Here is a 70,068-nt window from a genome sequence, read left to right on the forward strand (position 1 = left end):
TGATATTTCAGTTCTCTTTGATTATTCTGTGTCAGGAAAACAAATAGATCATGATTAAAAGAAACCACTGATTAAAGCCTTTGAACGTTGAACATCACACTCACGTCTTTAAACATTTAGCTACTGCCAAAGGTAAATGTCATGTTATTTGCCAATATGCCAATATGGCTGATGCTGACTGTAAGACAGACAGAGAGAGAGGGACAGAGTGTGTTAACATGCTACTGCTGTACGCTTCAGAGTGGATCTCTTTTTTTTTAATATCAGCTAAGACTGCATCCCTCTTTTGTTGCCATTTCCTGCAGTTTCATGCCCAGGCATCAAAGAGAGCACAGCTGCGTCACTGGATGAATGCTTTAATCTATTCAGCTAGTGCATCTGTGTTCTCTGTCTTACACTACGTCATTAGCCGCCCGCCTTAAAGGACGTACTTGTGTGTCTGTGTGTGTATCTGCCCAGTAAAGTGAATAAGCATGCAAGTACATATACATGCAAACAATATGTGATCTCAAGTGTCTATGTATACTTTCATGCAGTATTCACTAGCAGTATACCTACTGACAAACCCACAGATACACACACATATACAAAAAAGATTTCTCTTTAACTACTGCCTTTTTTATGCCCGAAGTTGCGTTGTGTCTCGGCTGGAGGCCGTGTTAAGACATCACATCTCCGATGATAATCTGTGTGATGGTCAAGTTTCCAAGCAGTGCTAAATTTAGGTCCAGATTGCTGCTTTTGACTGGTGAAGGGTTGGAAACAACATTCTTTACAGTCAAAGGAGTTCAGAATTTAAACAACAAAAAGCAAAAGATCCCCACAAGCCACTGTATCGTCTAACCACAATACCAGTACTGATACTTCTTTAACACAGTTCATTAAACATGTCTGTTTGTGTTTTCAATTGCACAATCTGACCAAACTGACTCTGGGAATGGAATGGAGTCAATTTTTATAGAGCCACAAACCAAATGCTAGGATAGATTGGACTGTCTTACCTAATATAAATCATTGTCAATTGAGCATGCCCAATCAGAGCGTAATCTATTGTGTATAATTATCTTAACAACAGGATGCTATTCGTCTTCTGTAACGCTGACTGAATGGATTTTACTTGTTTGGTCAGAACAAATGGGATTCTGAGCAGCTGTTTGTCAATAGGAGATGTATGTTATGTCACCATCCAGATCTAGCAATGGCTTTGACCAACTATGGGTGAAGTTGAACACTAACAATCGTTAATCCTTCTGACCCATTCCTAAATCCAATCGTTGAAACACCCAGTCAAGCAAACACCCGGTCAAGCACATCCACTGTGTAGTGTGAGTTTCCCAACTGCTATCAGAGTTTAGGCTAACACTGGCCTTGCTGCTCTTTGCACAGCACTCCACCAAACTCGGTATCTGAGATATCGTTGGGTTTGCCAAACCCATCTGGTGCTCTTCTTAATAAAAGTCTTTTTCCTTGGATGCTAGAATTAAAAGCATCCACAATAAATCAATAACCAAGTATTTTAAATGACTCCAAGCAAATTAATGAAGGAATTAGTGCTGTCAATAGATTAAAAAAAATTAACTAACTAATCTCACAATTTTCTGTTATTAATTGCGATTAATCGCAATTACTTGATTAATAGCCTGGCTCCAATTACATTTTTTTATTCTTTATATTTTAAGATTGTAACAGACATTTATGCAACACAATGAAGTAAATGCAGAATAAACACAAAGAATGTATGCTGAATTTCAAAGAGAATTTTAATAGTTTTCATCAATCTTTAACACAGTGAAAACTTACAAAAAACCTTTAAGGCCATCAACAGTGACCGAACCCAGGCCTACAGGTTAAAGTGAATATCATAACAATAAAGGGTGCACAAAACTCAGTATTTAAAACACAAAAAGACACGGCTGAAAACCCAGAATATTGAACATTTTTCACTTCAAAGGAGCGATCTGGCTTAGTCCTTCTTTGCACTCAGCCAGTTACTGAGGCAGACTATTCTGTTTACATTGTCTGATGACAAAGAAGCACGCTTCTTTTGAATGATGTGACCTGAGAGTGAGAATAATCTCTCACAAGGCACTGTGGTTGCAGGGGTTGACAGGTACTTGCGTGCAATAGGTGCCAGCCTGGCATGTGCTCCTTCTCTCTTTAACCACCACTGTAGTGGACACTCTCCTATGTCAATTTTGGGCTGTGCTTTGTACAGATTCAGACAGCAGTCTATAGCATCTTCCTCTTCCTCTGTATCTGAATCAGGAGAAGCCAGCAAGCAGATGGACATCTTGCTCTTCTTTGGTGAGGGTTCCTCTGTTGTCTGAGCAGATGGTTGGTGTGCATCCGTCTCTGACATCAGAAGGTCATGTACTGATGCCCACACCTCTCTTCTTTCATCTTTGGAAAGGCATTTAAGGTCTTTAAACCTGGGATCAAGGGCAGTAGCGATCTTCAGCCATGTGAGATTGCTGCTGTCCCTCCGCTGAGCTAGGTCTGTGGTAAAAACCTTCTTAAACCTCAAAACGTAGACTGGGTCATCATCTGAGGGCTCCATAATCCTGAACAAATGACACAAGGCTGGCAACACCATGGAACAGGAGACATACCGCTCTCCCCCCAGCAGTTCGGTAACATATCTGCAATAGAAAGATCAAGTCTGTATTTTTCTATTAATCACACAGAGACAAACATAAATACCACATATGAAAATACACAGAGAGGTGGAGGTGGAGAACATACTTGAAAACAAAGCTAGAACGCAAAGATAGACACACAATCATGAGAAACAAAATGATTTACCTGCAAGGTTCCAGTAGTTCCTCCAGCTTTTGCAGTCTGTCAAGCTCCTGGTCAGTCAACATGGTCACCTTGCTGTTTTGTTGAGTCAGGATGGTGGTCAGCCCAGATTTGTTTCTCTGGATCCGCTTGATCATCTCTAGGGTGGAGTTCCATCTTGTTGGAACGTCCTGAACAAGCGGTTCTGTTTGATGTCCATGTGCAGCTTGCTGTGCCTTTAATTCCTGAGCGTTTGCTGGACTATGCTTAAAATGTCCAACAATCTTGCGACATTTGGCCAGAGCCCTTTCAAATGCGCTGTCATTAAGAGAAACTGTGACCGTTCTTTGCAGAATGTGGGCCATGCAGGGCATGTGTTCAAATGGAAGTAGTCTGGCGGCTGCAACCATGTTACGAGCACTGTCGGTGCCAAGCGTGGTTACCTTGTCCTTGATTTTCCATTCGTTTGCAACATTCAGAAAATGGTCAGCACACGCCTCAGCATAGTGTCTCTCTTCAGTTTTACTCACTGTTAGTGCAAACGATTGCATAGTCCAGTCGTTATCAATAAAATGCGCCATGACCCCCAAGTAATTATCGTTGTTCACCGAAGTCCAGTGGTCTCCGGTGAGAGCGACGTTCCTTACTTGCACAAGCTTGCTGCACTGCTGAGCCCTCTGGTCCCCATACAAAGTGTGCAGTCTCGACACAATGGTTCCTCTCGAGGGCAGATTGTAACACTCATCTCCTGATGCAGCACGAATGACTTCTCTCAGTCCATCATCTTCTACTATGCTAACTGGTCGGCATTTTTTAGCTATCCAAACAACCAAGGAATTGGTTAATTTTTCTCTCACATTTTTTGTTATTCGCCCACGAGCGCCATACTCCTGAAGCGTAGACTGGCGAGGTCCCGTAGAGGTGGATTCAGTTGGGTGTTTTGCTCTCAGGTGATACGCCAGTGATGAACTGCTTCTGTGGTACTTGAATTCAGCTTTGCAAATTGTGCATCTTACTCTCGTTTTGTCCAACAAGCCATCAGGCAACTTCTTAAAGAGAAACTTTCCACCCAAAAGTCCGCCCTCGTCCATGCTTGCGTGTGTTAGCTAGTGTTAGCTAGATAGTAGCATGGTGTCACTTCTTCTTCTTCTAATCATTTCTGTCAGGCCAAACGCCAGCATAGCACACTGTTGCCCCCTCCTCCAGAGGTGCTCATGAGTTTAAAGGTCTTAGATTACAGGAAATTAATAAAAAAAAAAAAATCAGCGTTAAATTTTTTTAACGCGTTAAACATTTCGCGTTGATCTTAACAATTAACGCGATAATTTTGACAGCACTAGAAGGAATACAAAGCCACCTAAGAGAATGCAAATATATTTACTCATTTATCTTTTTATTGTTTAATCCAGTGTCTACGGGGGCCCTGAGAGTTCAAATGCACCGCAACTTAAGAAAACACCAGTAAACAGAAAATCGCAGGAAAAGCACACAAAACACACAAAACACAGAGAAACTGTTTTTAAGGGAGACATAATAGGACAGAACAGAGACACATTTAATTTTCAAGCAATTATTTCATCATTCAGGGTTCAAAAGACACGACGGAGAAAAGGATGTAAGGTAAGGTGTGTTTTAATCGTGTGATCCATGTAACACTGTAGATACATGCTTGCTATTAGCCTTTTACTGTTAGCTTGTTAGCTTGTTCCCAAAAACACTCCCATTCTGTTTTGTGAGGGTATTAGAGTTGGATTTTTGGTGAGCTTTGTGAGTTTGTTTTCCTGTTTCAATTACATTGTATATTCAGCTTCCATTGTGTTTTCTGTGCTTTTGTAGCATTTCTCTATTAACTAGTGTTTCTTAAGCTGCAATGCATTTCAACCTTTCGTTTCAGCCCTTCCTACTAACTTTTTTCTACTGCAACACAAGGACAGTGCCGTTTCTTTCCATCACCCTGTACGTGACATCATCTGGCTTTAGCTTCAACCTTTGAACACAACATGTCCTGTTGCCATTACATTCATTAACTGTAATACAAACTGGTTTGATTGAATTGGTTCAAGCGCACAACGGTCAAATCGAGCCACTTTTACACATCGTCTAATAATTATGTCCCAGATGGTGGATACAGTATGCTATGATGTAAGCCTCGCTGCGATAGAAGCCTGCATCTTCAACCTCTTCGTTTCTTTTGAAGTCCCCCCATGGGGGTGTGGGAGCTGGGCGATGGTAATGAATCAAGCTGAGCCATAATGAATGTCCTTATTCAAGTCTGCTTTGATGAAATTCCACCTGACTGATCTCAAATCACAGAACAAAACAGCGAGAGCTTGCTCGCAACTGTTATGAAAGCTATACTGACTGGCAACTTGATGGAGAGCACTGAGCGACTCCGAGGATCCCTTCAGGATACTTTTTCTGTTTCTTCCCTTCACGTCTTCCTTTTCCCTTCCTTCCTTATTCCTCTGTGATCACTGAGTAGGATGAAATCAGATGAGTGTGTCTACAGTTGCACTACCATTTCAAAGTCAAAGATCCGTCACAATACACCCAGAGGAGAGACATAACTCACTGTTTCGTTCCTAAACCGGTGCTACAAATATGCAGAAAAAACTTGTGAGCTCCATGTAATAACTTAGCTGCCAATCTGTCTATATTGAAACATCATAAACTATGACAACCAACCAACAACAACATCATAAATTTCAGCCAAGTGATGGTTGTCATAGTCTTTGTCGCTGTGCTGCGTTTGGCCACGGAACTGAGCAAAAGGCCTGTTTTACACTTCAAATGAAACGAGGTGCTACGGCACAGTCAACATGCTTTGTAGAAGTCTGGGACGCATCTGCAAGCCCCCAGTATTCCAGATAGCTTGAAAAGACTGCCAGGAGTAACAAAAGAAGTAAGTAATTATAGAGAGATCTCAAAGACAAAGTATGCAAATGACTGCCAACGGCATTTAAGAGTGGATAAGACCAACTGCTGCCACCACTGCTGCTGCTGCAGGTTGTTTTTGTGATGGTTTGCTTTGCTACCTTCAGTTTTTAATTGGGCTTGTAACAATGTAGTGAAACTGGATTTGAAACTGCAGCGTAACTCCCAGTACGAAGCCGTTTGTCGCTTCGATTTGCCTGTAAAGGCTGAAAACCCAATTTCAGATTAATTTGATTTTGATGATTTCTGGAACAAAGTCCTTAGAAGAAGTGTTTTAGCATCATGAGGTGCTTATTTGCTCTGTTGATCAGAGCATGATCACAAATACATCGAGACTGTTGCTGGTGACCTAAAAGTACGACGAATATATGCTACCATACAACACCAATGATGAAAAAATCACTTTAAAATGTTGTATGTGAACTATCCCAGAAGGGAAAAGGGCAACAATGGGCTTTTCCTTATTCAATATATATAAAATCAAGTGACAAGAGGTGAGGAAAATCTTGCCTATTCACGGTCATAAAGCACTTTGGGTGAAGGCAGCAGACAGCAATTGGCTCCTCAAGTCCAGTCATTCTAAACAGGTATCACTTTAACAGTGATTAAACTGACCTCAGGCTTACAGCGCTTTACTGGTACATACCCCCACACACACTCAGACGGAGACAATACTTTTAAACATGCAGTTCTGTAAAAGAGTTAGGCCTCAGCAGCACACTTGAACAATGCAGTATCAACCAATTCGGCCGACAGGAAAGCTGAAGCATGTTAACACAGACACACGCCCGCACACATCCACAGAAATAGTGCAAGTCCCTAAGCCTGGAGGGTGGGTGACACAGCTCTGTGCTGGGCAGCAGTAGAGGCAGATGCAGCATTCATGCAGCCTGAGGGCATCGCTGGGTATTCAAGCTTCACTTGGCCTCTTCTACAGTGCCCTCTGATGCCTTAACCCCATCACCAACACACACACACACACACACACACACACACACACACACACACTATCAGCACAATGCCAGTCAGGCCTTTCCAGCTTTGGACAAGAGACAAATTGGGAAAGAAGTAGAACAGGCTCAATGAGCGCAGACAAGTTAGACTGAGAAAACTGTAGAGGATGTAGGTTATGTTTGACTGTCTTCCTTCTACTTGTAATGCTATGTGAGTATCTAGGTTAACTCTTTCTTTGTGTGTCTATGTGTGTACGCATGTATGTGTGTGTATGGGTTCAGGACAAAGAAATTACACAGCTTTATGAGCGTCAGCACAGTAGTTTAGATTCATGGCGTGCATCCTTTTCACGGTTTGTTTCTGAATGATAGATACCAGCAGATTATATGCATGTCCATAGGGTTGGGCAACTGAATGAATATATGGCGTCAACTGGCTGAGTCCATTGTTGCTTGCTTCTGGACAAGTTGATCGACTTGTAAGACACAATCAGCACTAGAAGGTGGTGGCATTCCTTGAGCTAGAGAGGAGAACAGTAGAGTTAAGGTTATGGTTGGGGTGTGGGCGTCAGGGTTAACCCTAAAGCTTGATTTAGACCCGATGTGTAGTTACATTTCTCGGGCAGTGCAAGTCTGGTTAATAAGCAGGCTAATAAGCCTAGACACAGCTTCTTATCATGCATGAATACTCAGTGTAGTGCTGTCAAGACCTGTAACAGTACGGTTGATGTTAAGTCCTGGAAAACAAAGAACAAAGTCTCTACTCCTAATACAAGAAGTTTGTCAGCTATCAAGCCACCTCAGGGCCCACGCTAGCTAAACTAGCAGCATGTTGCTAGTAGAGCATTAAAAAAATAAAAATAAATTACATCTTCATTTAAAGGCTGCAGACCTTCACCTGATTGCATGCTCATATTGTCTAGTTTAAGACAGAAATAATCCCAAATAGTGGATTTTGCATTCTTTACCACAACAAGCGAGAATTTACATGTGCAGTTGCCTGGCGGTTAAAATGATGTTCAAATCCACCATGCCTTTCTTGCCGGGTCATTTCTGTGTGGAGCTTGCCTGTTCTCTCCGTGTCTGTGTGCGTTCTCTCCGGCTACTCCAACTACTACCAATCCAAAGACATGCAGTCAGTGGGGTGAGGTTAACTGATGATCCTAAATTCTCTGCAGCGATTGGTTGTCTGTTTTTCTGTGTTAGCCCTGTGACAGACTGGCGACTGTGCAGGGTGTACCCCGCCAACTGCCCTATGGCAGCTGAGATTGGCTCCACCCACTGCGACCTTGACTTGGGTAAGAGGAAGAGAATGGATGCACGGACATTCGGTTGCTCATTGGAAAATGTAACATATCACTGATACCCATCATTTCAGCCCTGTGTGCAAAGTGGATTGCTTCATTACATTATAAAGTCATGACAAAAACATCTGTACCATTTATTTTCATTTGTGACATGTAAAGAGACGGCACAGTGGAATCACTTAATTCTTTAATCCTTAAAAGGCAACAAACATGAAGCCCACACACACACACACACACACACACACACACACACACACCATCACCTACACATTTTCTTTCTATCCCTCTCAATTGTTCGTGGTTATCTCTCCTCTGTCAGGATGTCTCTTAAATACACTCAATCTCTCCTTCTGTCTTCCCACTCTTGCAGACAGACACACACACACCTCATTCTGTTACTGACATACCAGGCCATGCAGAAAACACAAGGGAAGCCTTTTTTTAATCCTGGGACCAAAACAGCAAAATGCAATAACCTGGGACAAAAGTGCTGACATCTGAAGATGAGCTTGGCATTCAGACAGACTGCTCGGTCGCAGCTGAAACAAACAGAAGCGACAGACCGAAGGGATCGCGAGACCCCTGACAATAAAAGAAAGACAGATACTCCTTCAATAGCTATTTTCACCCACTGCATAGTCACTGGGCCTTCAGCCCTTATTTTCCTTTTCCTGATTTTCATTCTTGACTCTTTTTTCATCAAATCCCCTTTTAATTCCAATAATTTACCCATGTGTGTTGTCTTTTTATCCTCACTTCCTGCTTCACAACCACCTCTGGGTCTCTCTACACTAGTCTCACCTTACCTATGGTTACAAGGCCTGTCTTCTTTCGTCCTCTTCCCATCTTTGTTCCTCCATTGTTTCATCTATTCCAGCTTCTATCTCCCGCTCTGTAGTCCTCTCTTCTCTCTCTTCATATCTCGTCTCTATGCAGACCTTGTTTGCCTGCTTCCTGACTCGGCTTCTTGATTAGCAAGATCGACCAGCAGAAGTCTGCCAGACACTTTGTTAAAACAGCCAATGAGTCTTCAAGAGGTTTCCGTATAAATAGAAGGCTGAATCAGACAGTTCAATTACAGATAACACATTCCCACCCTTGAATTTCAAATGCTATTTAGCCACCGACAGAGAAATGGAGATTGTGGCCGGTGAAACGTGAGGTCAAGCTTTAAGGAATGAGGAAGCAGCACCAACAACCAACGCACACTTGAGTGTGCATAGCAAAGGGAGTGTGAGATTGTCTTTTTCTGGCAACACTATTCAGTCCACCACGCCACTGCACTCTTACATAATTGTGAGTTTGTGTGAAGAACGAAAGCTGCCTCCTCATAGACAGCAAGAGCAGTCTAGTGCACAGCCATAGGGACTAAAATAGTTAGTCATGTGTTCATTATCGCTATCCTCTTTTAAATGCTCACCCTGTATCCAGAAACATTAAACAGAAGAGGACCTTCGAGTGGGTCCGTGCAAGTGTGTGTGGGTGTGTATGTGTGAGAGAGACAGAGGCAGAGTATGAGGGGAAGGAGGTTGTGGGATTGTGATAACTTCAAAAGGTTATTATTATTATTACTGAAGGCTGAAGCCATGCTCTGGCATCCCTTAAGCTTTGATCATTATGTAAAGCTGTTGTGCTCAGCGCTGGCACTGAATACATTACAGAGTGGATAACCAGGGAGTGTGCAAGCAAGCATACATGAACCAACACATTGACTCAGCTTCGTAGTGTCTTCCGATCCAAAGCAACACACCCTATTATCTCTAAAAGACGAGCACCCTTAATCTCACATCGACGCGTGATTGGGACACGGGGGGTGGAAAATTAGATATTTAAAGGTGCACTACAACTATTTCACACATGGAGGTCAGGACGCTCACACAGAGGACAGATCTGTTTTTGGCTTTGGAGTTTTTATCAAGTTCAAGAACATAATGATATCATCAGCGTTACTTCAGCTCTACTTTGGAGACAAAGAAATCCTGCAGTAAAATAAAAAACAGAGGGAAAGAAGGATTAAGAAGACGGAATCCTTTTGGATCTAGATCCACGTAGGTCAAAATATCTTGGCATCTTGTTGCATCAACTTCTGCTATTCATTTGTTAGACCTCACTTGTGCCCCGCTGAAATTCTGCACTACTAGAGTGCTCCTGGTAGTGTTTTATATGTAAATCCTGTGACTCTGAGAAGTGACAGTTCTCAAAGATCAGACAGCGAAGTTAGCGCATAAACTGTGTTCATAATTTTATAAAAAAGAAGAAGCTCAGGCTTGGAATCTCGCTGTGCTCGTCAACATCATTTCCAGTGAAAACCTAGATATGGTGGGACTTAAGATGTCAACACTTTACCTAGCAACAGCAAGTGCTTCAGAGAAGCATACCGAAAATGAGGTCAGTGGTGCTTAGAGCACAAAAAAAAAAGTTTTCTGTGGATCACAGGCTGCATAAAAGATGGATGGAGCAACCATGACATCACCCACTGGGTTTCTGGGCTTTACATTTTGAATCGTCAGTACTTTTACAGTTTCCATTAAGGCTGCCACTATTAGTCGACTAGTCACGATTACGTCGACTATCAAAATCGTCGACGACTGATTTAATAGTCGACACGTCGTTTGAAGCTTTGTAAGATCCCAAAAGACGCAGGAATAAGTAGTAGGATTTAAGAGTGTAATAACGGACTGAAACAGAAGATGGCAGCACTGCATGTACAAGGATGCCAGCTGCCGTTAAACCCCGAAGAAGAAGTAGCTCTGTCCCAGAATTCATAGCGCAGCCCAGCTCAGTTTCCAACAATGGCGGCAACTAGTTAGTTTTAATATTACTCTTATTATTCTTTCTGGGTCACAAAATAAACGTTTAATATATTTTCAGGCGAGAATGTAGCTGTGTAAACCTCAAATATCTGCTCAGTTTATCAAGACACCACATATTTTCAAAAGCGCTCCGACGTTTTCGGAGACGTCTGTTACCCACTAGCTCGATAGTTAGCCGGGAGCAAGGCTCACTAGAGCCGTGAGAACACCGGACTCCCGGCAAATCGTTTTCAAACCCACCGCCGTCTTTCGCTACTCAGGTTAAACATATATGAGTCACTTAGATAACTTCAAAATCTTATTGTTTGGCTTTTTTTTAGTATTTTATTTGTTCCTGAGTAAATCGGTTTGGCTGAGATTAAAGTTATAGTTTTTACACAGCTGAATAAACGTCAAGCAGACAGCTGATTATCAGAAGTGTGAGATGCTGGAGAATTTACTCCGGTGTCCTGTTATATTTTAGATAGCAAGGAGTTTATTAAACTTCACCGAAACAATCTGCAGATTTCATTAAAATTTAATAAACTATCATCTTGCCTTTATTTTTAGTTAGCACAGACCTTAAACACTTACAGCTGTAAGCTAATGATAGTTATATAAGAGCAGATGCTGGTGCAATAAGCTGTACGTTTTACGTACAATGGATGATGATCTGATTAGTCGACTAATCGCAAAAATAATCGGTGACTAGTCGACTATCAAAATAATCGTTTGTGGCAGCCCTAGTTGCCATGTTAGTTTGTTGGAGCTAGAAGTTGGCATATATGGACGAGACGGTGGAGTTGTCGGTGAAGTTATCGGCTAACACTTCCAAACTTAGTTAACAAGCTGCATTAAGTACAGGTGTAATGCATAGAAACAAATACGTGTTATTGAGTGCAAAGTAACTGACTAATAGAATGCTAGAATAATATTTAACTAAACTGAAGGGCAAACTTATTGGGCAGGCTGTTAAACATGGCAAACTATATTATGATTCTACTAAACAGTCATCTGAAAGGTACCTAAAGCACCACCCGGTGTACAAACTCCCTTTAATCTAAGTGATGCCTGGACGTAGCTACAATGACATCACCCAATGGTTTGTAAAGTCCCATTTTGAAGCCTCGAGATCAGTTTCCACCATCATCATCATCATCTCAGTTTTAAGAAATCTGATGTAATAAGGAAGTTTGAGTCTGACTCTGAAACCGCATGCACAATGGCTAAAGCCTTGTGAGTGATAACTCATTAGCCAGACAGCGTTTAGTTTCATAATCCTATTTTTTTAACATCGTATGACCAGGAAAGTGTTTACAGAAGTCAAGGCAAAGTCATTTTCCTGTAGACTTTCACAGGACCAGAAGTTGATTTTGCAAACACAGCTATCACACTCTGGTGCACTTTCACATTGGCTTAATTGTTGCAACCTAGGAGCTATGCCCATGTTCATGTCTTTGATCTTGACACCTGCCAATCCAGTTTCCAATTGTTCACTTATAAAATAATTGTAGTATCCATATAGGCCAAACTATCTGTATCAAGCTGTAACGTGCGTCTTGATGGTGTAAAGTTGACAATTTTAACATGCGAGTGAGTGGAAATTGACTCTCTTCTGGAGTCAGCCTCAAGTGGTCGCTAGAGGAATTGCTGTTTTTGGCACTTCAGCATCTGCTTCATTCTTCAGCCGTGAAGGTTGCTGCTTGCTGCGGACACAGATCTTGTGATTGATAACCAATGGTTTTACTGTGAACTAATCCCTCTGTACTCACTTGTAACAATATTATTATTAGAAGAATATTGTGGCATGGTTTAGTGCTCAGTTTAATCAGCACAGTTTACTACAGAATACAGAATAACTTCAAGTTATATTTTATGTTAACACAATCTGTTATACAGACATGAATGTTTTTTCCTTTTGATGGGTGGGTGGGGGGTGGGGCGGGGTGTCTATTACACATTGTAGGGCCAGCCCTAAAAGGTACCCTCCTGCCACTGTAAGTGAATACCAGATGTTTAAGACGTCAACAGATGTAACTATCAAAGCAACATATGCATTGCAAAAGGTTATCTTTGATTCACACGAGTAGCATGCAAATGTGTGACCCGTATTGCAAAAAGCATGTTTAAAATAATGTATTTATTCTCATTGCTGAGTTGCTATATGCTGTATCTATGCTAGCACTGTACCTATTAAAGCAGGAAGTCGGGAGCTGTACGTCTACTAAGCAGACTTTGATATCGGCTTTGCAAGTCATGTTTTCATTGCAGTATTTAACAATTTTCTCACACCTCACCTCTAATGCCTTGTACTGCCTCACCTGCAATCTTAAAGTCCAAAACATATTCTGTTATCATACAGAGGCAGGGAAAGCAGGAAATGTGTATTGCAGTAAATATCTGGCATTATGCTGGCATAAAGATCTCAAATGATTAATAAAATAGCTGTGGATTACATTTTTGGTTGAATTATTCCATTAATTGACTAATTGTTTGTGTCCGGCTTGCTTTTATAAGAATAATCCTTCTACAAATGATTGGTTGGTCCTATCCTGTTCTATCCTATCATGTTATTTATTGTTAGCTATGTCTATTGGGCTATAAGTCCTTGTATATCCCCTGCCAGAGTAAAATATTCTGCAGACTGCATTCTTCAGCGTATATCCCGTGTTTTGGGATAAAATACAGTCCTCCTGACTGCATTAGAAAACATGTTATTATTGCCTCTATTAATAGAGTGTCGCTATTAGGGTGATTATGAGCTTAGGAGGGGAACCCTTGCTCAGAGGGCCTAGCCACCACTTTTAATTTTCGTCTACACCATCTAATCCGAGAGCCACACTGAACTTGAAAACAAGCCATCTGTTCCTGCCCTTACCTGGCCTACATTGGCCGGAGCACACTCAAACTCTAGCTGCAAGAAGGAAAACACGGGCAGTGCAATAAAACTGTCTTGCACTGTCATCATCACTGTCACACTCCGGAGTAGATGTGCCGTAGTGCTACAATAAAAGCGACGCTGTCGTGGTAATAATAATACTGATAATAATACTAATAAAGAAATATAGCAGCACGAGAGCCTACTAGGCTAAACTCGCCAATGAGCACCATACACGCACACTGCGAGCCCCCAGATCCATTACAACGATTCCCCCCCTTCTCTTTCTTCGACCTCCAGCCAGTGATAGCAGTGGTTCTGGTAAGCAACAGTGACATAATTTAAGAAAACCGGGCATTACACAGGCCCTCAAAATCTATTTGCAACATACAGAGATGTGATGCCCACCCAGTTCAATACCAAGGACAGCGGTCGACGCTCGAGAGAGCCTGACAGCCATGACAACACATGCACTACAAAATGACAGATTTATTTCTGCACGATGCATCGTAAGCAGCTACGTGAACAAGCCCCGAATGATACTGCTTTGTTTATGAAGCATTAAACCCACGGACAGGGGGCTAGACACACAAAACCCTCGGAGATGCATTTATAGAGGCTTTTTGCCCCCCCTGCAAGAAGCATCAACAGCCACATTTCCCCCCCCTTACCAAATCACGTCGTCAAAATGGCTCTATCGAATAAAACGCCCCGCACTTACCTGCTTTTCCCGGGGTGGAAGAGCTCACATGTCCCGTAGCTTATTTTAGCCTGTTAGTGTGGGTATTATCAATGTGGTGGGCACCGTTATGTGTCTGCCAGCGCCATGTTATTATCACTAAAGTGGAGGACTGTGCGGTCCTGTGCGCTACATCCGGGCTGTTGGAGAGAGCGAATGAGCGCAGTTTGTGGTGGCGGAGAGGGCGGAGAGCGCTCTGGATATATGTGGAGCACCTGTGCAACAGAGCAGGGACAACTTTCAGTCACGTAGGTGTGCTGGGAGAGCTACACATCGAGCATATTCAATAAACGTCGGTGTGAAAAACCTCTTTCGTTTTTCCCCTCCCTGTCGTCTATTGTTGATATGGAGAGTACCAGAGCAGTATAGCTGTTTGGACTGGCTTAATGTAATACACAAGAAGCTGAAATAGCTTACAAATACACACGAATAAACTGTTACAATAAAGTTGGCTTAATGGTTCTGGCAGCTAGCTTGAAGTAACGGCTAAATCGTTGGAATCACTGTACTAATGGTGTGAATAGAAAAAATAGATAAAGCAGGGATACGCCACCTGCAAGCTGACCGAAAGTAATGAGAAAAATGATGGATAAATTGCTATATAGTAGAGTAGATTAGTGTTGTGATACTGCAGAAATTGCTATTGATGCAATACCAAGTAAATAAAGGGCCAGTGTCAGTACCGATATTGATCCTTTTACCCTATAAAGGCAGCACACAACAAAACACACCTTTTAGATTTTCATGTGTTTTGAAACTGGGTTTGTTGGAGACCTGGAATGTAAATGTGTCTGTCTCCAAAGCATTTTGGGTCACACTCTGTTGTTTGAATGTGCTGTAGGCTATTAAAAAAATAGACCTAGTAGTCAACACAAGAAGGTTCAAACATTTTAGTGCATTTTTGAAGTATATTTTTTAAATTTCCAATTATAATTATTATTATTTCTTTAACACAGTTCATTGGGTTACATACTGAACTTAGAAGATAGAAAAAAGCATCGATGCTATCACGCTAGTATCGATTCAATACCAGTACCAGTGGTTGGTATCAGTACTATCAATATTTGAATTGATCCCCGCACCTCTGGACTATATACCTGATAAGAAGATAAGCTAAAGTACTGGCTAAATAACATTAGACAAATAATTGTTGAAAGTCAGTTGAAAGTAACGGTTAAAATATAATTTTAAATATTATACAGAAGCTAAAAAAAAGAAATATAGCAGAGTGTAATGGTTGAAATATATAAAAGTGAGGGTAAACAATTGAAATTTGCAGTGATTGATAAAATGCTAGTAATAAACAAATAGCTGAAATAGTTAAATAAAGTGTAATGACTGATAAGTTTCTGCCACCAGGTAATGCATGGAAGCTAACTTGATTACATTACATTTCAACATTTCATTTGATTGCAAATGTCCTCTTGGCCTACATAATATCAGCTTTTAGTCCACAGGGTTGTGGATTACAAGAAATTAAAAAAAAAAAAAGAATGACAATATCAACACAATTAATCCTTTGAAAACAGACAAACAAATACAGGAAGAGGAAAACAGTGAAGCTGTGTCACAGGTCCTTTACTAATAGCAAGCACTGTAAAAACAAAATGTAATGAAAAATGAAGCAATGAAGTTTCATACACTTTAAGAAAATTCTCTTTTAAGTTGTAATTTTAGGAAGCTGATTTAGGCAGGATGATAGAAGCAAATATATCAGTACAGATGTTCTTCCAGTGAAAGCTTTAAGGACACACACAGTGTGACAGCCTCTGCCAGCTCCCATTGTGTCACAGCCCTCATTGATCTTCCATCTCTTTTTCTGACATGTTGTTTGTAGCACAGGGCTCTTCCCTAGACTATGGTAAGCGAATATGGAAGGTCAACAGCCACTTTCTGCCACTCACAGCACATTCCTTATGTCTGCTCTGCTCTTTTAAACTGAGTACTAGAAGGAAAGTGGAGGGAGAAAGCATCCATAATGCAAGATCTGCCTCTTTGTATTGCTGTTAAACACTTGGATCAATGAAACAGTTGCCAGCACATGTGTTTTATCACCATCTTTCTTCTTCTTCTCCTTCTACTGTACAGATGAAGACTTTAAAACTGTCCATCTTTCAAATATATGGTATTGGAGGTGCATTCCTGTCCTCACTACACACATGTGCAACATATGTCAAAACCCTGCTTACAAAAGTAAGCAAACCCTTCAAAAACAGTTCCTCAGTATTAACTGCTTTCCTGTCCCACTGATTTGGCCTTTTGTGATCAGATCATACTGCGCTTGTCTGCTCTGTCTCCCACGGAGATTGCCACCACCCATAAATCTCTTTGGGGACATGCGAGCTCAGGTTCTCAGCCGGGGAAACACCCTTTCAGAAGACTATTCCAGGATATGCGACACTTATTATGGGGTTTACAGACAGCCACATCTGTCAAAGGAGGGGCGGTGGTGTTTTTGGATGGTAATTGAGCTTTCAATCATAATAAAATTGAATTGTGGACAGAGCTGCATCCAGGATGGAACAGCTGATTTACCATCTCTGAAAAAAAACAAAACACACACACAGAGACACACTACAGCTTTGAAGTGTGGTTAAAATTTGAGGGTGATAGCAAGATTTGGGAACTATGCCATACTTGGCTGGTGAAGCTGATGAACTGGATTACACTGCTGAGGAGTTTAATAAATTGTACTGATATTTTGACACGACTGGACTAACTCGTCCAGAAGTGGACTATAGGAATCAGCTGACCTGAAAAAATGAGCCGATCCAATGGCCTTTTTGAGATCAGGGGTTTGCCCACCACATGACTGCAACCTCCCCAGTGAATATTTGACACCTCCATCTAGTGGTGGATTGTGGGAGTACGCAGGTCACGACAGTGCAGCTGCAGGAGTTTTAATGTGGGTTTTTGTTATTCTTGGAACATCAGCCAAGGCATCTCTGTTTGAATAATGTGATCTTTTCTGATACTAAACTCATTTCACAGTGGCCCAGATATGATGTTTGGAATTTCAATGCACATACATAAACATACTCAGGTTTACACACACACACAAACATGCTACTGTCCCCATGGCAACTGAAGCAATAACCGTGTATTTGAAACCATCTCCCTCACTCTTACTCCAGTCTTACACACTCTTTGATTTACTCTCTCTTCTTCACTCAGTGTTTGAAGGCACAACACCATCTTTAGCTCTTGGTGAGAGCCACAGGTTATTGCTATCGGATGGAAAACTACTCCTCTGACTAAACACGCCAAACCATTACCCGTTGTAGGATTACCACGAAGAGCTGTCTCATTCCACACATTCAGTTTTTTTTTCTTGCACATGTAGTTGGAAAGAAGGGGCAAAGAGACAAAAGTATAAAGTTGAGGGCAGTACTCATCTGACAAGCGTTGAACCCACACTTGGAACAAAGCCCAGAGCTTATCAGAGACTAATGCCACTGTGGTTGCTTTGGAAAACCCTGCTCCTGCCAGTATGCTCTCTTCTGCCTAACAGCAGCACGCCTCACGGTTTCCTCCTTTTTTCCTCAGCTACCCCATTGGCTGAAACTACAACAAGAGATCTCCTGCAAGTGACATCATTACTCCCTCTCCCATTGAGCAGCATATGTCATGACCACATGGTAAACTCAAATGAAGAGATGTAGTTTGCTTTCTTATTCAAATATAGCTATATCTGTTACAGTCGCATTATATGTGAGCTGCAGCTTTTGTTTTCAGACTTGATTGAGGAAGCAAACGTCAGTTCATGCCCTGGAGAGGCCAACCAGGAGAGGAGACATAAACTAAGTGTTATTGATTGTTTCTTTGGAAGTATCCTATCCTCTCACTATGCAGCCCAAGCAACAAAAAAAGAAGAAGTCTTCTGATCCTTACAGGAATACCCTTTTTATATAGGTATAAGGTGGTAGTAAGTATATGAAACTTCTCCTTTTGCCCAGCTGCTTCGAGTTTGAGCTTCACTTTTAACAGCAAGTGTTCACCCCTCAAAGGTTATTGTGGCTTATTCAAGCACAACGGCGCTTCGCTTTAGCCAGTTAGCACATTTAGAACATTGCTTTAGCTTAGCACTAGTTAACATTTGACCTTCAGAAGGCATCTCAAGTTGTAAGGTGTAATTTTTAAACCAGTTTTCCCACCTGGCAGCAACAAAACACGGCCTAAATCTTAAAAATATAAAAAATCTTGTTACGGCAGACAAACAAGGTCTGGCCATCTGATGAATGAAAATCTACTTTTGTGTTCACTATTGTTTCTGTTTTGGTCTCCACCAACTCATAAGACAGACAGTGTGAATTCTATAGAGCTTTTTTTTCATTGTTTGGTAGTCATGCTTGACAGAGGAAAAGCGAATCATCGAAAAGAAAATCAGCCAGTAAAAACTAGAACTTTAAATTTTACTAACAAAAATCATCTTCTGCTTTAAATGTCAGCATTTGATTTAAGTGTGATAAATATATAATTTAATCACGATGCTGATAACTATAAAATTACTATTCAGTATGTTTTGCCTTGTTCACTGTTTGTTGTAATGAGCTGAGCAACAATCCTGTTGGGCAAATGGCAAACATTCATCTATTTGTTATCTAATTGTGGAAACTATTAAAAATTAATTTTTTAAAAAGAGCTACACAATTTGCCTTGTAACAGCTTAAATGAGATGATGAGACATTAGGATTTAATCAGCCCAGATGCTCAATTTAACAAATTCTAGTGCTGCCACACACACATACACTGCCAGAGGCTGCAACTTCCCCAGACTGTCCAACGTGACACTGTAGAGCCGCTGGGCTCCTGGGGTTGGCTGCTCTCAAACACTCATGAAGAATTAATGATTGTAAATGCAAGTTAACACGTGTGCCCGTGTGCATGAAGGCAGAACACAAAATGATGCAGAATCAGCCAGTTAGTGTTGTTTCTATGCAATTTATGATGTGAACTCGTCAAACAACATAATAAACATTTCAGAGATTAGCATGTCACTTTAACAGCATATAGCATAAGCATGAGATAAAGCGTTAAAGTGTGTAGTTCAAAAGTGTTAAACTCTTTGAAGTTTGGAGTCCGGTTAAAACCAGCACAAAGTGCAGGCTTTTGTTATTTGTTATTAATATTCTTGACGTAGTTTGGAGCACAATTATTATTATTTTTATTACTTTTTTATTTATGTTGATATAGTACATGTGTATTATTTGTTTCATTGTTTAGTAAACTGGTGTAAATGTTGGGTAGGAAATATCAAGTGAAAAATGTGTTTGATTGCAAGTTTCCTGGAAAAAAATTATAATATAATTAAGTAACATTATATTTAAATTCCCCATATATGATTCCCTATATGCCTATACATGGTCAAGCAAGAGGCATAGTGTTAAATAGCTCTACATAGTTTTATTATCACTTTGACCTTCACGTCATTCTGTTGATCTTGAAGGAGAGATCAAAGGTCAAATGTGACAAGACATTTAAAATCCTTATGTCAACAATACACACCATTAAGTATCATCGATTCTAAGTTATAAGGCTTTTGGTGGATGTTGGGCAAATTGACACGCAAACACTACCAAAAACATAACCTCCTTGGTGGAGGTAAAAATGGCGCCTTCAAATGTATTCCTTTAATTTACTTTATTACAAGTATGCACATGTTCCCTTTTAATGAACCATTCGTTTGCAAAACAGATGATTAACAGCGATGTCTTTGTACCATTAAGTCTTTTTTTCTAAGTTGAGTTTACATTCATGTACATACAAATATTAATTAGACTGATTGGATTTGCATTAGCACAATTTAAAATACTTTCAAATTCCATGACTGTCTCACTTTGTAACCCTCATAGCAGAAAGAGCACTGCATGGAAAAATCAGAGCAATTGTTGAGCATTTTTATACATAGTAAGCCATCCAGTTGGCCAGATTGAATCTTAGGTGGGTCAGTTTATGTTTGGCACCCCTGGTGTTGGTGTTTAATGAGTAAGTATAAGAACTATGATTATAATTTTTAACCTTGGAGTCCACACACAGGTTGAATATGCAATAACCTGCACACAGGAAACACTTAAATACTGCTGCGAGCCCTGAGAAATGCAGTAGACAAATAATGCACTGTGTGAAAGACATGGACTGTAGCTGAACTTAGTTCGTTGCAGTGGTGAGTGCACTCATTTGCATGAGGGTCAACCTTTCCCTGCATAAAGGAAACTCTTTGTGATAATACTTAATGTTACCGACTGCCCGTGTTTCAACAATAACTTTTACTTGCTAATATTTCACAAGTACCTCAGCTACTTACCTGAAACAAAAACGTAACCTTTTGACAGTCAAAGTTAAAGAAAGTTAAACATTTTCACTGCGTATCGCTAGATAGAGTTTGAAATCGCACACCCAACCACAGAATCTCAGAGGTTTAAGTGTCTGCATTCTAAGAGTTTCTGCAATTTCTGACATTTTTCAGCTCAGATGATTGGTAATCTAATAAGGTTGCGGGGACAGCTATGGCGATTGTGTGAAGCCACATGTTCAAGTGTTATTTGTCATGCTGCTGATGATTAAGTGGAGATTTATTTAGCTGGGTGTGAACCTGAAATCTCTTAATATTTATAAATGCTGAAAGATGTCAAACAGTTGTTTTGTCCACTGTAAATGTGAAAAAAATGTGAAATTGGAAGAAGGGATCACTCAGTTAAAGCCGAACTGAAACCAGCAAACTATGCGAGGGCCGACCCAAAGCAGCACTTTGTGACTTTAGTCGTAAATGCCCAAATCAACTAGACGTACAAAAAAACAGCACTAAGTTTTGACTCATTTCTCTTTGCCCTGTAATTGTGTTCTGTGTTGCCTACAGTGGTATGGCATGAGTGTGTTACACAGTCCCATGACTGCAAAAAACAGGCCATTGTCCTGCCATTGGACCTAGTTTGAGTAAATAAAGTGGACACAACATTTGTCATAGGCTGTACATTTCACTGTTTTGTAATGCCTGAAACTTTAAGACACGATTCAGTTTTGTCTGATTCCCCTTTGCTTTATGTTAAATTGCAGTTTTAACATCATCTTAAGATCACCACACCTTTCCTTTTAACAGCTTGTGACTTTTTAACCCTAAAGTTTAGTTGACACTTAGTTTACTGAAATGGCATTGATTAAAACTCGTAAAATGGTAATTGAGCTGCAATATATTTTTTCCGCACATAGTTTTGACACGCAGGGAGGGGCTTTATTCTGAAAGTGGAGTGATAGAACGAGGAGGGGCCAAACGAAGAGAGGATTTAAGGCTATAAAAGACTGTTTCTGTGTGCTCCAAGTCAACGTTTTGCCTTAAACCACAGCACAACCTGCTCCTGTGTGCACCTGAGGACTAGAGCAAAGTTGAGGTAACTTCCATTCTTATTTTTTATCTGCTGCAGTGTCTTTTTATGTAATGGATCAGAAATGGCACACTCTAACAGGTAAAAGGTGAAGTGAAAAATTCTTTCCTGGTCTGGGTCCTGGGAGAGCTTTGCAAATGCTGCTCAAAATCTTCTTCTCTAAGACAAATAGGCCATAAAATGTGCTCTAAATTTAGGAAAACAACAAATTTTAATAATAAAGATATCATTTAACTGTAACTCATCAGACTGATTAATGTTGATTGGTTACGATAAAGGTGGCAGGAGTGGACAGGAAGGAAGTCCAAATCAAGGAAATTTTTAACTTCCTGTCTGAAATTTTACGTTTTTTGACAACTTGTGCACTATTATCCATATCTGACTTATTGACTGTAGATTAAATGAAATGTTATTATTATTTCATAGCAACAGGAAACATTAAGAAGCAAATAGAAAGTATAGTTAGTTTCAATCTGCATTGAAAAAAGCTGTAAGGTTAACAACGGAGAGTTATTGTTACTGTGCATTCCTTCTTAAGTGCATATAAGTCACCGCGTTGACCCAAATCAATGTGACACTATGTTTCTCCATGACTCAAGACGTTTACTGTGGTCATCAGCCAATTACTATGTCTCGTGGTAATGGGTAAGCCTTAATTATCTGCGTATAGGAAGTTGGACAATCTTCCTGTTCTACCGTGTGCTGACATCTTGAAAAGCTGTAGAGTCCTCTGGTGGTCACCTTGTGAACTCTGCTGTCAAAGCACAGTGTGACTACAGAGCATGTTCCCAGCTTGTAAAATAATAATGATAATATTTAAAAAAGCTTTCTTTTCATGTCTCTCTCATTTGATATCAGTGTTTGCAACTGCACACTAAGATTTAGCTTCTTTCTATCTCTATAAAGTCCTGTTAGGTTTTTTTTAAAAAAAAATGTGGTTTAAAAGGCTAAAATCAATAAAAGCTCCATTAATTTTTTTCTGACAGGCAGCATGGATGTAAGTACTTCATCAAATTCTCAGATCTCTACTCTGGTAAGAATGAGTCTATTGCATTCTCCTCTGTTATCCAACCTTAATGTAAATGTATAACTTTTTGCTTATGTTTGCAACTGCAAGTTGGTGTCCTCCATCGTGTCCACCTTCTCCCTCCCACGTATTTCCATCTTGGCTCCTGACCCTTCTCTTTCTCCATCCTCCTCCTCCTCTCCTCCTCCTCCACCTCCTCCTCCTCCTCCTCCGCCTCCTCCTCTGTCTCAGCATTCTGATCCTCTGTGTGGCAGCTGCCCGTCCTCTGGTTCTGCCCCACAGGCTAACAGCCTTTGGCCCAGCCTGTCACCTTCTGGAGCTGGATTCCCCACTTGGCCAGGACAGGCCACTCAACCCGCACCGTGCTGGACAGGCCAGCCAAACACACCCTGCTGGCCTGGGATGCAACCAGCTCCAGTCTCTGTCCCCACTCCAATTCCACTCCAAGCTCCCACTCAAGTCATAACACCACCTCCTGTGCCAACCACAACTGTAGTTCCAGCTCCAACTGCAGTGCAGCCCTGTCAGCCTTGCTGGCCAGGCACCCAGTACCAGCCTCCTCAGCCACCAGCTCCAATTCAAGTTCAAGTCCCAAATCCAACTCCAACTCCAGTTCCAGTGCCTGCACCTGCTCCCAGCATCCATCCAAATGTACCAGGCTGGCCTGCAAATCCCGGCTGGCCCTATAACCCGGGACAATCAGGGTGGCCTGGGCAGAATCCGTCCATCATGCCTCCACACTGGCTCCCACCCACATCTGGACCTCTAGTGAGTCAAATGCAAGGAACCGGGTGTGTTAGTTTGCTGCCAGGCTGTTTTACTGTGCTCCTCTCTCTTTGCTGTTTAGAGCGTGCCATACAACTTGAACCTGGCCCGAGGGGTGTATGACAAAATGATGATGACGATCTTGGGCTATGTGAAACCTAATGCTAAAATGTAAGCCTGCGTCTGTGTGCCCTCAGTGTCTTTGAAAAACGAGGTGGATTTCATGTTGCATTAGGTTCTTGAGAGCATGTTTTCTTTAGTCTGAATCAGCCTGGTCTCCTGCAGGTTCACAGTGAACTTCCTGAGAGGCAACGACATCGCCTTTCACATCAACCCCCGCTTCAACGAGGCGGGCAAGCAGGTGCTTGTCCGCAACCACAAACTGGGTGAACGCTGGGGTGCCGAAGAGAGAGACCTAAAGGGTCCCTTTCCTTTCGCGCTTGGGAGCCCTTTTGAGGTGAGTGGCAGAGACCGAAATTAGATCAGGGCAGTGGGCTGAAGCACCCATGAGAAGCTATATTGTGTTGTATTAATCATTGGATCGCTTCAGAGCACAAAACAAACTGAAGATCACTTTTTAAATCATTAATCTCAATTTTCAGAAGTTTAAAACAATTCTTACATTATTAATACTTTTAAAAACTAATAACTAATTAGATGAAACTAAACTAAAACTACTAATGTGCAATAAAATGAGTTTTACTGCTGATCCTTGTGCGTTTAACTGACTCTAGGTCACTTTCTCATGGGAAACGTTAGGCCTCGAAAAAATGGAAAGGGTTGGAAAGTCGTTTGTGCAGGCGGGTCCTAGATAAGGGAGCTGCTATGCTGCAGGGAGGCTCCTGGAGGTCAGTGGGGGTCTCATGTTGCTCAGTAACATCAATAACACTTATGTTTAACAGGCATCGTAAAGAGGAGACTAATCTGTGGAGCTGATTCTGTCTTTGTGTCCAACGGTCCTGGGTTTGTGTTCACTCACATCAATAACACAATGTGTTAACAGGCACTCGTTACTGCTACTTCTTCTAATAACTGATTTGGTGACATTATAATGTGTACTATACAGTACATACAGCAGAAGTGAGCTTTGATCTGTGCAGTATCACTTACATGTCAAATTGTAATACTTTGTGTTGAAAAGACCAATTTTACTTTACTTCTGTTAAACAGTAAGTCTCATTTTTTGTTCTTGTAAAATTAAAAACAGTTATCACGGGTATCACAGCCATGAGACAGATGCAGATAAAAGGAGCCAGGAGGTCAAAAGCTGGGAAATCTGTGGCACTCACGGGTCATTCTATAACCATGTTTTTGCAATTAGGCTAATTAATAATTGTGTGCTCAATTAATTTTCAGTGATCGCAGATTTTTTTTTTTAACTTGAAATCAGTGATCGCGTGAGAATTCACTTTTGCTGCTTCTCCTCCTGGGCCTGCATTTTCAATGAGTTTTCTCTAAAGTATTTGTTTTACAATGAGCATAAGTGGAAATAACACTGCACTTTTCAACTTGACATTAATTTAATTAACGAGAGGTGACATATTCTGACTGAACACTTCATTAGTTACACCTTGCTAGTATCTTGTTGGACCCCTTTTGGCTAGGGTTAGGGTCTTCGTGGCAACTAATACAAGAAGGTGCTGGAAACATTCCTCAGAGATGTTGGTCCATGTTGACACAACAGCATCAAACTGCTGCTGAAGATTTGTTGGCTGAACATCTATGATGCAACTATGAACACAACATCACAAACATGCTCTATTGGACTCAGATTTGGTGTAGAGGCTATTTGAGTACAGTGAACTCGCTGACAGGTTCAGGAAAGCATTTTTGTGACATGATGGGTTATCCAGCAGAAACCAGCCATTAGAAGATGAGTAGAAGATAACATTAACAAAACTCAGGTAGACTGTGGTGTTTAAATGATGCTCTGGTGGTGTAAATAAAATATCCCCATCACCATTACACCACCCTCAGCCTGAACAGTTGATGCAAGGCAGGATGGATCCATGTTTTCATGTTGTTTACACCAGATTCTGGTATGATGCTCACATCTGAATGCCACAGCAGTAATTGAGACTCATCAGCCCAACCTTTTATTGTGTAATATTGATGACCTTGTGCAAATTGTAGCCTCATTATCCTGGTCTTAGCTGACCGGAGTGTTATCCAGTGTGGTCTTCTGCTGCTGTAGCCCATCTGCAACAAGCTTCAATGTGTTGTGCAGTCAGAGAAGCTCTTCTCCATACTTTAGTTGTAATGAGTGTTTATTGCCTTTCTATCAGCTCGAAGCAGTCGGGCCATTCTCCTCTGACGTCTGGCATCAGCAAGACATTTTCACGGAGAAAAATGCAGCTCAAGCTTGTGTGGGGAAAATCCTAATAGATCTGCAGTTTCTAAATGTTCAGACTAGCTCTTCTGGCACCAACAACCATACGCATTCAAAGTCACTTAAACCGCCTTTCTTTCTCACTCTGATGCTTGGATTAACTTAAGCAGGTCGTCTTGACCATGTCTACATGCCTAAATGCACTGAGACACTGCCATGTGATTTGGCTGGCTAAATATATTTGTTGAAGTGTGCCTAATGAAGTGTCTGGTGAGTGTAATGTATTTATTTCTTGACATTTTAGCGATATTAAATAAGGGTTTAATCACTGCAATAGTACAGTAGGGATAAAAGATGTTGAACTTACTGTCATATCAGTCAAAGTCATTTCTTGGAAATTATAATCAGTGAGAATAATAGTTTTTTTTTTTTATATAATAATACCTGGTGAATAACTTTCTTAGCTGCACACATAAGATGTCATAGTCTCAATGTAAGGATGTCACTGGTGGTGTGTTCTCTTGCAGATGAAGATCCTGTGCACGCCTGAGACGTTCAGGGTGGCAGTGAACAACATCCCCCTGTTTGAGTTCCGTCACCGCATCAGAGAGCTCAACCAGATCGACAGAATCAACATCTTGCATGATGTTGTCCTCACATACGTCAATGTGGAGACACTTCCTTAAGAAATTCAGCTTTAGCCACACAGATGAACGCATATATACGACTGTGTGTTTATGCAGCAGAGATACATATACGTAGATAAATGGTGTGACACATACTCTTATGGTATTTACAGGCTACATCTTGGGGGTAACGTTTCAGTTAATGTTTAGCATTATGCTCTAAAATGGGATAAATAAGCATGTTAGTTGGTCCTGTGATGTGTAAGGTAATGAGCTGAGCTCATTGTTTAACAATAAGGAATACGTCCTGTGCCACAGCACTAATCACTTCATGCACAGAGGCATTTGATTTTCTGTATAGATGCTACTGCTACTATTTTTATTGTAGACAATAACATAATCTCTAATATGAAAGTTCTACTAACTAATAGATAACAGAACTATGTATGCACCGATGTTGGAAAAAAACGGCAACACTGGTTCATGATTATTACCTCTCGATTAGTATTAACTGTAGAAATCCTTTAATAATAAATGTACAAGGGTCCTAGTGTAATCAAGTCCATATTTTATTGTGTTTTGTTTTAACAGATCAACACTATGAAACTGTATAACAGTAAAATAAGAGAAAATCTCTTTCAGAGAAATAAAAAACCAGCACAAACGTATAAAAGGAACTAACTGGATGACTGACTGTGTGATACATGTCAACAAGCAATTGTTTCACCAAAGTTACAGTGAGTTTTACAAGGAAAACACCATCAGCTACCTCTGTCAACCACTGACAGAGGTAGCCTGAAAAGCTCTTTCCTACAGTAAAAACTCAGTGAAACCATTTCTGTCCTCACTCCTTTAAGCCCAAATGTTAGCATTTTTACCTCAAGAGCAGCATATTGTTAAATTATAGATATTGTACCAGACCCTTAAGCTAACATCACATTTGGGTCAAGGCTTCAACTTCCACAAAACAGAACAGCTACACAGACGACGAGGCGGAATTTTGAGCCTGGATATTTATACTGGGAACAAATAATGATCAGCTTCATCTTATGGACATAATTTTTTTTTAATTCAGTAAAAACTAAAAACATCTCAGTACGTTTCTATCCACATATATTTACTTTGCTTAAAAAAATATTACTCTCATCCAATTACTAACAGTTTAATAGCAGAAAAAAATAAATAAACAAAAGTTGTGTGTATAATTAACAAAAACTGTGGCATATTTTTAAACCCATGTGGTCTTCTAGTTTTGGACTACCTCTGCTCTTCACGTGACTTCATCACCTTTGTCCCTCCAGTGTTTCCCTTTGTAACATTCACTTAGTATAATTCAATTAGATAGTTTAAAAAATGCTCCACAGACAAAGGAGAGCAACAGCAATGTGAAAGTAAGGCAATTAAATATATATATATATATATATTCTAGACAATAATACTCAACATCCATTTTCCAAATGGTCTCTGTGCAAAAAAAACAATTGTGCATTTAAGAGTGCTATAGAGTCTTCGTCTCTCTTTCTGCTCCTGGTTTATGGGCCCTGCAAACATTAGTCTATCTCTTCAGGTCTTGGTGTCTAGTCTCTTTTCTACAGACTTCACCAGCAGCTCAGCGTACTGCTCCAGCAGAGCCAGGGCCTTCTCTCCGTCACCGTTTACCCCTGGGGGCCCTTCAGATTGGGGTGAGGAAGGATGAGGCAGAGAGTCCAGCTCATCCTTAACTGTAAGCAGCGCCTTGGACAGGATGCTCCTCATCTCATGTTGATCTTCACTGGTCTGTTGGCTATGCTGTAGTACCTGTTGTTAAAGAACACATGCACATATAAAGTAAGTCAGCCATCCAAACTTCCAGAAATTAAAAAGAAAGCCAATGATGGAGTGAAATTGGTAGTACCCTGAACGACCACTTGAGGCTTGCCCAAAAACAGAGTCAAGTCTCCATACTGTTTCATGTTAAAATACTCAACTTTACAGAAGAAATAAACATGTTTTCCACCCGATAGAAAATGATTGTAGTTTTTATAGAGCACTTTCCCTTTCATAACAAAGTGTGAATGTTTTTATAATTCACCCATTTAAAATCTGTTAAGCATTTAATATGGGCTACTTTGTAGCTACTTTGAATGGCAAAAGTAGCTACACCCATCTTATTCACCATTTAATGTACTAAACCATACACTGTATTTGGTAAGTATATATATTTTTTAAAATCTTTTTTTTGCACTAGGCCACCTACACATTACACCAACAGGAGCTGCTCCACCCTGGAAACCCATGAGCCATGAAGCTCCCGGCACACAGTTTTTGTGCTGATGTTAATGACACAGGAGTTACTGAGTCAGCAAAGTGCTTGTGGTGACTTTAACAAAATATGTGCCTCAGTACTCAGCAACCCCGCTCTATAACGCTTCCACTTTACAGTAATATCACATCATGTAGTATCTGGGAGGGAAGAAATTTCACAAGCTAACTTTTTGCATAGTGGCATCCTATTACAGCATCTAATTTAAATTTGATAAACTCTTGAAAACAATTTTTTTTTCTCACAAATGTTTGTAAAAGCAGACTGCATGGCTAGGTGTTTGATTATATACACATGTGGCAGTGGGATTGGAAACACGTGAATTCAAAAATTAAGGGTTGTGGCCAATGTTATCTATATAGTGTACCTTCCAGTGTGGCTTGCTGTGTAGTTTACTGTACTAGCATCCCATCCAAAAAGTCCCTGCTAAGATTTTGGTGAGTTAAATTCTACAATTTCCCGTGTTCATTACTCAACCCTAATCAGCAGGTATCTGGATTCATGCGTGCACACATACACTTTATTGATACTTTATTGATACCCTAACCCTTGGTTGGATAATAGATTGGGTAGCAGGCTAACCAAGCTAGCATGCTAACCAAGCTAGCTAGCATTAGCTGATAACAGTTCACCCTCTTGTTTAAATGTGGTCACTTCTGACTATATTTAAAAAACAAAAACAAAGCAAAAACAACAAGGTGAAAGACATGTTGAGAATTTTAAAATGGGTGGCTTTAAAATGCCCAGACACACATGTCTTTTATGCAGTTTATGCAGTCAACAGGCAGCCAGGGGCACACACAGATGGGCAGTGCCTTTATCTCTTCTTTCGCTTCATCAGATTATAGATGTTTGCTTTTCCCCTTTGTCTTATTCTCTCTCTGTTTCCTGCTTTCTATCAAGTTCTCCATCCACCCACCATTTTCACACATTCGTATACACAGACGCACACACTGACCGTAGTGTATAACATGACAGTTTTCCGCAGACTGCTGTGAAGGTCGGTAACAACCTGCCTACAAGTTTCCAAGGTGACTGAGTGATCTGCAGAGAGAGATAGAGAGAATGAATTTCAAGTACGGCACAGCATGCAGAAAATCAGCACCAAACCCAGGAGCACAAATAGCACAAACACAAGCGTGCGCTGTTATCGAGCGAAGTAGGAGAGTGGTAAACGTCGTGCAAAAGGTTGAAGAGCATATAAGGAAGAAAGAGGGAAAAGTTGGTATCAGAAAAGAAACAAACAGGTGAGGAGGTTGCTGCAAAAAGCTGCAGAGCTGTAACAGTGTAAACTAAGAAAACTGATTTCACAGTTTATATCATCCAGCAAAACACAGTTTCAGGTACAGAGCTGCTATCACTTAATGCCATTTAAGGTTTCTGTGTTTTTCAAATTGAAATGAAGCGAAAAGAAATTCCTGGCCTTTGAAAGGCGCTTATCATTCAGGGAACAGCCGGGAGGGAAGTATGACGAAGGGGATGGAGTTATTGTAAGATTCACCAGAGCACTTTAAAACTATTAGATACCTTTTATTTACTGAGCAAGTGAGCAATGTGAGGAAAACTCTGCACTGCCCATTAACTGAGGCTTTGTATTTGATGTCACAGCAGAGTCTAAGTAATATTCAAATTCACCTGCAAATTTCCCCAGATAATGGAAAACAGTACCTGGTGTGCAAACATGAGGCCATAACGGAAAACGTTCATCCTTTTCAGGAAGTACAAATGTGCAAATTTTATGAAAATCATCCATATTTTGATATTAGAGGGAAGCGAGAAGAGGGCTGAAGACAAAGAAGCTAAAGGAATGAATGTAACAAAATGTAACAAATATAAATGTAACAAATGTAACAAAAAAAAGCAGATATTTAAAACTTGTTGTTCTGTCATGTGTCGTCCTTGTAAAGGTCTAACTGGAAGCAGGCAGATGACATGAGACAGATAAGACTGACAGGCAGTACTGAAAAACATCAGGGGACGTAGCAACAAATAAGAGGAGGGTTGGTTAAAGAAGTCGTGGGAGGCCAAACCTGGCTGTGGGCTTGATGTGTGGGCCTGTTCAGGCACCAGAGGGCACTCTTTAGCTACAGCCACCTGACCTGGCTCCTTGGCACTGGGAATAAAAGCCAGAAATGTAAGTCAGTTGCAGTGGCAGTACTAATTCTTGTATATAAGATACCCAGAACTGAACAGATACAATGAACAAATACTACTGCAGCCAACTCATAGTGTGTATGAAGCAAATAACTAGCAATTTGATGTGCGACTGTTAAAAAACATCTAGCAAAGTCTTCACAAGTGATATAAAACTTCACCTCTCAGAAACCGAGTCCCTTTTCTGCTTCACAGGCATGGAACATGACAAAGAGGAATCCAAACTTAGAGACAGGTGCCTGCCTAATGCTGAAAATAACAAGATAAAATCACGTTCAAGCACACAGTTAGCCGATCGGCTCCTTAGCTCTGTGGAGACATCAAAAAGTACACGACTGGCCGGTGTTCTGACCTTGTTTGTTTAGGGGAGTAGCTCTATGGTGACATCCGGGGTCTGTTGTAGGAGTAGAAGCCCTGCTGATACTTCCAGACCAACTTGAGCTTGGCTTCACCTCCAGGCACAGGCTGCGTCGAGGGCTGAGCGGCTGCTTAGGAAGTGGGATGCGAGAAGGAGGGACATTCTGGCTGACTGTAGGATGAGGTGGAGTCAAGGAGGGACTGTTTGATAGTGGAAGGGATGATTTTGACGGCGCAGAGGATGGGAAAATCAGGACAGGAGATGAGGCGAGCATGAGAGGCTCAGTTTCTACCTCCACAGATGACCTCCTCCTCTTGGAGAAGAAGGGGGAGCCTGGCGGGGTCATTATATGGACGGCATCTCCAAAAGAGGAGGACCGGCTTTTTGCCACAGAGCTAGCAGTGGGGTTCATGTAAGAGTGCTGGGGCTTGAGTTTAGGGCTCTCCCACGGAAGTGGGGACTGGGATGACTGTGGGGACCCAGAGGAGTGTGAAGAAAAGCACGAGGAAGGTCTGGGAGAGGGTTCATTGAGGAAAAGCTGCTGAGGTCTCTTGTGCAACTCCCTCTGGTCACTAGAGGGCAGATGGGAGGAAAGAGCTGCAGAAAAAGACAGTGAGAAGATTAATATAACTAATTCTAAGAAAGTAGAATTAAATTACGCGTGCTAAAGTGTCATGAACTGATTCAGAAGACTACAAAGCAGTTACTTTCAACTCATGTGGGAAAGTACACTGATTAATTTGGCAAATTTCAAAGAAACTGTAAGTCGGCAATGCAAATTATGTTTAAATACACTCTTGAGGCAGATTAACTTTCTCACAGTTGCCAGCGGATGGAATTACTGTAGTTCACTGAAAAATCAGACACAAACATTACAGGAACCACAGACAAATAAATGAATGAACTGAAACGGGATCAAACGTACAGCGCGTGGCCAAGTCCTGGGCAGAGCGCGATTTTTGGATGCACGTCGTCCTGTCCAGCAGCAGCGAAGCTTTGGGGGGAGGATTAGAAAACCTCCAGAGGTGGGACCCTGTGGTCGTCTTCTTCTGGGGTCTAAGCGCAGGAGGACTGCTTCTCTCCTGAGCCCTGCTGAGACGCGATACAGCATTATTTTAGTCACATGACTGGCAGGAATAAAGCACAGTGAAATGTCTGCTGTTGTGCTGACATAGCCTTGTGACACAGCATCCCCCCCCCCCCCATGTTGTTCATACTGATCTTTTAGAATCATTTAGTGACTTTTATGCTTTTCGCAGATCCGGTTTTGCCTCAAAAATGAAACCCCCATGACGCCTCTTAATGTGTGTGCTTTCTTCTTACTTTGGCCCTTGAGCTTTTCCAGGGGACATGGGACTCTTATTTTCTGCGTTCCCGCCTACGCCATCTTCCATCAAGGGCCGCACTTTTGACACCGGGGGCTTAATGGAGCGGCCGCCTTGTTCCTTCCCATTCGCTTTGGCAAACAGAAGCACGTCTCTGCGCAGAAAGGTAATACCGGGTAAGAGAAGCAGATAAGTGAGACACACATTATTCCCCTAACGTATGTGCAGATTGATACTACTCTCAGGTTTGTAAAGTCAATATGAAGCCTCATCCAGCAGTCAGTTAGCGTAAACTTTAAACAGGAGGGGGTTGCACTGCTTAAACAAGATATACCATGTGAATTAGCGAGCTTTAGATGTGCTGGTAGGTGGATGTGGAGACTTCTGCAGAGAGCCGCCTCTTTAACAGTAGCTTAGACATGAGGGTGGAATCATTTAGCCCCCAAAATATGAAGCTGTTTACACTTATACATCTCCACCTCCAAGAATAAAAAAAGAAAACAATTTCCTGCACAAAATCACCCGTAGAGGGTTAACAATGTGACTTTAAACTGACAGCTTGACTAGACAGGGAAAGTACACAGCGGCGTGTGAGAGTCCGCATGGGTTTGTAATTATAGCTGTTGAATCCACATTGGTCTGAAGTGGTCAGGCAGTACCGGTTATTATGTCCTCCGGCCAGGAAGCGTGAAGACATACTGAGCCTCGGGACTCTGCTCTGCTCAGCTGTGGATGGACATCAAGAAAAAACAAAAAGGAAGAAAATTGAGACAGAGGCAGGAAGTAGAAGTGAGACTGACAGGATAATCAGTGTCGACTGTGTCTGAATTTGCACGTGAGGTCATTTAAAGACTTCTGGGAAATAAAGCAATAATTCTTTTCTCCATGTCTGGAGGTGTTAGCCACAAACAGGCTATACATTAGTCATAACTAGACATCAAAAGGGTATCAATCTTCTGGCTCCCAGCAACAAAGAGAATAAGGTTATTTCCCTAAAGCTCAAAGCACGCCTGTCTGTGTGTTCTGTGTTACCTGTAGTGCAGCCCTCCGACAGCGTCTCAAAGTTCTGCTTGAGGAAATCCGCTCGATCGCATCCGCCACTGTCCGTTATTGTCTTGAGGGCCTCGTCCATGCTCGTCACCCCTTCCCTTCGCTCCTCGTCCTCCTCCTTCTCGTCGTTCTCCTCATCCGAGCTGTCCTGACTCAGATACTCTGCCTCTGCAGGATCTGAAAGCGAAAGCAAAATTAGACGCAGCAGAGACACAAATATGACAGAGAAACCAAAGTCTTCAGTGGCCTTGATACAGCCCTTACACACAGGGAGGGGGGGCAGCAGGTACTCTGTAATCCTTAAGAAATAACCAGCCTGGTAGTTTTATCTGACATTTCTCTTATCGAGCCTCGAAATAAAATAAAATAAAATAAATAAATAAAATCCACGTCTCTCTGCACGCCCAAATCCCTCTCTGCAGGTATGAGCTTCACTGTACATTGAAGAGATATTTTAAAGCTCTCCTGGACATTTTAACTCGTGATTTTAAATCCTGCGTTTGGCACACTTCAGAAAGAAAACCTGAGACTGAGCACAGGCAGGCAGAGAGTACTGCAACATGAAAAAACCTCACAACGTGAAGAAAGCTCACATTTTTTTAGCATTATAAATATACAAAGACCTCTCAGTTATGCTGCAGTATCTGGTCTGGCCTTATGGACTGAAAAGGACGGAAAGCCGATTATGAGGGCGGTCAGGAAGCCCGTTCTCTCACTCCCTTCACATTCCTGTGACTGCAGCAGCAGTTTGAGTGGCTTATGCTCATGTTATGCATTTTTCTTTTTTAGTTTTGTTACATTTAGTTTTGATGTTGGATTAGCTTAGATCAGATGTGGGGAATTAATCTCCCCAAGGGGGCGATATGAGAAACTGGGACTGTTTTTGAGGGCTGTAACAGGGATGTACACCAGGCTGGTCAGAGTGGCAGCAGTTTAGTGTTGCTGATGGTTTATGGTTTGACTTTTCCTAGTTTTCTTTTGCATCTTGTTCCTAATTATTTATTAAATTTTGTAGGAACTGTGTGGCTTATTTCAGTTATGTAGAATCTCTTACAGCGTGGAGATAGACACACTGGGGTTGTAACATATTTTTAAGGTGTTTAGACTTCTTGTGTTAGTTTTTGTGTTGAAAAACTGCAAAATCTTGATGAAAGTATGTAAATAATGTATGTATGTTCTCACCAGGGCATAAGCATGAATGCATCTAAAGCAGACAGTCTCCTGTCATGTGCTACTTGCTGAAAAAGTGCAACTTTGGACACTGTGCTTTACACGATTTTTTGGAGTTCAGAGCTTTTGCACAAAAGACTCTTTTTCTAATGCTGCATGCATTCAGAGTAAGACCTTACCATCCAAAATATGATCTGGGCTGGACTCTCTGCTGTCATAATCCAAAGAGCAAGCGCTGTCTGGGCTGCGGCTGTCCTGGCTCTTGCTATGGATCCCTCGTCCTTGCATCCTGCAGTAATCGCTGATGTAATGGAATCACCGACGTGGGAGCAACAAGGAATGGGGAGGGGGGGTGCAGAAAGAGAGAAACAGCAAACTGAGAATAGAAAAGGACTTTTGTTGTCTTGCAATGGCATTGCAATCAGTCGGGCAAAACAGTGCGTAGCAGGCAGAGGTTTACCTGTCCAGAGGACTTGTGTCGTCCTCCTTTTCCTCAGGATAGAGCACATCTGTCCCCTTGGTGTCCCTGGAAGTGTGCGAGGACAGCCAGTCGGCGTCCGGCCAGGGTCGATGTCTCCTGGGTCTCTCTCCCATCTGCAGAAAACGGGCAGTGCAATTATACACTCACGGATCCACACGAGCAGCTTCCTATATCTCCCTTATAGACAAACAGAACGTACCACAGGCTCTTGCAGGCCGAGCGAGCTCTGCCTCTCTCTGTCATGTGGGGGGCAGCTGGGGTTTTTCTTCGGAGCAAAGGTTTCCAGTTGCCTCAGGTCCAGCATGGATTTAACCATCACTTCCAATGAGCCCATACGATGAGACCAACGCCTCCGGGGACGCTTTGAGGACTCAGGGATGACTGGGCTGACGACTCCATGCTGGGAATATACATTATACACAGCACAGTACAATTATTCACCCTTTCCATCACATTTGTTGCTATGGAAGAAACTGTATGGCATCATTAACACACAGGGATGCGGTTTTTTTTTTTCCATTTTTGTTTTCTTTAATGGAACAAAAAGCTAATACTGCATGTTAGGATGCTTTAGGTTGTGCTTTCTTAGAATAGTCCAAAATGATTTATTTTATTTAAAGTCATAACAAACATCTACCTTTGTCAGCTCCCAGTCCTGTCCTTCATCCGAGCCTCCTGTTGCAGGAAGGAGCACAATGATTACAAAGTTAATAGAGGAAGTCAGTTTAAAACAATTTTGGTTGTTTTCCAGATTCTGCTGCACTCTGCAAAGAAGCCAAATGTCAGGGCAGTGCACCAATGGAGGATTGTCTACCTATTACTAAACCCTTTTGACCTCCTTGATGTAAAAAAACCCCAAAAGCAGTTACCGCTATGTTTATTCATGTCATCAATTATCACACAGTACCTGTGTCCTCCTCTTCGTGGCTGCTGGCGGAAGAAGAATGGGTCGCGTTGTCTTCGGGGTCATTGGCATCGTCGTTCGCCGCTCTGTCGTCCTCCTCGTGTTCACGGTCGCTGTCAGAGGACAGACCCCCCAGAGCGGGAGCGCTGTACACCTCACGCCTAGGGTAACACAGCGAAAGAGTCAAGAAGATGAATATTCTATCTGTGTTGCCATGTCATTATACGCGAAGGGAATACATTCGCTTGAGGTGGGCTCTTTATCATCGGCGCTGGGTTCGTGGAAAGAATGTACTCAATTAACAGGTGGAGGTGTGCTGGTGTCGTCACCTGAGACTGGAGGTTTTGCTGGGTGGTGTGTTTGGGTTTTCTCTGAGCTGGTGCAGCCTCTCTCTCATGGTGATTGTCAGCTCTGGGGACAGCCTCCACACAAAGATGCAGCTGGGGGAGATAAAAGCATTAAATATTCAAGATTTCATTTCAGCTCGGAAGCATCTGCAAACACATTTCCACAGCCATTTCCTACAGCTGCAGCGGCAGAAGATTGCTTCGGCCTGGGTGCAAGGACATCACTGAGAGGCGGTTTCTCACCTATCTCCCGATACAGAAATCAAATGCCGGCAATCGCTGGTAAACTTAATCCCAGTGACGATTTCTGCCAAACATAAACAAGAAAAAAAGGCTTGTTAGCTCTCATTATGTTCTCTGTCATTGTGGTTAGATTTATTCTGTGATAGCTGCGTTACCAGAATGTCCAAACATGGTGGCCACACACTCCCCGGTGTAGAAGTCAAAGATGCTGATGGTTTTATCGGAGCAGCTGGTGGCCACGTATTGACCAGAGGGATCGATCTGAACCTGCCACACCCAACACAAAAGAGCCTTTTAGTATCTCTCTCTATATATGTGTATATATATATATACAGACAGAGAGAAAAAAGGTGTTTCAACTGTGGAGAAAAATGTTACCCTGAGCAGACTTCCATCTTCACTCAAAGATCCTTTGTAGAGTTTTTTCTGTTTGCCGCTGCTGATGTTGAAAATCCTGCAGAGAGAAGGAAGAGATAAGCCACGGCACCTTTAAAGAACACGTTCCTAGCGAAGCTCGTGTATCTTTGAAGCCGCGTGCCCTCGCTTACCTGATGCAGCGGTCCTGACAGCCAACAGCGGCGTACTTGCAGGTGGCGTCTACGTCCATGTCGTAAAGCGTGGTCTTCCTCACCATGTGGTGAGAACGCCTGAACTCTGTTCTTCTGTCGGTCTGTGAAACAGAACAAGACAGTGTCAGGCCTGCGCTGGAGGAGGGTAGAGAAAATATCAGGGGTATTTTAGCAGAATGCATGATGTGACTTTTATTCTGAGCGTGCTGAACTCAATATAACCTGCAAAGAGAAATATGTGCAGCTTTACAGTCATTGAGACAAGTCTCCAAAAGCTGCAGAGATCAGCTTGACTCAGGATCAATATCTGCATATTAAAAGGTGGGTATACAGCTAGTTGTTGCATACAATAATGGAGTGGGGAAAATAGACTGAACATGTTTGGCAGTTAGAATAGAATAGATTAGATTCTCTGTGGTCAAAGTTTAGACCACAGAGAATCAGCTTTTGTGCATCACTACCATCATCATCATCATCATCATCATATAGACATAGTCAGAAAAGGGTACTCTTGCAGCTCATCCTTGAAAACGGCACAGAAGAAGCTCATTTCTGCTCTGCCGGAGCACAAACCTGTCACAACAACTTTCTAAAATGAGCACTCCATAAATGTCTGTACGCCAAAGAGAAGGTTCACTTTTGACTAACAAGCCCTTGTTTACTGCGCTCTGGAAAAAACAAAACAAAAAAACAACTTAATGTTCTGAGTCACTGCAGTGGCCTAAATCCCGTCTCAAGTTTATAAAAAATGCTGTAAGTGGCCTGCTAACCCAGAAGCAATTCCAGAGCAAAAGAATGTCGCCTCCTTTTCTTTCTCTCTTTTTTTGTATTTCGTAGTTATACAACTTGTAGCACAAACGCTCCTTTTGTGGTCTGTGCTCTAGAATTGCTAAACAGATTGTGTTACCATTGTGCCAATAAGTGTGACCTAAATGAGAGGAATTAATGAAAAAAAAATTAAGTCAAATGCAATGAAGCTCTTTGTGGCCAGAATTAGTTATTCAGAAGAATATCGCAGGCAGTACTTTGACGAAGTCAGAATAGCTGGTTCACTGTTTCCAGTCTACAGTGAGGTGGCTGTTTCCTACCTTGTTAGCATTTAGCAGCCTGCATATACATTAGCTTTAACATTGGTGTTTGGCAGGACGTTCTGAGTTAATATTTTTTGTGTCACTCATGCTTTTGCGTGTGTTTGTTGGGTAATATCCAACATCTGATGTTACCTTGTGCGCTGTGCGGAAATAGATGCTCTTGTCTGCCCCACAGCTGATCATTCTCACCTTGTTGTCATTGGCTAAAGAACAAAAAACAAAAGCATTTAGTCATCGTGTCTTCATGCACGTTCAATCATCCAGGCAAGGAAATCCCAGAAAGTTGATTCTGTTCATCTAGACGGAACGTTTTCAGTAGGAGAAATGATTTGTGCGTGAAAAGTGTGAGAGGATTACCCTGCCCTCAACACCGACCAAGTGTGTCAGTGTTGAGGGCAGAAACGTGGTGGCGCCGTGGGTTCCCCAGTTTCACCCACTGTGGCTGATTTGTATATGGAGGAAGTAGAAAAGAGGACTCTATCATCCTACCCTGGGAAACCACCGAGTCATCGCTTCACATATGTGGATAACACCTGGGTGAAAATCAAATCTCAGGATGTCCCACAATTCAGTGATCACATTAACTCAGTGAACAAACACATCGAGTTCACCAGGGAGGGTGTGAAAAATGACAGGTTAGCTTTCCTAGACTGTGAAATTCCTATCAGTAATGGACAACATTTGAAAGTCAATGGAAACAACCTCTGGCCAGGCGGATGGCAGAACACAGGCCAGGACTCCACAGTCTATTTACATCTACAGGCCAGTGGCCGCTCTGTCAGTGGACAGGGAGGAACAGTAGTTGGAGTGGGGAGTCAAGGAGGCTATTTACGTGAAAAAGGAACGACCATCTGTGAACTGAGGGGGCCTAAGGGTACATCGTTCACTATTTTACAGTGCTGTGATTACAGATATACCCCAACTCTCTGTGAATAGCACTCATGGAGATTGATCAATGGTCGTGACAATTTGCATGTTAATGATCATGAAACTGACCTCACAGCCCATTGTTAGTCAGTGGTGCTGGTTTCAGTCATTATGCAAATGTAGTGTTTATGAGGTTGGAGAAGCCTGCAGACAGCTGAGACTGAGAAGCCACATGAGTGATGCAACGTTTCTGCCACATCCAGATGAACGTTCCAGGATTTAGTCATCTTTTCATTCAAAAAATTGAAACCTGACCACAGAGACACCCTAATATTATACAGCAGCTTATTATACAATTACACTTTGACCTTTTTAGTATGAAACTTACTTTTATGTTACCAAGATAAGGTTTTGCATGTTGTTTAAGAAGTTAGCTGGTTAGCTGAGCAATCTTGTCTGTTGCAAAATGGATACAAAGCTAAAGCTGACATCCCTGCACTTCCACGTAAATAGTGCAGAACTAGAGACGGAAATTTAAGCTATATGGACAAAATCACCTAAACATTACACCCACAGGAGCTGCTCCACCATGGAGACCCATGTCCAAGCACACAGTTCTTGTGCTGATGTTAATGCCAGAAGAGGTTTGGAGCTCTGCAGTTATTGAGTTAGCTTAGTGTTCTGGCATCTTCTATGCAATATGTGCTGCTACGCTGGGTAAACCCCGCTCTGTATCTTTAAGTGGTGTTTAGGAGTGAGAGCTGCTGTGGTTTCTAAACCACTTTGCAGTAATACCACTAATACACACATTTTTTTTGACTTGCTGCAGTGGTGGCATCCCATTAAAGTACCAGTGACTCTTTAAAATGACCCGCTCTTTCATAAATGTTTTTGAAAGCAGGTTAATGGGACTGAAAAAAAAATCTTTGAATTTCAAAGATTAAGAGGTGTGGCCCTTTTTGTCCATATGGTGCATAACTCGTCATTTCTTTCTCTACATGGAAAATAGCTGTAGGCCAAATACTTATCCTTTTTCTGCCCACTGACTCATCATTTGCAGACATGACCACCATGCAGAAATACACCAGAGGAACTCAAACCCAGCTAGACTCATCCCTAGGGCAGCATTTCTGCAGTTCAGCTTCTTCAAGCATGAAGTAATTGGTAGCTTAAAAGCTAAGCTTTCAAAGTTGTTTGCCCCAAACTGCCTATTTTATATTAACCCACTATTACCAGTAAAAGAATTTTACAGTTCATGAAAAAGTCCAGAGACAGTAGATTAGTGCCTCTTCAAAAATCTAAATTTGAGTGGTGCAAACATTTCATATCAGCTGAAGAAGAGAAAGCAAAGTGCAACTGAAAGGCTTTGCTCAGGCAACCAAAACTCCACCTGAATACACACGTAACCGTCATTTATTATTGAAACAAGTTGTGCGGCGTGTGAAATAAAAGAGGGACTTTGTGTGGGACTGAGCGGAGATGAAAGCGTCGGATTAAGGAAAGATTAGCCGTCAGATGTTGACAGCTTCTCAAGTGTCTCACCAGCAAAGCGGACGGCTGTTATGGATGAAGAGTGTTCGTCGAGTGTTTGCACCAGACTGTAGTCGTCTTCTGCATCCAAGACGTGGATCAGACGATCCCTGCTGGCTGTGGCCAGCAGCTTCAGACCTGAGAGAAATCAGACCACATAATCACCTATTGTATTCACAGCCAATGTGCAAATATTCTCCAAGCGTGCCATCATTATAGTAACTAATACAGTCTCACACACACACTGACCTGTTTCTGGTTTACTGTATTCGAGGCTGAGGATCTCAGCATCATGGGCTTCCACCTTAAGAATCTCCTCCATGCTGCTGAGGTCATGAACCCTGCAGAATATCACAGTTTTAGGACAGAGGTCACGTCAGTCTGTCATCAGCCTCAGCCTTAGTCTTCTCGTCCTACCTCAGCATGCCACTGCGATCTCCAGATGCCAGGTGTTTGCCGTCTGGGCTGACACAGATAGTCCTGATGCCCGTCCTGGTTTCCGCTGTCTGTCCATCCCCCGACTTGACCTCTGAATTCGCACTTGTTACACACTCTGAATCCAGCAAGGTGCTGGTGTTCCCGTCGATGTAGATTATATTCAAAAGATCCTTTATAGAAATGAGGGAGACAGAAAGTAACTCTTCACAGCTGTACTTGAAACACAGCTGAAGAGAAGACGGATCTTGGAAGTCAAACTCACTTGGCTCAGGATGTTTGGAGAATGAGTTTGTGTCCAGTCGTCCATGCGCCACACTCTCACGGTGTTATCAGCTGAACTAGTGAGGAATGCGCCTGATGACAAACCAGAAGCCACTTCTTCTGGAACATCTGGAAACACCTGGGGAGTAGTGATAAAAGGAGGAGGTTCAGTTAATAATAAACTAGATGAGGGTAAAAAAAAGCATGATTTTAAAAAACAATTAATGCTGTAAGTTAGATTTCTAGAAATGCAGTTTCACTATGCTGTGAATTGTCTTATATCGACTGTTATCAGCAGTTTCAAGCTGCCAAATTCTGATGCACAATGTTCAGTACAACAGCACAACAGCTCAGTGTTTCCCAGTTTTGTTCGTGTAATGATCCCCAATGTGCCGCAAATTACTAACCGAATCAATAGGTAGAATCCAATCTGTTGTACTGCTGTAATCCTATTGAGCCAGGAGGCTTGAGAAAACACACTGAACATCTCACAGCTTTTAAAGAGGTTATATAAATTCACTTCCTCCTGTATGCATTTACCTCCAGGTCCCAGACACAGGCGGGATGAAAGAGGGCAGAGTGCACCTTCCCCACCCGCTGCACATCTCTCACGTCCCACACATACAGGCTGTGGTCATTATATACACAGCTGAGCCGGCAGCTGACGGGGTCATAGGTAACGGCAACGGTGTCTGGGTAACGGGCATCCGCTGTGGCGTTGAACAGATGACTGTGGGAATGAAAGGTTGGGACAACAGGAATAGATGTTTTCTTTGTAAAAATCCGACATCCTCGAGAATAAGAAACATTTAGACGAGACTCGGGCTTGCACTGCTTGAGACAGAAAGCTCTATTTATAGAGCTCACTTGATCCTGCAGTGGATCAGTGCTAAAGAAAGGCCGAGTTACTCCTGAGCTCTTTCTCACCTGGCCTCAGTCATGGAGGAGACGTCAGAGCCGAGGGGGTGCGGCCGCGGCAGCGTGCACACAAAGTGCAAGTCAGCGGGTCTGAAGGCTCGCACCGTTCCATCGGCACAGCCGCAGAAGATCATATCTTCAGATAGAGAGAGCGACTGAGCCAGCCCGGTCTGCACGGAAGGACACACGCCAGATAATCAGCTCACAAGTCATAGCTTCATAATCTTTCTGAGAAAATGGTAAACATTCAAATTCATTCAAGTCTGAAAAATTAAGCTAATTATGCTCCTGCAGATAATATTACATCATTGCTTTGGCTGAGTCCTCTGCAAAGGTTACAGAGGAGTAGAAAAGCAGCCCCGTTGGAGCTTTTCCAAACACATCCTGTACCTGTCCTTGCTTCTAAATCTTCTAAGATCCTCTTCACCCGTTCAATAGACACGTATGGTTACTGACCTAAGGCATTTGTGCCTGTACTGTACTCAAATAATAACTAAATGAACATGCATGTTAGTGCTGACTGAGGCCAATACCACATAAAGAAAAGTGACACCTAGTGAATAAAGAACAAATATGTTACATTCAGCTACCATTTAATAAAAATGAACAGTAGTGGCAGTTTGAGAGTAGAGCATCGTATCACAATATTTTGCTTGGTGATACTGTAAATATTCAGGGAGAGCAAATATCATTATTTTTATTAAGTACGTTAAAATACTCGAACAAGAGGGCTCATGTCCTACATCACTGACTGACTGCAACAACTCTCAGAGAGGCTGTCGGACGTTTGCAAGTAACTGCTGTCTAATCTATAAATGCAGACTGCAGATTGCCAACATACTGGCATCAGTCTGAACGAGTCCTTGTTAATAAACACAACATGAGGGAAGTCGACTCAACAGATTTGAATTCGGTGATTTATCACAGCTTGACCCCGTTCAATTCATCTTGTGGCAGGTTTTAGTCACAGTGTTGGTACTTGCTTGTTGTTGCTGCTTGACAATATAATTTTGCAGCAAGAAATTACATAAATCCAAATAATCTACGTATGATTACTTTATCTTATTAGATAAAACAAATACTGACAAAATTTTAATTGGAGATTTATGAATATCTTATTCATTTTGTTTTGTTTTCTTATATGTCACAAAATGTTAAAAATCACATTGATCATATAGTGGGGTGTCTGGTTAGTCCCACCTCTACCTTTCACCTGCAGACAGCCCCTCCCCTCTCACTCACCCGAAGGTCCACCCACTTGTCCAGCATCCTCTTGCTGTTAAACTCACACAGCAGGCCAGAGGAAGTAATGCAGAAAGTGGAGTCTGATTTAGAGCCACGTCCACAAGCTACATCACAGAAGAAATTGTTCCTCAGCTCTCCCAGCAGCCCGGAGCGGCCCAGCAGAGGCACAGGAGCGCTGGCCTACATAGCACAGAGAGGTGATGGTTAGCCGATAAAGCTCCAACTGAAGGAGTTAAAGTGCTTCCCTGAAATGTTTCATGTGTGCTTCTGAAAATTAATAATCCCTGGGTCTCACAAATGTATTTGCATAATGTAAGAGTGCACTAAAGTTATTCAATTATGCAAAAATAAAGCAGAAGTAAAAGGTAGGGAAATAACTCCAGGCAGTAATAAAAGATAGGAAAGCCTCTCATACCTTGTTGGCCTTGCAGTGATCCAGATACCAGAACTTGACATGCCTGTTCCCCACTGTGACAAAGTAGGAGCTGTCCTCGGAGAAAGACACACCTTTCACCTTACTGGACACCTTGTTAGCGGCCACTATTACATCTTTCTGCAAAGAACAACACATTCGAAAGAGATCACACAACTAAAACACAATAGGACTCGCTGCTCAACAGTATAACATTACATTCACTACATGGTTTTAGACATTTTCACTACTTTAAAGTTATTTTTTCATTTAGAGTTTGAAAAAATTGAGCTTAAAAATTGCCAGTCATCAGACATTAAACCATCATTGTCCTGATTAAAGCAGTCAGGAGAACGGAAGAAGGTGTAAAAGCACAAGTAGGATTTGAGCTTTAGAAACTTTCAAGGGAGACAAACCTTCCACGCCCAGACGTTGACCATCATGTCATGTTGATTTCCTACACTGACTATGTATTTGCCATTGGGGGAGAAAGCCACACAGGAGACGCCATACTTGTGCTTCTGGAGCTCGGCCACTTGCTTCCGTTCTGCCACGTCCCATACTCTCACCGCCGGTAGGTGACCGCTCTGATGAAAAAAAAAATGGTAAGGGGGGGAGGAGTCAACGTTTAAAAACAATGTTAGGTTGTTAGTAAGATGGCGAACACTCCTCCATTCATACACTAAAGCGTCTTAATGTTTTCGTCGACTGAAACAGGCTCCGCTCAGGAGTCACCTGTCATTCCTGTCTGTCCATCTCTCTAGAACAGGGGTGCCCAATCCTAGTCCTCGAGAGCTACTGTCCTGCAGTTTTTAGATGCATCCCTAATGGTTTGATTACCTCTTCAGCATGCCATCAAGTTTGGCAAAGGCCTGATAACAAGCCATTCATTTGATTCAGGTGTGTCAAAACAAGGATGCATCTAAAACCTGCAGGACGGTAGCTCTCGAGGACTGGGATTGGACACCCCTGCTCTAGAAGATCATCCTCTCTCTGTCCTCTGATTGTCTACTTGTCCCTTGACCTGCTCACATTATTCCCTCCTGGGGATCGAAAGTTCAGCAGACTATTTGTGTAGTCTCCTATTATAATATGGTAAAAGGACCTTTCAAAGGTCAGAGTTATTAGGTCCAAAAGAAATAGTGTGACATTCAACCGAAGACAGAGCTGCATACAAAAGACACACAAGAAGAGGAGGACAAAACAGCCTGCACATCCGCTGTCAGCCTGCCCCTGTATGTAAATGAGCTACTGTTTGATGAATGCGTGTGTGTGTGTGTGTGTGTGAGGGACATTTCTTATCAGATCACTCACTCGGGCATATCTTTTACTCCTCCTTTTAAAGGGCCTGTGGGAAAACATCTAATACAGCTGTGATGCGCTCAGCTTTGATCACCGAGCGCAGCGGGTTAAAAAGAGGGCTCTAATATTTCTCCACCACATCTACTACGATCTCTAACCAGTTTTAATTACTCAAAGTATTCTAACGTTGGGAATGTAGCACATGGTTCCCTTTGAATTCCAGGAGAATCCAGGAGAACAGCCTATCCTCAAGTCTATTTGGTCTTTTGAACTTTGGTCTTTGTCGTCATGGCAACTGCTGCCTGCCCATCCACTTATGCAGAGAAGTCTTTAATCGGCTTTGATTGGCCGGGGAGGATTAAGATAGCGTGTTGTGTCGAGGCCCGCGTTGTAACTACAACAAAACCGATTCAAGATGCTTGACTGAAAAGACACATTACGCTGTGACACGACAGAACAAGGCCCTCTGAAGAGGAGAGGCTGCAAACACAGAGCTCTGCAGCAAGCCTCCATCCTGCTGCGATGTCCGCAGCACAGCGCGCTAACTCCTTCTTATACTGTGGATAACTGAAGATGGGAACAAGCTCATTCTCTGAATTCTGCAGTAAATCTGAATTACTACAAACACCAGTCCTACTGTGATGTTCACTCGACACAGCAAAAACCAAAGAAAGCTAAACAGAAGACGAGAGGACAGACGCAAGTTTGAGTTTACCTGCAGAGACAAAGTGAGAAAAGTGAGGGTGTTGAAACTCACCTCTCCTGTCACCAAGTGTTTGCCGTCAGGGGAAAAAGACAGAGCTGTGATGGTTTTCCTGTGAGAGGGACAGAGGATAACATCACAGCATGATTAGTTCAGTGCTGCTCTGCTTCAGTGAAGACTGTACTCGCGGATGACTCACCTTGAAGTGTTGATAATGTGGTGCTGCCTGTTCTTTTTGGGGTTCAGTAAGACTACCACACACCTACAAAAGGAAACCAAGAAATTCAGTAATGCATATTAATATCTGATATGGAACAGGTCGAGAAACGATGCACATACTTAAGGAAAATGGCCATTTTATGTTAATAAATTAATGATAGAGCTTATAGGTGCAAATGTTTAAACATTCAAACTGTGCAACTCCAAAGAAAGCCTGATGCTAATGGATGAATTTTATCTGGAAGCTCTTCCTTGGTGGTAACAGCGAGAAGTAGAAACACACTGTAAACATTGGTGCTGTTAATGTTCTAGGAAAGCATTAAATAATTGACATATGTAGTGATTGCGAAAAAACAACTAATCATGTGCAGAAATGAATTTATGAAACTTACAAATGACCATAAGATCAGCTGGATAACTTCCAACCACTTTTTCTTTCTAATTCCTCTTTATTTTTATTTAATTTTACCCCACAACACAAAAATAACCCCAATAAATCATCAATATTTTCTGGTTTAAATCAGCTGTGTGTGTTGTGGGCAAAACTCTGCATTCATGATTTATCATTTTCTTTTTGTGTGAAACATACAGATGAAGTCAGGAGCTTGCGCACCCTCATCGTGGGCATGGACGAATGATGATTTTAGGCTTTTAATGATTTCTTTGAACTGTAAATACAAGTTGTTTCGATGTGTCACCACTTTGCAGAGTGAAGTGAGTTTTACATTACTCCAAAATCGACACCTTCAAGCTCGGCTGAAGTTTGCAGCTGCCAACATGCATGGCCAAAAAACCTTGGAGTAATATTTTACAGTCAGAAGAGACAAAAATTGAGCCATTTGGCAACAATGACAAGGGGTATGCCTTTCCGGAGTAAAGGTCAAACCTAAGCACAATGCACCTCCTGTGAAGCAGGGTGGTGGTAGCATCATGCTCTGGGGTCGTTTGGTAGTTGTACATTGCACCAGTTGGATATATTAATGAAGAAGGAGAACTACCTCCAAAATTTTCAACTTCACCATAAATCAAAAGCTAGATGACTGAAACTTGGAGAAGACTGGGTGTTCCTACAAAAAGGAAATGAATAGGAACACAAGCGCGCACACACATTTTAAACCTTGGGTTGGGAAAGTGCACAGGATTTTCCGTCCTTAGTCTAGTTTTCAAAATACAGAATAACTTCCTTAGAGGGAACATTCAGAAAGAAGATTACACTACGTTACATGAAAAATGAAAGCACGACTAGACATGACGTGAGTCATTTTTAGTTTATTCTATATATTTCATCATATACTTTTCCATATTGAAATAACGCACGCATAATATTGTTACCTATTAATTAAAATCCTTTTTGCATCCTAGCTCGTGAGCAGAACTTAGATCAGCATTGGACCTGCTAGTGAACTGCACCGTGCCAGGAAACTGCATTCCTGGTACAGAACAGCTTGCACAGATTTAAACTGAGACAGCAGGTGGGTTGCCAGATTGTGCACCATTTAGTACAACGATGAGCAGAACCATTTGTGCAAAGACATGCCCATGCATACCTCACACAGACACACACACACACAAACCCTTACACTCCTTTACATGTTGTTGCAATACTGCTCTAATTCTCCTCGTTTTTCCCCTTTGACCGCTGGCCTTCTTAATATTAATACAGCTTTGTTGGAAGGTTTGAGAACAAAATCAGCTCAAGTGCACAGATTTTGTTGCGACCTGGCAGGACCCACTCTGCTTGTTTTTAAACACTGCTTTCACCCCCCCCCCCCATCACCAGTGCAGATCTAAACCATCCAGCATAACCATCCTCATTTTTATATTCTATGCTGATTAAAGCTATAGCAGCAAAAATTAATAATACTGCACAACAAGCTATCACTGTGCCAGAGACAGCCTCCCCAAGGATGGGATAAAGAAAAAAAACCAACACAGAGCTCCAGTCCTCTGAGATGATGCAGAGATAACACACACACGCAGAAATTTGCACACTAAACATCCGCATGAGGTAGATATGATAAGGCAGCTGGGAGCGAGCGGAGCGCTGATAAGTCAAAGGTCAGATTAGGAAGATAACAGCGCATAAACAGTCTCTCTCATCTCACCCTGCAGGATAGGCCACAAGTCCGGATCGAGGGTCGCAGGCCAGAGCGCTGTTTCCTGAAGAGGTGATGCCCAACACTTTCTCTAGAGTCACCTGTAGAGAGACAACACAGGGCGGGTTTGGTTTTCAGGAATTCATCATAATTAGAAAAGAAAAATAAAATAGTGGAGGCTGACAGAAGAATAGAGAGAGAAGTCAGTAAAGACACAAGTAAATGTGCTGTTTGTGTACAACATTCTGGTATCTTATGTATTAAAAAGCAGCCTTTCCTGGCAGTTTCAAGATTCAGGCTGTCAAATCTGAAAAGTATTGATCACCGTTATTGTCTTTATTGCACACCTGCACAAACTCTGTGATAAACGAGCAGACTCTGAGCTGCTGATGTGCAGCACCAAGCATGTCTTTGATTGATACGTGTCCAACAACAGGCTCGAGACAGAAAACTGTCGTCGTTTTATCTTTTGGGTGTTTGAGGCGTAGAAAAAAAAAGAAAAAAAGAAAAAGATCTCAAAGACAAAGTGAGGATGTGACAGCTGGCTTGGCACGTCTGTCTGTCTGTGTCTGCCTTGGGAATTAGAAACCAACTGCTGGCGTCATTGATTAGTCTGAGTGAACATATGAATGTAGCCGAGCCTCAGTGTCCTACTAACAAAAGTGCAATAATAACATCAGCAAACAATAAAAAGAATCATAACAAATGCTTTCTAAGAACTCTAAATAGACTCTAAGTTTGTTTTTTGTTTTTTTTTAACTGACCAGTCTTAATAGATCATTTATAAGCCATTAATAAGCCAACCTTTTGGGTTGCCAGGTTATCAAAATGTCAATTTTGCCGCTGTTTAAACATCACATTTGGCAGTAAATCAGCTATTAAATCGTGAATGCTTGCTTAACATAGGTGTTCCCAGTCCAGACACTGCAATAACTTCATTTTAATAAACAACGCCAGCTGTTCTCATAATGATTTATCACTACTCTGCCAACAGGTCGCAATAACTGTTTTAATAACTATAATGAATGCCTATCTCACAGTTTTCCACCCTGTAACGCGTGACTTGTTACGACCTGTGCATCAATAAATTGCACAAAAATACAGGATGCGGTAAAAACAATAAAAATGACAGCTCATATATGGAGGCTGATGTTTAATTTCTTTTTTGGTGAATACAATAAACATGAATTTTATGGCAGTTGTTTCATGGTTCAGGCTTTACAGGGTTAAGCAGGTGAAACGTTTGTACCTTAGATTTCCAGTAATTACAGTAAAGTATCTCAGATCAGATTTCTAGCTCCAGGTAAGCCTGCAGCACTAACAGGTCTGCAGCGGGACGCTTCTTCTGTCCGGCTGTTCTACTCACACATCAGAAGTTTTCGTACCTTGCTGGTGAGATTTTCTTTGCAGTTCTTTCCGGTGGATGGAGAACGCAGAAACTTCCTAATGCGACTTTTAATGGTGAATCCATCGCCCGGCATTTTTCTTAGCTTGGCAGCCCGGAGGCACGGCTCTGAGGGCTGCTGACCATCCACTGTGGCAATCCACGGACTGACGGAGTGTGGCGCGCACACGGGCTGGAGAAGAAGAAGCGAAGGGGAGCGCGTAATGATCCTGCTCCCAGGACTAAAACCTTCCGGCTGCAGAGCTTTACAAAGTGTGACAGAGCTCCTGCAGCAGCCGGTGGGACATGTGGAGGCTAATCTCTCGAGTGAGTTCGCTGTTCTCTTCTTCTGTCGTTGCCGGTTCTCGTCTGAGCGCTGCGTTTGCAATGACAGGAGGAGACGGAGTCGCCGCTCAGCTGTTCGCTTGTTCCCGTGTGCCAGTGTGACATCACTGGTTTAATCCGAACCTGAACTGGTCCCATTCAGTGATTACATCAGCTTTTGTTGCTTTTGCGCCTGATTTAATGGGATCAGAGAGACCGGTGCAGGGGACGATTTGGGAAGCCACCAAAGAATTTATTAGGCTGCTGATTAGCAGACAGAGGTTCACTTATCTGGAAGTTCACTCGTAGTAAATGGGACTGTTTGCTTAAGTTAAAGCAATTTAGGTTTTGATTGTGTCTTTTTTTGAACACTTTGACTCACGTTGTCTTGCACGAAGGCGATAATTAGTGCGTGTTAAGGAACTCATCCATTTGAATGAGATTTCAATTCTGAAATGTCTTCGTGGAAGATCTGCATTCAAACCACATCCTTTCAGAGCACACTGCACTTATTTTTGCCAACCTACTGGGTTTATTTATAGGTCTTCTCAGCAGACCTTTATAGTCAATTATTATTTTTGGTAACAAATAGCTAGTAATACTAACAGTGATATATTCTGTTACAGCTTAAGTAAATCTGAAGACTTTTGGTATAATATAGTGCTTCACAAACAAAAACAAAAAAAATTTTGTGATTACTACCAAACTACCACCACAAATGTGCTGTTCCAACTGATGATTGGATGATCGGCCATGTAAGTGTTCTAATTCACCTTAGTTTAAAATTATATCTTGAAGGTTGATATCAACAAACTCACCTGCCAATAAAACCCAGCCAACTGCACCATACAGTATTGTAAAATACCATATTTATAATTAACTAGTTACCAGAAATGTGTACCTTAGTTATTGCTTAATTTAAATACAAAGCTGGTGGAAGAGGCTTTCCCCCCCATTATGTTGCCTGTATTATATTGTGCAGGAGTACCTGGGCCCTGTGCTGTGGTGTCCAGCATTGTGACAGTGGCAGTGAATTCTCTGGGTCCTGTGGTTTGTACCAGTGCAGATTTGTAGAGTTCTGGTTAAGTCTGAAGACTGACAACAACTGCTTAAGCACTGTTTATGGGTTGTGGGAGGGTGCATTGTTCTTTTGGGTGAGTGCTGTTGCCATAGTGAGTGTGCAAAGTCTGCAGCAATGCTTAGGTGGGTGATACATATCAAAGTAGCTCCCAAGTGAAGGCCAAGACCCAACGCAACATTGGATCATCATGAAATCATCAATCTTCAGTCCACCTCAGTTTTAAAGTACATGCATAATGTTATCTATGACAACAGATGTAATGTTTGCTTGAATATGCCATCCTGATGATGTAACTGAAATGGTTTGTAGGTCAAAAGTAAGTGGACAATTGGCTGATAAATCACTTTCATGTCCAGGTGAGGTCTGTATCATATTTCATGACAAATTAGGCAGGTAAAATATCTGGAGGTAGTTTAACTCTGAACACAAGGTTCAAAGAGATTTTAAGTCAAGTGAAGACTATTCTTACACTGAATCATCAATATAAACTTTAGGATTGGCTACATGAACAGCCTGGTACATTCTTAAAAAAGAGGAACGCACCGGCCAGCTGCACCAAGAGGCCACAAAGACCGCAGAAGATGACTGAAGTGCATGATGACAGAATTATTTCCATGGTTACAAAAACCAATTTCACAACATCTCACAAAGTCAAGAATACTCTCAAGTTGGTGCACAACAGTCAGAGTAAAATCAACTGAATAAGTCACATGATGGGGTGGGGCAAGGTCTCACAATGGGCTCACCCGAAACAGTCTTAGGGACACTCTCAATAGGGTTTACAAATCTGGGACTATCCACCAATTGCTCTTAGAAATGAAAAAGCTTCTTGGATGAGAAGTGAAATGTCTTCAAGAAACTTATATATAAGTCCAGTTGCTTTTCCTTCCAAGCTCCTTAGATTACCATAACCTGGATGACTGAGATGTATATTGGTCACACTCAAGAAAAAGAATACCCGATTAGTTTGCCAGAAAACATGAAAGATCCTGGACAGAACCAGGAATAATTAATTAAAGCGCGGAGGAGAGGGACAGCTCATGAGCAAAAACAAACCACACTAACACAGTGGAGGTGATGTTATGGGCCCGTTTGGGTGCCTGTGGAACAGTTCAATCAGTGTTCATTGATGATGTGACTGCTGATAGAAACAGCAGGATGGATTGTGACATGTACAGGGCAACAATTTCTCCTCGGATTTAGACAAATGCTGCAAAACTGATCAGACAGACTTTCACAAGGCAAAGAAATGAGATATTCTTCAATGGCCAAGTCAGTCACCTGATCGCAACCTAACAGAGCAGGTTTGCAGTTCTTAAATACAAAAACTGAATGCAGAGACCCACAAATAAGCAATAAGTGAAGGTGGCTACGGTAAAGGGCTGACAGGGCATCTCGAGAGAGGAACCACAACAGTACCTGGTGATCTCCAGAGATTGTACCTCAGGTGGTTGTTGACTGTTTGAAAGTTTATTCGTAAAGAGCTCAAAAAATACTTTTTAATCCTCTTGAATTTAAGCTTAAAGTCTGCACTTCAATCACATCTGATTTGATTTAAATCCAAGGTGTTGGTGTACAGACAGGATTAGTTCATAATATGTAAAGACAAGATGAAATACAGCCCCCCCCCCCCCCAACAAAAGTTATTTGTGACAGATGTTTGAAAACAAGGAACACAAACGGTTTTATTTCCAAGAAGAGATGCCGTTACATCGCCATTCACATGAAATCAGCCACATTTTGGCTTGAAGACATCAAACAAAGCAAAAATGGTGGTATTTTAAGTGAAGGATGGGACAATAAATGCATTGAATTCACTCAGACTGAGGCAAGATAACCAGTGTTTCGAAATCATCCAAAGACAAACTGTTATGCAATTAAAAAAAACCACAATATTCACAGAATCTATTTACATTAGGTACACGTCTACCACAGCTGACGTCTTGCATCGCTTCCAAAACATCAGGTTTATGTGTACTGACTTATTCAAAGATGACTTTATAATGCTGATTTAATGTGTTACGTTACAGGTTAATGCAAACAGGAGACAACGCGGGTGATTTCTACCAAAAAAACATTTAAAGTGCTACTACTGATGAGCTTTACTGCATTAGTAACAGATTAGTAACACATTATCTAGCACCCATTGAAAAATGACACCTTTTAATACGTGACAGAGTTAAAGCTGTGCATCACCCAGCTGGGAACAGACACTCAGCTTACATTGTAAGGCTTAAAATGCTGGATCGCAGAACATATCTGTATAGTTTTATTTTGCATAAGAGAGTTCAGTGAAGAATCGCTCAAAGTTAAACGTAATTCAAATACATCTCGATACCCCACCTAAAAGTTGGTCATATTTAAAGATCATTCATTGCTGGAAAATATTGATATCAAAACGGATTCATTTCATGAATACATTCAGCAGGTCTCTTAATGCCGTTTTATCATTTATACAAAAAAAATCAGCCTTTCTCTACATTATGAAAGAAGTCCACTGAGTTCAGAAAAGAGCAGCAGTTATTATCCGTGGCCCTGATCCTTTGGCTTTTTCAGACAGGCACATTTGGTGACACTTTCATTGACACACGTGACTCGAGCTTCCAATATCAGCAGAAAGCAGAGAAACTTCAAGTAAGACTGTGAAGATGATGTTAGAAAAAGATGCTGTTTCCTTAGGTCATTTACACACAAATTAGTCTTTTATATCCAGCTTCCCAGAACAAAAACTCCTGCTTCAATCAACTGTGCCCATGTGAGAATAGCATAGAGGGCAGGTGGATGCACCCTTACCTGCATGGTCCCAGGCAGCACCTTCACTTAAACCTAACAATGAGAAGGTGTCTGAAGCAAACCGCCTCCTGCCGTGTTGTACGTGTGAGAAGAGACGACTTTCACAAAGGCTCCGATGTGATTCGGAGTCCAGAGTTCACACGTGAAGACATCTTTAGTCATGAGTGAGATTTCAGTGTGAGACTCTCAGAGCGTAGATTCGTTTTTGTAGTGAAAGGACGTTTGTTACAACTACGCAAATTCTAGGTCAGGTTCCAGTTCTTTTTCTACGTCTATCCAGGACCGTTTCTTTGCGCTGGGGAAGTCTTTTCCTAAAGCACCGCGTGTTAAAGGCCTCGACGTCTTGGTGGTAGGGCTTTCAGTTGCCTTAGCGGAGGGACTGTATTTAAGTTTCTTAGAGCTGGATCTGAGGGGACTACTTGCAGGACGCTTAACTGGTGCCGACTTTCTTTTCGGAGGCCTTCCTCTGGGTCGTTTGACTGGCACAGGAATATCTGCTACTTTACCGACATTGCCTGTGAGGTCCTCAGCTTCCATCTTGGTCTCTTCCAAAGTAATTTTTTTACTTTGTTTCTCTTCGAGCAGCACAGATATTTCACCTTTGCTGACACATTTATTGGTCTCCTCTATCACACTACACTTTTCCTTTTCACCCACAGCAGTACTTGCAGGGTTCCTTCGAGGCCTGCCCCTGCCTCGACGGGCTTCTGGAAGGCTTGGATCGGCCTCGGACTTGACAGAACACACACGATTAAACCTCAAGTGGGCAGCTGGAAGAGTTGTGCTCATGCCTGCACCTGTGCTGCCCTCACTGTTGTTTTCTGTAGCTTTAAGATCCACTGAAGGCACAAACATTGATTTGTTAAGGGTGGCAAGCTCAGCCTGGGGGGAAATTACACCCGAAACCTTTGAATCGGAATCTGAAGATGCCGTTTTCCTCTCGAGGTTATGCCCAGTTTCCGAATCCAAAGGCAGGTCTGATGCAGATATGGTAGCGTCTGATGGCTCAAATAGCTTCATCTTAGCTGAAGAGCTAGCATCACCTTCCTCTTCATTCTTCCTGGGTTTCATGACCATGAGTGTATAGAAGCCTTGGCCAACTGTAAGATAAAAAAGTACACAAACATATGCAATAATATTATAGTAACACATTTAAATGGAAGATAATTTAAATTTGGTGTATTAACTGATCAAAGTGCTTACTTGGTTTCAGACATGAGGGAAGTATGAGCCTGCCAGTCTTGGAGCGAATAAGAGGAAGAGCCAGAGGCTTTGGAGTTTGAACCTTGGTGCTGGTGCAGTTAGCTGTTGGGGATACAGGTGAGGCTCCTTCTTTGGCTGTGGGGACCTGAGGTGAAGCTTTACTGGGCGGGTCTTGAGACTGCTGATCTGTTTGGGAACTGGAAATGTGGGAACCAGTAGCTTGGTCTGGCTCTCCAGAAGCTTTCTGTTTGACTTCTAAGTTTGATGGAGACTTTTTCTCTTGGACTGAGGCCACATGGTCACCTTGCTCAATTTTCACCTGGGACCGGGGTGCAGAGTTCGCAACCTGAGCTGGAGAGGATACCAGCAGAGGCAGAAGTTTAGATACAGGTGTCTTTGGACAGGATTCAGTTGGAGCTTTTCGCATGAGAGGCTGGAGCAGGGCTATCATCGTTTTTAAATTGTGTGGAGTTGTGGCTGTGTTAGCCTGAGAAGGAGCCCCGAGGTCAGGCTGTACTGAAGATGAGGGCGTGGGGTTAGACTTGGGAGCACTGGCTTGTAGTAAAGCGGCTCTGGACTGTAGCAGGTGGGAAAAGAAAGGCGTCCACTTCACCGTCTTCTCTTTCCTTTTCTGTTTTTCGCACACTTCCTTTAGTTTGTGCCTGATCACATTTTGAGACTTTCCTAAAAATGTTATATTTGAAAAAACAAAGTTAGTGACAAGCAGATCTGCTGGCGATCAAGTCTCTATGTTGACACAAGAGCAGGATGTCGTACACAAGTGCTGGATAGCAAGCTTCGAGTTATTCTCCATGCAAACTCAGTGCATTCAAACAGTACAAAAACCAATACAGGGCAAGAAAAGGTGCATTAATACAGAGTGTACATACCAGACAACTGAGAGAGTGTCTCTACATAGCCCGACTGTATCTGCGTCAGCATCTTCTTTGTCTGTTCTAGATGTTTGGAGGTCCTAACCAGGCTCTGAATTTCTTTCAGGGCCTAAAAAACACAAAATGGCAAAAACGAGTGTTGACGGTGAGGCCAAAAACTCACACCTACAGATCTGTGAAAAAGTGTTTGCCCCCTTCCTGATTTCCTATGTTTTCATCAAACAAACTTAAATAGTTGACAAAAACAACTCAAGTAAACACAAAATGCAGTTTCTAAATGAAGGTGTTTATTATTAAGGGGAAAAAAAAAATCAAAACCTACATGACCTGGTGTGAAAAAGTGATTGCCCTCTAGACCTAATAACTGGTTGGCCCAGCCTTAGCACAACAACTACAATCAAGCGTTTGCAGTAATTGGCAATGAGTCTTTTACAGCGCTGTGGGGGAATTTTGGCCCACTCATCTTTGCAGAATTGTTGCAATTCAAGCACATTGGAGGGTTTTTGAGCATGAGCTGCCTTTTTAGGGTCATGCCACAGCATCTCAGTCGGATTCAGGGAAGGTGCTACATATATATATGCAAATGTCTGTACGTGCTAGCAACAGTTTACAAGTTTACAAACTCAAACTGATTCGGACCAGAGGAAACAAACTATAGGTGTTAAAACACCCACATGTTTTTCCATTGAGAGGAACTCAAATTTAAATGCATCTTTAAAAGTTTTCAAGTATGTAGTCTGATGCAAATACTGTGGTAGTATCTGTGCCAACTTTCTGGCACTCTGCTGTCTTGGTTTGGTCACTAAATTTTTATTTGGATACTTAATGAGAACATGACCTTGAAATTGTGATAAAAAGTATTAAAAAGTAGTAGAAAGTGCACACAACCTTTAGTGGAATTACATTTTCCCATTAGTTGTCTTGCAGTTTCCACTTTAGCTAACCAGAAGGAAAACTGCAGTATGCAGAACTAACCAATGACAGGAGGCGGAGCCTGGGAGCTCTTGGGTCACTCCGTAGGACAGCCTGGAGTTTATCGAAGAGGTTTCGCTGTTCCGATCTTCTCAGCCGTTCTAGCACTGTGTGGTTCTCGCGCCTCTTTTTGGTTTTTGTCTCACCACAATCATTGAGATCCTGGAGGAGACGCAGTGAAAACTCAAAACACACTATACATACTGCCTTATAATACAAAGAACTGTGTTCCTACTATATCTATATAAAGTGAGGGCAATTAAATATGGCGGTTAAGCTGGCGCTTGTCTTACCTGGGAGTCGAGTTCCAAAAATGATCCCAAATCTTCTCTGGAATCTCTAAATGATGATAAACAAATTTCAGCTTTGACGGTAAATAACAATTTTATGCTTTCATTTCAACATCCAGATGTTCATTTTTTATTACCGTGATTGCAGCACTCCCTTGGAAACAGCTTTCTTCAGTTTAGCGATGGCCATCTGTTGTTTCACTTCTTCTACAGTCTCAACATCCACCGTCTCATCCTGAAGACAACATCATTCATGATGAGCTTTTTAAAACAATGTCAGGATTAGGCCGACTACTTTTTCATATTTTCTAAAGAAATTTAGTGTTTTTATAATTAGAGTTAAAGATGAACTAATTTGAATTTTTGCACCCAGTTTAAATTTTACATGTATTTAAAGTTGGACTGATTTGTTTCTATGAGCTGACAGCTGATTTTTTTTTACCTTTACATTTATAATAAACCATTGTCCACTTACAGTTTAGAGGGCCTTCCATTAAAATAAATCACTAAGCACTCAAAGAAAATAAAAAACTTACATCTTCGTCTCCCTCTCCTTCACTGTCTGATGAGTAGGAGCTTGTGTCTTCTGAAGCAATGTCTAGGTTTGATTCTGCCTGCTTGCCGTTGGCCTCATCGCCCTCGTCTGATGGGATCTTCCCATCACAAACCAGCTCAGGGGAGGAGCCGTGCTCTGCTAATTTGCTGCTTAAAGAGCTCTTGACTGCGTTCACTGTGTCCACAGCAGGACACCCAGCTGCACCGTCTTTTTGTAACAGGACATCATTGTTCGCCATGTTTGATGCTTTTAGATGTCCTGACTGTTGTGCTGCTCCATCAGCTCCGGGCGCTGGGAGCTGAATGAGGGTAAAGCCCCCGGGCAGGGAAACACCAGGTAGCTTCTGTCCTCCGGTGCCCTGGTTGGACGGAGGGCAGATCCTGAAAGAATAGGTTCCACTCTGTCCTAAAAAGCTGGGGCTTTTCAGTGATTGTGAGACGGTGAGCGAGACAGGCGAGGAGGAGGAGCTGCTCTGGAAGGAAGAGTCTGAGTTGTGCTGGCCTGAGGAAAGTGATTGGACAGAGCTGATGTTGGATGATTTCTGTGACTGTTGCCCCAATGAGATGCGTCCCTTGCTCTGAAGGCATGGATGGAATAAGAAAACTGAAAAAAAGAAAAAACTAGTTCAGCATGATGAGATGATAATATTTGCATTATTTTAACATAACTGTGTTTTAGTGACACATGTTTACTTCTATTCTATTTGATTAAGTTGATGTCACTTCTTGAGGTTCATCTACCCTCTATCAATTCTAATGCTTTAACAAATCATCTGGTCCTTACCACAACTTAATGTTATATAAATACAACCCCAGATGACATCTTACACTGTCCTATTATTTATTCAACAAAAATTAAGCTAAGAATGAAAAGCAAACTCCATCCATCCATCCATCCATCTTCATCCGCTTTATCTGAGGCCGGGTCGCGGGGGCAGCAGCCTAAGCAGAGAGGCCCAGACCTCCCTCTCCCCAGCCACCTCCTCCAGCTTATCCGGGGGAACACCAAGGCGTTCCCAGGCCAGCCGAGAGATATAATCTCTCCAGCGTGTCCTGGGTCTGCCCCGGGGCCTCCTCCCGGTGGGACATGCCAGGAACGCCTCACCTAGGAGGCGCCCAGGAGGCATCCTTGTCAGATGCCTGAACCACCTCAGCTGGCTCCGGCATCCTTGTCAGATGCCCGAACCACCTCAGCTGGCTCCTTTCGATGTGGAGCAGCAGCGGCTCTACTCTGAGCCCCTCCCGGATGGCCGAACTTCTCACCCTATCTCTAAGGGAGAGGCCAGCCACCCTTTGGAGGAAGCTCATTTCCGCCGCTTGTATCCGCGATCTCGTTCTTTTGGTCACTACCCACAGCTCGTGGCCATAGGTGAGAGTAGGGACGTAGATCGACCGGTGAATCGAGAGCTTCGCTTTTACACTCAGCTCCCTCTTCACCACGACGGACCGGTGCAGCGGCCGCATTACTGCAGCTGCAGCCCCAATCCGTCTGTCGAAACTACGTCTAAAAAAGCCTAAATACTCTTTTACTGCTTCAATCGAAACTAAGAGAAGAAGCCATTTGCTGATAACCAAAGGCACTTTATTAACTGATCATCAGTAAGGTTGAGCACCTCTATAAAAGCAGAAGGTTTGGTAGTTTGCAGGTCTAGCGCATTCACAATCCCAAGGAGGAGAGACATCAGCAATCACCTTAGAGAACCAACTGTTCCCCATCAGTCTCTGATGGCTTAAAAGACCATGATTCTACAGTAAGAATGATTATTTACAAGTAGAAAACATCAAAGACAGCTGTCAATCTTTCCAGGAGTAGATATCTCAGAAAATTCACCCTAAGGTCAGACTGTGCAATGATCGGAGAAACTGCAAATAACCCAAGTAGTTCATGACAGTACAACAAATACTGTCATGGCTTGTTTGGGAGGGTTGCGGTGAAAAAGGATTTTCTCTCTAAAAAGAAGATGGCAGCACAGCTCAAGTTTGTGAAGTTGCATCTGAACAAACCACAAGGAACAATGGGAATGGAAAGATCAAAGTGGAGATGCTGATCGTCATAAACCACAGCACCATATTTAGCCTAAACCAAATACCAACTGTCAAGCATGGTGGTGTAGGGGTGGTAATTTGGTATTGTTTTGCAGACACATGACTAGGAATTGGAATTGAGAATCGGTTCTTGTAGAGAACTGGAAAATAGTGGATATGGACATTATTTTATTTTCATTGCACAAAAGGATGAGAGTGCGATTGTAAAGCGGAGACTGCTCTAGGACAGAAACAAGCCACTGCTGAACTTCAACAGGTAACAAACTGATGACCTCAGTTCCTACCGGCTCATGTTTCTACAGTAGAATCACCATGACAACCTCTTTAAAATCTGTACTGGTTTTCATCTTTGACTTGTGCTGTCGGCTTTGTGTACATACCTAAACACTAAGAGAAAGATCACACTTGTCCTCGTCGGCATTTGTGTTGGTGTGTGGGGTTGTAGCCTGTATGTTTATATTTTTAAATGGCAATTATAAGACAGTGTGTTTCAGATCATTTTACAGAGTAACATGAAAGCAACGTAACGAGTAGTATAACAACTGTTTTTATCGGGGGTGTAATTAACTAACGTACTGCATTACTTTTAAGAAAAGTGTTCTGCATATATGCAATAGTTACTTTTAAAAAAAATAATGACCCCAATACTGACCACAACAAAAATCTCCAAAATTCACAAGATTTGAACACTCAGCATGTAATTAATTTGCATAAATGTAATGTCTTTGATACGCTGCTTAGAGGTGGTGGTGACTCTCAAAGTGGAGCCAATGAGAATCAATAAGGAATCGGAATTGCTAAATTCTTATCAATTCCCATCTCTACACAGGACCTGAGTGCTTTGGACTCACTGAGTCAACCCTGAACTTCTCTGTATACCAAAGTATTCCAGAGTCAAACGTGAGGCCATCTGTCTAACAGCTAAAACTCGGCCAAAACTAAGTCATGCAACAGGACAATGACCCCCAGCACTGTCATTTACAACAGAATGACTGAAAACAAAAGAATCGGGGTGTTGCACTAACCCAGTCAAAGTCTAGACCTCAACATGATTGGATTGCTGTGATGGGAACTGAAGAGAGCTGTGCATAAATGAATGCTTGCAAACCTCAATGAACTGAAGCAACACTGTAAAAACGAGTGGGGCAAAATTCCTCCACAGCAATGTGGGATACTGGCAAAGACACACAGAGATCAATTACTTCAAGTTACTGTATGATGGGGTGTACTTAGCTTTTCACATATATTTCTGCCATTCATGTGAGGCGGTATTTCAGAATTTTATAGCCTGGTAAGAATCAAATGTTTTATTATGCACTAAATCTCGGACATAAAAGTGGTGGACTTTTTTCTCATGACTATACTAAAAACAGTTTTAGGTTCTGCTCAGCTAGAACACGTGAAAAACCACATTTACTAAGAGCCTTTCCAAACAGACTGTCCTGTTTTTCAGCATCATGTCCTTTAAGACGATGATAAAGACAGTGAATATCTTAAGCACGCAGTTACAAATTGCTTCACAGTTTGAATAAAAACAAACATCGTGCATAATATCTCTACTGGTTTATATGCACACACACTTACATGCAAGTATTCGGTGTGAATTACAGGAATGGGTGATGAACCACGGAAAAGCTAAAATGAGTTTTCAGCAGTCAAAAGGCAAACCACTGATTTAACCGACGTGATGGGCTGAGGAAGTGAGTTTCAAAATTTAGCCGCTACAACCTCAAAAGCACAGTCAGCTCTAGCACTGCTGCAGAAAAAGGACCTGAACCATTTAAGGCTTTGTATGTGATTTTTAAATGAATTCTGATTTTCACTAGAAAGCCAGAGAAAGGGAAGAACAGGCAGCACATTTAGGAGGTGGCAGTTTTGAATAAAGCAGATCAGGTATGTAAAACAAAGTGCCTCTGCTGTGGTCTAGCAACAGAGAGACAACCTTACCTGGTGACGGCGTTAGTGTCTTCAGATCAGTAGTTTTCCTTGCAGCGATACTTGGACTGACTAATGAGCTTGCAACTTTTACGGTGCCAGTTTTTGGAGTGCTGGTTTTATGTGTAGAGTCTGATTTCTGAGAATTTTTCTGAGGAACATCAACTGAAGCATTTAGTCGTCCTGTGACGTAGGCAGCAAGGCGGTTAGCTGGATGCAAAGATCCCATCTTTCCAAGCTGCAGTCTGGCCTGATTGTAGGATTTGCCATTTACCTGCAGAGGAAGGAATGCATATGTATATTTTAGAAAGTATCTGTATATTTCAGCTGGTGTAGCTGTGTGTTTGTTAGTCCTTAAATAGCCACACACTGTTATCTTTTCCAAAGGATAAATCCAATTACTGAATGCAAATCTCATTTTTTCCCCCTTCAACATCCAAACCTCAGTGCAAATTTTTTCCAGTGACAATCTGTAACGGAGAATTTAAAAATTCCCAGGCACATGGATGTATTTGATACAACTTTACAAAGCCCTTACCTGTATAAGTCCAGGTGCTTGGTAACCAGCAGGTTTTCTCTCGGCTCTCAGCGTGCCAGCAGGCATCACTCCACTCAGAAAAGGTGTCACTCCAAACCACATCTGCGGCTCTTCGATTTGGCCATCTTCCTCCTCTGCGTCAGTGTTCTCATCAAGGCCTTTACTGGTATGCATTTCCTCATCACTGTCACATTCATCATCATCATCACAATCACTGGCTTTTGATGGTTTGCTAATTTGCACCTATAGAAAAAAAAAAGTACAGAACTTTGTCATATTGGAAACTGTAGAGAACGCCGTACATCACGTCATCACACGAAAAAGCAACAAAGCAAAGAAAGTGAGGACAAATGTTCCAACAGTCAAAAGCAGGATTATTAGACACCCAACAGATAGCAGCCACTGAGAAAGCCACTGCAACATGGGAAGTGCCCAAACAGTAGTACCCACAAGGACCATCTGAAGTCATCTTCCAAAGCTGGTCAGACTCCATAGATGCCGATGTTAAAATGTCAGACTTTAAAGCAGAATCAGTTTAATTTTCTTTATATTGCACCAAATCACAACAACAGTCGCCCACTTAGCTCAGTGGAATTAGCAGGCGACCATATGCCGCATGGCTGAGAGCGACCGGCCTGGGTTCGAATCCGACATGCAGCCCTTTGCATGTTTTCCCGTCTCTCTCGCCTTCTGCTTTCCTGTCACTCTTCACTGTGCCCTTTCAAATAAAACCGTAAAAAGGCCCAAAAAATAAATACATTTTTGGTTCTGTAGCTAACTACACCCAAACTGGAAAGAGTGATTTTTTAAGGGTCATGTAAAAACATGGGTTCAAATTAGAATTATTATAGGCATGGTAAAGGTGTGAGCACACATAGCCTGCACATATTGTTTGTACTGCCTAATACAACTAAATACAACTGCTCCTGACTTTAGGCATCAAAACATGATTTCACAATCCAGTGGGTAACTCTTTCTAATATAGTCTATACCCAAATCTTCAGTACCTGGTAGGTGACGATGGAGCCGCTGGGCTTCCGCATAATGATCTTGCTGATTGGCCAGATGCGGTAAGGACCAATGTAGAAACGTTGGGAAAGCTGATCACGATTCATCCGCTGACATAAAGCCTCCAGGATCATCCTCTGGTCGTTCTGCCACCGACACACTGACTGGATCTGTATTTGCTTCCTTGCTCCTACTTCACTACATGCAGTTTCCTGAGATGCGTTTTCACCTGGAGGTTACAGGGAAATACGTTTTTAAACAACTACAAACACCTTTAATATCCCACTTCACTACAGTGCAGTTATTTTTCTTACCTGCTTTGTTAACAGTTGGTAAAGTGCTGTAGTACTTGTCAGTGGTTTTTTGTGGTTTTGTTGGGGCGTTTGGTGCAAAGATCTTAGGCTCTATGGTGACTTGAGGAGGCGGCTTGCTATTGAACTCTCTTACACGAGCACATGTCATCATGCTCTCCAAATACTTATACACTGGATCCTTATCTTCTTCACGTATCTGCAATGAAGATTTTAGTCTCTTTTTAATGAGATTACAGGACAAATTGTAAACAAATACAAAGAAAAACTTCTTTGTTTTGTTTTTTGCAATTGACAAATTTAGCAATTCTTAATATGGCAAAGTAATAATCTTCAGCATCAGCATTTAATAAAAAAATAAAAAAAAAAAAGCTGTTGAAAAGCAATTTTATTTTACCGGTTGTGGAAATACACTGTTGCGTTTTTGGACCTTTGGTGTAACCACATAGAGGGGCGCAATTTTTGGAATAAAAACTGCTTCTGGATCCTCATCACTGCCATTACGCTTCCACAGTTTATTAGCATGTGAGCCTTGGCGAGGCTGGACCACGTGTTCCATATTAGTCATCGCTGGGGAGGGCAAAAAGTATCTCATTAACACTTGTGACCAAACTGAGCAAAGAAAGACTCTGAAAGACTGCGGTCAGAATCAGGGAAAAAATCGTCAACAACACACAAATGATACTGAAATAACTTGAACTCGATCTTACAGTAAACAGGATGTTCTTGGCTCTCCCCTGTGGACGTCTGCTTAGTGATCTTGCGTTTGAAGCAGGCACAGCCAAACATGCATTCAGGCCGCCTGCAGTGGAGATGGCCTCTGTTCAGGTGCTGCAGACTGGAACACACACAGCCGAGTCTGCAGAACTCTTGACCACATTCAGGTCCAGCAACTTTATTTGGAGAAGGGGGTACTTTCAAGATCTGGCTGGGCTGCGTCTGGTTAAAATGAGAAGTGAGAGTCATCAAAAGAGTTTGAAAAATCACTTTGTGTGCTTTTCTTTAATGTACCTCCTTTACATTTGATATTATAAAAGCCAGGGTGACTTTGAAAATCATCACTACAGAATGAAACAATGAAGTCATCACTGACATTCCTACACTTCCTGCAGAGGACAAACATGCTACATACCTGTTTTGTCAGTAACACAGTCAGAGCAGCTGACAGCCTCTCTGTAGTCAGCTGTGTTCTGCTGAGGCCCTGGTTCAAAGCTGCCGTCTCCATTTCCAGCAGCTTGTGCTGGAACTTGGTGAGCCCCGAAGGTTTGTACATCGGCCCCTGGTTCTGACCAAAGCTCATCTCTGACAACCTGGGGAAGAAACATGAAATGAGCAGATAAGAATTGTTCATTGAAAAGATGTACTGATGTGAAGCAAAACTACATTATAAACAGCTGTAGGAAAACAGCTACAGGACTAATTACAAAGCAAGGAAGCCTATGTATATGTCCGCCAATGTAGCAGGGAAAAGGGGATTACACGATCAATAACTGCAGTCATTTTCACTGGATGTGGCTGGATTTGGATAACCCAAAAACTATAGTATGGGTGAGAAGGAAATGGATGAGAATTATAACTTTTGATAAAAAAAAAAAATAAAGATGTATAACCACCCAAACAAACTAATTCTGAATGGACTGAAAAAGATAAATTGTGAAAAATAATTTCATGACTCACAATGTAACATTTAGTTTTTTCCCCTCTTTCTATTAATTTTATTAATTATATTTCTATAAATACAATCTTAATATGAATTTAATAGATAATATGGATTCTACATTGTTCATAAACAGTCTACTATAACGCAGTCGTTTTATGACACTCATAAACAACAAATAAACAACAAGTGGAAAAAATACTGATGGCTGTCAGTGTTACCTCTCTGTTGTTGCTACCCCTCCTAATAAGCCCCTTTCCATAAGTACCTACTCAGATTGACTCACCACGGTTTGCCACGGTTTTCAGGGTTTTCCATTAGGTCATAGCACCTGGTACCAAGTACTAAAATAGTACCTGCTCGGCCGGAGTTCCAAGTGATCCAAGCAGGTACTAAAATGTGACATCGTCAGACTGCATGCCACCGATTGCCTGGTCAGTGGCATCACTCGATGAGTCATGAGAGTGTCGACCATACAAATTAGGTGGTATTTGATTGTTGAGTCGAGTTGTGGCGAGTCGATCTTAGTAGGTACTAATGGAAAAGTCTCAATCCTACGTGACTTCCTTCTTTTTTTTCTTTTCTTTTTTTAAATAGAAAAAAATGACCTCTAACTTTGACCTTCAGACCAAGGTCAAACTGAGATTCAAACTCCTCTGGGACTTTTAGTAGATTCACCTATGGTATGGTTTTAAAATCCTAAGTAGACTAGTTCTTGAGTTATCCCTTTCACAAACTTGGGTGTCCACACCACCCACTCAACCGTCAGGGTGATGACAATATCCCATCGGCTTTTTATGGCTGAGGGGTAAAAAGCTTTTGGTGGATAAATTGAAGAATAATTTAAAGTGCATTAAAATCACAAAAGAAAGAAAGTCCTGAGAGTGCAGGTGGAGAGTTGAAATTCACTTTAAGCAGGTACCAAGACAAATATGATAAGACTTGCATAAAACTTGCAGCTAGGTTTTGAAAAGCATCAACTAATACTAAACCTGTACTGTAGTTACGTACAAAACAATGTAGGTAACTACAGTAAATCAGTATATTTAGAGGGCTTTCATAAATACAAATACAAAAAGTCAGTATCAGTGATCATCGTGGCATTTTTTCCATTTTGAAATGAAAAATCTTTGGTTTTGTTGTATCTATTTTACGAGAAATGTCACCTTAGAGGAATTATAAATTCTTACTATTGCAACAAAGTATCGATTCTCAACTCAAATAACCTTTAGCCACATCAGTAGCCAATCAAATTCAGAACACAAAACATGTGATCAAATGTGACTAAATTTAAAATATATCCTTACCTCTGTGAAACTCCCTGATTCTGGGTATTACTAGAACCACAAGCATCACTTGGATGCCTCAGCGAGGACGCAGCCTGGAATGTGAATTTAGCTCCTGCTTGATGGGGGGCTGCTGGCGTGGCCAGCGGAGGAGCAGGTGACGTCAGAGCAGAATAGAGCAGTGGTTTGTGGGATAGGGGACAAGGCCTGTTGGCCCCCACTGGGAATTTCGAAGGAGCCTTTCGATGCTTGAGAACGCTGTCCAGGGTCTTTACATAGCTGGAGCTTTTAGCGGGCAGCTGATAGGACACCGAGCCTTCTGGGTTTGTAGAGAAAGCAGCGGCGCGCTCGCTGATTTGCTGAGCTTCGCTTTCCAAGTACTCATCCAACATGTTGCTGCAGAAGGCAGAGAGGTTCTTTTGTAATCCTTTTTGAGAGAAAGAAGAAAGAGACTTTAATTTATTGAGGAAGAATAATGAATCAGACAAGTACTTTCAGCTGGTTTCAGCTCAGTTAATCTTTTGGTAATTAGAATGACTACACTAATCCCACGGCATGATAAAAGGAACATTGCAGCAACAATATGACGAGCAGCCCTTACCTTCACCGTTGGAAGAAGATGTTTCCTTGGCTTTTACGAACTTGTTTTTCCACCCCTTTATTTTCGTCATGTCACTTGTCTTTCCCGTTCTGGAGATGAAGGGTAGTGCCTCATCTGTGCAGCAAACATAATGCCTTTAGTTACAGGTCACAGCACACTATTATGTTTTAACAATGCCAGCCTGAGTTCTGCAGCAGAAACACAAATTTTAATCAGAATTTGATGCCAATTTTATTCTCTTTGCTGAAGAGAAAATTGTACTCCTTCAAGTTCAGCTGTTCTTTTCTTATCTGATCGCCCAAGAGCCATCACCTAATCACTTCTGTCTTGACATTATGCGAAGGTTTAATGTGGCATGACTGACAAACTCATATTACACACACCCTTTGAAAACCCACACAACAAACTCAACTCCTAAAAAAGAATCTGAGATTTCCAACTAGCTTTCCGGTCTCTGCGTCATAGCAGCCGACGTCAGCAGTGATGGCTGTCATCACTTTGGCTTGAATGTTTGAAGCTAGTGAAGGGTACAGAGGATGTCTAAAATTCCAGTCAGTACCCGACTCCTTATTACAGGAGTACCGATAAGCACCCGGGGAAATGGTGCTTTTTGTACTTTTGTGAGTTTAATTCATTCCAATAAAGCTGTTAAAACATCTTCTTAGAACGCCGCTGCATGTGATCATGTATGAAGTTCTTTACTTTACTGGAAAGAAATAGAAAAGCAGCTAAATTCAACACACCGAATCTTAGGGCCACACTCAGTACTTTAAAAATAGATCTCTAGTTAAGACTGGGAGACTTTCCATGCTTCGGTTTTCAATACTTTGCTAAATTCTCCTAATAAGTGACCAGCAGCACTAAGCGCTTCACCAGTGTATTGCAATCAGACACATGAATCAAACTTGCTTTAAATCGAAGGATAAACCATCCATGGCACACCAATTCCCCAAGTTAGTCAATATGAACTGAGTTAGTCTGCTTTGAAGCTAGTGCAAGCTTTCCTAAAAGGCATAAAGAATTAAAAATTTGTGATAACTAATTCACTGCTCATAGCAGTTATCGTGCCAAATCACAACAACAGTCACCTCGAGATACTTTATATTAGAAGCTAAAGACTCTATAATAAAAGTGAGAAACCTGGAACAATTAGGTGTCGTCTTATGAGCAAGCACTTGGCGAGAGTGGGAAGGAAAAACTCCCTTTAAACAGGAAGAAACTCCCCCAGCACTAGGCTCAGAGAGGGACAGCTGTCTGCCGTAACCAGATCAGGGGTGAGGAGAGGGCACGGCACATTTAGAAATTTATAACCCCTTTAAAAGTCTGCTTTACACTAAAATAACATACAATAAATGGGTTCCTGAAAACATCCTGCTAAACACATTCAGAGTTTTTACATGAAATAACCCAACAGCAACTAATCGTCCAATCACAGTTCCAGAAATCAGCAGTTTCCAAAAGTTTGACAGAAGACTTAAAAACAGTCACAGTGGATGAGGTCATCTGGGATGTCATTCCAGAGTTTTGGTGCAACAACAGCAAAGCCATGAGCTCCCTTTGAAATAAGCTTTAACTGTGGGATGAGCAGGAGTGATCGAGAGGCGGGCCTCAAAGACCTTTTAAATATTTCTATGACTTTCTAAGATTGGATTCTGTCAAGCAGAGGGAGCCAGTGCAAAACTGCTAACACCAGAGTAATAACATCTCTCTTTTTCCAGTCAAGAATCTGGCTGCAACATTTTGGACTAATTGTAAATGGGCAAGAGATGATTGACTAAGTCCGGCATACAGTGCATTACAGTAGTTCAGTTAAGATGAAACAAAGGAATGTATAACTTTTACAGTATCAGAAGATTGAAAAAAAAAATGTGTCTGGAGGAAACTGCACTTGTCACATTACTATCAGAGACACCTTACCAAACATGCACAAACCTGCTGAGCATGAAGTTTAGATGAAATATTATTAGTGGGCTTATAACTGCGTCAAACGTAGATATGACCACTTGCTGTGTAGCTTTGTGACTGCACCAAGTAGTTGTTAAAAAAATGCAGAAAAACTCGTTTTATATAAATCACACAAAATCACAGCTTTTACAAAAGGTGCCTCTTTGTTTAGGTGTTATCAATCACTATGGCGATCGTGGCTCAAGAGTTGGGAGTTCGCCTTGTAATCGGAAGGTTACAAGGACAGTCTAGGTCGTTGTGTCCTTGGTCGTTGTGTCCAAGACACTTCACCCGTTGCCTACTGGTGGTGGCGCCAGTGTTTGGCAGCCTCGCCTCGCCTCTGTCAGTGCGCCCCAGGGTGTCTGTGGCTACAATGTAACTTGGCATCACCAGTGTGTGAATGGGTGGATGACTGAATGTGTAAAGCGCTTTGGGGTCCTTAGGGACTAGTAAAGCGCTATACAAATACAGGCCATTTACCATATTCAAGACCCACCTACTGCATAGGTTACTGTACCATTTAAAAGACTTTTCCGACAGTCTCACGTTGATTAGTTTTCTGCAATACTTAGACTACATAAAACAAGTAAAACTCAACAAAAGTTTACCTATTGTGTGTCCACCTATTTTCTTACTATGACACTATGACAACAGCATACGACAAATTACTCATAAGATATTGTGCAAAAGAAGCAATCGAAGGACCTCGATCAAACATGCACAAACTGTCAAAGATTCAGCCCAACTTACCACCA

At 41.9% G+C, this 70,068-nt stretch overlaps 5 protein-coding genes across 10 annotated transcripts in view; 1 reads left to right on the forward strand and 4 right to left on the reverse strand.

Moving 5' to 3' along the window:
• Positions 1-8,771, reverse strand: part of LOC146371454 (E3 SUMO-protein ligase ZBED1-like) — a 13,448-nt gene extending 4,677 nt beyond the window's left edge. The window contains exons 1-2 of the mRNA XM_084954068.1: positions 2,803-8,771; positions 1-2,639 (exon numbers count right to left, since the gene is read on the reverse strand). The exon at positions 1-2,639 is cut by the window's left edge and continues 4,677 nt beyond it. Of these exons, the coding sequence (XP_084810194.1) occupies positions 1,964-2,639; positions 2,803-3,869 (1,743 nt within the window). The 5' untranslated portion in view covers positions 3,870-8,771 and the 3' untranslated portion in view covers positions 1-1,963. The remainder of the gene's footprint in view (positions 2,640-2,802) is intronic.
• Positions 1-14,544, reverse strand: part of pak5 (p21 protein (Cdc42/Rac)-activated kinase 5) — a 78,549-nt gene extending 64,005 nt beyond the window's left edge. Inside the window, exon 1 of the mRNA XM_084954067.1 lies at positions 14,364-14,544. The gene's annotated coding sequence lies outside the window, so the exon portion shown is untranslated. The remainder of the gene's footprint in view (positions 1-14,363) is intronic.
• A 6,822-nt stretch (positions 14,545-21,366) lies between these two features.
• LOC146371455 (galectin-9) lies at positions 21,367-27,456 on the forward strand. 2 transcript variants are annotated; one of them, XM_084953540.1, is made up of 7 exons: positions 21,367-21,766; positions 22,747-22,793; positions 23,019-23,555; positions 23,635-23,723; positions 23,838-24,009; positions 24,287-24,400; positions 26,409-26,507. In XM_084953540.1, exons 2-6 carry the CDS (start codon positions 22,752-22,754, stop codon positions 24,365-24,367), a joined length of 921 nt encoding a protein of 306 aa, XP_084809666.1. In that variant the 5' UTR covers positions 21,367-21,766; positions 22,747-22,751; the 3' UTR covers positions 24,368-24,400; positions 26,409-26,507. The 2 variants fall into 2 exon arrangements, with proteins under 2 accessions (XP_084809666.1, XP_084809665.1); XM_084953539.1 differs by lacking the exon at positions 24,287-24,400 and having other exon boundaries at positions 26,409-27,456.
• A 98-nt stretch (positions 27,457-27,554) lies between these two features.
• LOC146371456 (mitogen-activated protein kinase-binding protein 1-like) lies at positions 27,555-50,322 on the reverse strand. Of its 4 annotated transcripts, none has more exons than XM_084953538.1 (33): positions 49,878-50,322; positions 48,502-48,593; positions 46,377-46,439; positions 46,232-46,289; positions 44,589-44,759; positions 44,176-44,313; positions 43,758-43,940; positions 42,525-42,685; positions 42,138-42,327; positions 41,599-41,736; positions 41,316-41,506; positions 41,148-41,239; positions 40,911-41,036; positions 38,634-38,704; positions 37,390-37,511; positions 37,220-37,295; positions 36,997-37,108; positions 36,842-36,905; positions 36,581-36,691; positions 36,255-36,412; positions 35,985-36,022; positions 35,547-35,747; positions 35,327-35,460; positions 35,046-35,167; positions 33,679-33,873; positions 33,306-33,372; positions 32,645-32,800; positions 32,247-32,410; positions 31,316-31,918; positions 31,125-31,212; positions 30,840-30,922; positions 29,768-29,853; positions 27,555-28,304 (listed from the first exon to the last, which is right to left on the reverse strand). In XM_084953538.1, exons 1-33 carry the CDS (start codon positions 49,971-49,973, stop codon positions 28,071-28,073), a joined length of 4,584 nt encoding a protein of 1,527 aa, XP_084809664.1. In that variant the 5' UTR covers positions 49,974-50,322; the 3' UTR covers positions 27,555-28,070. The 4 variants fall into 4 exon arrangements, with proteins under 4 accessions (XP_084809664.1, XP_084809662.1, XP_084809663.1 ...); XM_084953536.1 differs by having other exon boundaries at positions 32,247-32,413; positions 49,878-50,062; XM_084953537.1 differs by lacking the exon at positions 27,555-28,304 and having other exon boundaries at positions 29,772-30,922; positions 32,247-32,413.
• Positions 50,323-52,940: 2,618 nt separating this feature from the next.
• The window catches only part of mgab (MAX dimerization protein MGA b), a 24,092-nt gene continuing 6,964 nt past the window's right edge, over positions 52,941-70,068 (reverse strand). Inside the window, exons 6-22 of one of the 2 annotated variants that reach the window (XM_084953519.1) lie at positions 70,064-70,068; positions 67,370-67,483; positions 66,790-67,195; positions 64,958-65,135; positions 64,536-64,764; positions 64,223-64,395; positions 63,829-64,024; positions 63,514-63,743; positions 62,507-62,749; positions 61,981-62,242; positions 57,969-58,591; positions 57,570-57,667; positions 57,436-57,481; positions 57,146-57,304; positions 56,168-56,279; positions 55,278-55,961; positions 52,941-55,174 (exon numbers count right to left, since the gene is read on the reverse strand). The exon at positions 70,064-70,068 is cut by the window's right edge and continues 112 nt beyond it. In XM_084953519.1, the coding sequence (XP_084809645.1) occupies positions 54,306-55,174; positions 55,278-55,961; positions 56,168-56,279; positions 57,146-57,304; positions 57,436-57,481; positions 57,570-57,667; positions 57,969-58,591; positions 61,981-62,242; positions 62,507-62,749; positions 63,514-63,743; positions 63,829-64,024; positions 64,223-64,395; positions 64,536-64,764; positions 64,958-65,135; positions 66,790-67,195; positions 67,370-67,483; positions 70,064-70,068 (4,627 nt within the window). In that variant the 3' untranslated portion in view covers positions 52,941-54,305. The remainder of the gene's footprint in view (positions 55,175-55,277; positions 55,962-56,167; positions 56,280-57,145; positions 57,305-57,435; positions 57,482-57,569; positions 57,668-57,968; positions 58,592-61,980; positions 62,243-62,506; positions 62,750-63,513; positions 63,744-63,828; positions 64,025-64,222; positions 64,396-64,535; positions 64,765-64,957; positions 65,136-66,789; positions 67,196-67,369; positions 67,484-70,063) is intronic. The other variant, XM_084953521.1, reaches the window with a different exon arrangement.

Source organism: Perissodus microlepis, chromosome 15 (assembly GCF_051167445.1).
Source record: "Perissodus microlepis isolate ML-2025 ecotype Zambia chromosome 15, ASM5116744v1, whole genome shotgun sequence".
Taxonomy (NCBI): Eukaryota; Metazoa; Chordata; class Actinopteri; order Cichliformes; family Cichlidae; genus Perissodus; species Perissodus microlepis.

Coding starts and splice junctions, on each gene's coding strand:
- LOC146371455 (XM_084953539.1), top strand. CDS start 22,752: ATGGATGTAAGTACTTCATCAAATTCTCAGATCTCTACTCTG. Junction 22,794..23,018: donor ATTCTCAGATCTCTACTCTG/GTAAGAATGAGT, acceptor CCTCTGTCTCAG/CATTCTGATCCTCTGTGTGG. Junction 23,724..23,837: donor GTGAAACCTAATGCTAAAAT/GTAAGCCTGCGT, acceptor GGTCTCCTGCAG/GTTCACAGTGAACTTCCTGA.
- LOC146371456 (XM_084953537.1), bottom strand. CDS start 49,973: ATGCCGGGCGATGGATTCACCATTAAAAGTCGCATTAGGAAGTTTCTG. Junction 36,023..36,254: donor CCACGAAGAGGAGGACACAG/GTACTGTGTGAT, acceptor TTCCTGCAACAG/GAGGCTCGGATGAAGGACAG. Junction 31,919..32,246: donor CCAGGACTTGGCCACGCGCT/GTACGTTTGATC, acceptor CTTTTTCTGCAG/CTCTTTCCTCCCATCTGCCC.